Below are 55,809 nucleotides of genomic sequence, written 5' to 3' on the forward strand. Positions count from 1 at the left end.
AAAATATTTTTAACGCCATCAGCAAAACACTAAACCTTAAACTCTAATCTTAAACCCTAAACCTTTGGGTAAATCATAAACCCTTGGATAAATCATAACTCTTAAACCCTTGGGTTTAGTGTTTTTCAGATTTAGTGTTTACTGTTTTTGATTTAGGGTTTATGATTTATCCAAGGATTTACGGTTTATTCTAGGGTTTAGGGTTTATCTAAGGATTTATGATTTAGATTTTAGGGTTTAGAGTTTAGGACGGCGTTAAAAATAATATTTTTTTGCATCTAGTACTATTTTTTATTTATTTTTATTTTAAAATTATGATATAAATTGATAATATTTTGATTCATTTTTCAAAATATATTAAATATACAATAACGACTTCCTATTGGTTGGTAAACCCAAGAATAACTCTAATTATAGATAAATTGTCAATAAAAAATGATTTTTTATTGGTTTTTAGAATTGAAATAAAATATTAAAAAAAATTAATGTTATGATACTATAATATAACCAAATAAATAAAGAGAAAAAATCCATTGATATTTTATTTTCATGTCATTTAAGTTTTCTTTGGATTTCATGAAAATAAACTAAGAATTAGCTAAAAATAAATTTTATATTTTAAATTTAGTTTAAATAATTATTTTTTTATATTTTGAATAGGCCCCTTCAAGCTCAGGACCCGGCTCTACGTACAAAAAATACATTGCCGACATATGTAAACGGTTAGAAAAGTAGAGATCTGGAAGAAATCTAGACATAGAGAAAATGTTGAGAAATCAAACAATTAAACTGTGTCACATGATTAATCTCCATTAATAATTTCTTGAATAAAATTGCATTTTAATTAATACTCCTATCAGCCGGATGATTGGATGAGATAGGCTATAGAAATTAGTTACTAAATTTTGTTTGGCTGTGGACAACAAAACAAAAAAAGTTAGGCATTTGGAGTTCAAAGTCACAAATGCACTTGATAAACTTGTTACGTTACCATTTTGTGTGACATCACTGTAAATAAACTCACCATTAATGTTTTATTCTAATTAACAAACACAAGCCGGGCAAAATCACTGAAGATAAATCAGATTAATATATAAAAATTCGCCCAATGAGATGCTCTTTGAGAGATATTTGAATGCAGATTGTGCATGTAATATGTGCTTTCATTAAATGTACAGTCTGATAGAAAAAAAAAACAAAGAAGATGGAGTTGGTTCAGATGCAGAAGAGAAACATGTTAAGATTGAAAAAGGTTTATTTAAAAATCGTCACGATGATAAACATAACTTGATGGCAATAAGGTGAAGTTTTTTCTAGGTTTTTTAAGTCTAATAATTGTAAGATAATTATGTATTCGACATTTGCTGGTAAATGTGCTATTTCTAAAATAAAAAAAAATTAATATTTTAAAATAAAGAATTGCGTTAGCTTTGAGAAATCAACCAACGATATCCTTTATATACTAAAGCACAAGTCACTCCACCAATTAAAATGTGCCACATGGAATTTATTTACAAAAAATACAAATAATGCCCTTTAAAAAAATCCTGGTCCCGAATACTTTGTTAAATCCCTATTTTTTCTCGCATAATCACCAACACGTTCAAGATAAAATCACGATCAGAAACTGTTTTAATCTTATTTATTTTACTCTTCTGTTTTCTTAACATAGATTTTACTTTCTTCTCATAGCTTCAGTTTCCTTCTGTCGAGTTCTTACTCTGCGCAGAAACAAATTCCATACAAATTTACAGTTACTCTTATTTTAATTTTTAAATGATTATTTTCAATATAGATTCAGTTTCCTCTGACTCTCAATTAATAATTTCTTAAATGTTCATTTCAGGGAAAATGACACTTGGTTATGCTTCTGTTTCGAAACTTACTTTCAATAAAAGGATGAGAAATCAAGGTTTGCACAAAGCCACAAACTAAGGTAACGATAAGCACTTCAATTCTATTATCTACAAAATAGATATTTAGAAATCTGTTCTTTGTCAAATCTTTATGAAACTACTTGCCTTACTTCTGCATTAATAAAAAAAGCAGAAACGGAGAAAAAAAGAAAGAAAAAAGAAAAATGAACAAAACAAAACCATCTAGCCTTTTCTGCAACAAACATAGAACACGAGCATAACCATGCATAAATGAAAACAAGTGGTATTTTGTCTCTGATTCTCTCTCCTATGTTACTAGAATCTCTATTTTGTTTTTTGTAGCTTTGAAGAAATCATATCCCATGAGCCATTGCTAACAAATAATTGACGTGATAGCTACTTTACCGAGGGGAAAGAGTATCAACAGCTATGATGATTCAAATTGGATATTTACAAATTTGTTTGTCATGGTTTGACTATTTACATATCTATGTTTTTTATAGAAGAGTATATTAGACTATCTTACAAATTTTTGTAGGTCTATTAACTATTTTACATACATGTTTAGTTTCATAGTTTTTATTATATTAATTTTAAGTAAAAAGGAACACTTAATTAAAAAAACAAATACAAATAAACCTGAATGGATCAAATATGATATTACTAGGTGGTATCCAACTCCAGGAAAAATGTGTCTAAATAAGTTCCATTTTGATAAAAACATAAAATAAATCTGTTGCAACTTTTTTTTTAAAGATAGTTTAAATACAAGAAAAGTTTACTAGTTTATTTATAGCTCTCTAACGTTTATCTTTTCAAAAAAAATTATTTGCACAATAAGGCCATGTTGTAATGACTCAAAATCTAACTCTCAAGTCTTTAGAAAAGTTTAAGCAATTCGAAGCAGTATATAATTACAAGAGTTGAAGCCAAAGAGAACAACATATTAGTATATTACATATACGACTTTCTAATAAAGTGTATCTAAAACAGAGGAGCTTTCATAAAGGAATAGTTTGATCACATTTCTTCCTTCACCCTCTGCGGCGTTGGAACTTTCCTTTGCCGTCTCTGATCCATATCGTTGATCTTGTTCTCCTAACATGATCAGTGAAGAGACGGTACCTGACAATGTACAATATTAGGAAGGAGACATGCATCAGAGTCTGAGACAAGACAAAAAAAGCTTTGTGAATCTCTTGTCGGATAACAGTACTAACCTCTCGTACTCTAGTTTTTGAGTAACTATCCCATTCAGCACTAACTCAGAGCTATACACCTCAGCCCCTGTAGAGAATAAAGAAGAAACAAAAACTTGAATTTCTCGTGTAATTTACAACATATACTAACCAGAAGTTATATAAATCAAAGTGTAATTCACCTCTTTCTAGAAATGGTATGCTGATATCTCGATCCTCTTCACATGATAAAACTAGAAGATTCTCTGGGACCTTATCGTCGTTTAGGACAGATCTTCCCACTCTTTCTACAGGCTGCAATTTTTTTTCAATACATATCAGTATCATTTTGGGTTTTGTCCACATCAAACTGTGAAAGAGACTTAAAGAATCAGTACCTGTCCATGAACTGCCTTAACCAAAGTTGTGATCGTGTTCAAACCAGGCTTTGTATTTGGAGTGATAAAGACTCTTCTCCCCTGCAAGTAGTGTGACACTAATGAGTTAAAAAGAAAAGAAACTGAAACCAAAAGATGGTGAGATACCTTTAGTAGCGGATTCTGTCGTGCACGAGCCAAAGAAACCCCCATGTTGAAACCGAACTCCTTCTCCTTCTTTGAGTCTCTGAGTATGTAAAGATCCTCGTCAACATAAATATTCACTTGATCAATGCTTTCAAGCCACTGTGTTGTCACCACTGGCTTCCCTGAAGCGATTGCCTCAAGCATGTTCCTTGTGCGCGTAAAGTTATCCGCTATAAAATGTGTTGCCTCTGTCATGGAAGATGCTTCCGAGATATCAAACCTAGCCAAAATCTTATCAAGCAAACGCCATATCGTTAGAAGATTACTTTTGTGTAAAATTTGAAACTTAACTATCTAAATCATATACCTTCTTCTGGTGCTTGGTCACATCTTCATCAAGATGCTGGCTGAACAAGACACGTACACTACGCAAGTCTCTTCGCTTTCTTGTACTCTTTGTCTCGGGAACAGGCTCCACCGATGGTGAGGTCAAGTTACGGAACTCCCTTGTAGTGTTTGATGTACGTGAATCCTTGCAAGAAAGTTTATGATACTCATCTCCCATGCATATAGGTGATACATTCTTTGAAGGCTCCTTAGACTTAACTGGAGTGTCAAAATCAGGTTCTGAACTCCTCTCTGCCTCGTTAACCTGATCTTGCAAGAAACGAGCTGACCTTCTCCGCTTGGGATAGCTCAACACCTCTGCTTCACCTCCACTTGGTTGCTTAAGTAGCTTAGACACAACAACTTCATCTGGCAAATCAACTTTCTCATTCTTTGAATAAGCCTTGACAAGAACTGATTTAGCCTTCTTGGTTTTTGGTTTCAACGATTCATCATCATCATCTACAGCTTGAATCCCCTTAAGTCTCTTGGACTTCCTAGTAACAACTCCACGTGAAGATTTCTTAGCCTCATCCCTGGCGTCCCCAGAGTGCAGAGCACTGATAACTTCAGCAGCCATCTGCGTATCAGGGCCTGCTTCTACCTCTTCTCGCCTATCAAACATTCTTGTTTTACTTTCCTTGGAAACTTCATCCATCTCATCAACAAGATTATCTCTACTCTCTCGTGGAGCAGTATGGACAATCCTTCTCTTCGAGCAGTATGGACCTTCCTTGTCAAGCTGGTCACGCTGTAAAGACCTTTCAATACTCTTTCTGCAAGCTTTAGCAGGACTCGGACTAGCCTTATTCATCCTTCTTCTCAACAATTCCTCTTTACCCATAGCTTGAATCCTCTTAGTTCCCTTGGATTGTCTAGTAATCACTCTCTCTTCTCCCGGTGACAGTTTATTTCCTGGACTAGCTTCAGCATTAACTTTGCTGCGATCTCCAGAGCGCACAGCATCAATAGCTTGAGCAGCAATTTTTCTATCATACCCTAACTCTACCAAGTCACGTATATCAGATGTATTATTATAACCTTCCTCGGCAACGGCATCTAACTCTTTGCCAAGATTCTTTTTAGCGGCTTGAATCATCTTTGGACCCCTAGTCACAGTACACTGCAACAGTCTTGAATCAGAATGAGACTTTCTTTGACTTTTATCCACTGAAACTCCAAGTTCCCTTCTCTGTTCTCTAGGCAAGGAAGAAGGTCTTTGTGCTTTACTAGCAACTCCAAAAAGGTCTTCTTTTCTTCTAAGACAAATATCGCCACCTCCTTCATCCTCACGATTATCATCCCACTCGAACATACTGTTTCCAAGAGCTCTCGCTTTGAAACTTGCTTTCTTTGCTAATTCTAGTGGACCTTTAACACTTGAGATTTTGTCTAATTTTTCTTCTGTTCTCCTTCCGTAATCAGCTTCGACTTCAACACCAAGGTTTAGACCTGACTCACTAATGAGTTTATCAACAAATTTAAGAGCACTGGCCTGTGATGCCTCACCAGGCTCTTGAGAGTCTATATAACTCAAACCAGGAGAAGGGCAGTTTTCTTCAGGCGAATCGTCCTCAAATAAAAGCTTCCTCGCTGTTCTTTTTCCTTCATTTTTCTTTTCAGCAAACGTATTGGGAGGACAGTTCTGATTCCCTACTTCTCCAAAATGTTGTTGTAGAATGGAACTAGTTGTGGCTCCTTGACCAGTAGAATGGCAGCTGGCTAAAGTAGGAGTGTCTCTGTTGAGAAGCTTCTGGGCTGAAACAGCAGAAGCACGAAAAGCTGCTGAACGAACTGAAGCAAACCTGGCCACCTTTCCTGTAAAAGAAGAGAACTCCTATGAACAAATATGAAAATTTCAATCAACAATAGAAGCTCGAAAAGCTTCAAAATCTTTACAAGTGTTGATGAGAACACATCAACAAAAGATTCTACTTGGGAGACATGCAAGATAAAACATTACTACCACCATATTTAGAGCTAAATCTAAAAACAATTGGGTTTCAAGCTAAAGTATCAAAACATGCTTGTTCCGACAATTGACAAAGAATATTTCACATGTTTGGTTTGGAGACTGGTAATTTAATTTCTAACCAACTATTGTATAGTAGATGCATTTTGAACCCAAAAAAAACATAACCTAGCCAACTTTTAGTTTAAACAAGAAGCAAAAACGAGAACTTGATGCAAGAAAATAACAACAATAATATCGTCATGTTTTCCATAAACATAGTCTACCACTTTGGGTTAGAAACTCACCCGTTGGCTTAACGTTTTCATGTCCACTCGACGGAGCATGCTCTCTACTCTTATCTTCACTTGATAACAGCTTTCTTCTACTACTCGAGTCACCACAATCAGAGACCTCGCTGTTGTCCACCAAGAAAACAGTAACATCAACATCATCACTATCCTCATCAGAAGGATCCAGCACCTGCGTAGCCAAGCCATCAAAACCTTGGAGTAACTGCTCATCCTCTACAAATGGTTCTTCTTGAGTTCCAAACCCCAAATCCACAGCTTGAGTTTCGCGACAGAGAAGAAACTCGTCGTTGTCTATGACCTGAGTCGCCATAAACTCATCATTGATCCAAGCATCGTCCTCAAAAGGTACAGTGTCGTTCATAAACTCATCGCCAAGATTCCCAAAGAAACCATCTTTCTCTTCACCTAACATACGAAACAGATCGAAACCACTATCAGACAACAAGTTAAAAAAAAAAAGAACTCAACTTTAATTAATCTAATGTCGAGAAACCCAGATCGAAGAAAAGGGGAAAAAGATCAAAGCTTTATAAAGAATAAACCCTAGAGAGAGAGAGAGAGAGATCGTACCAGAGTCGGAAGGCGAAGAGGGAGGAGAATCAATCGGCTGGGTGTCTTGATTCTCCGAAAAGTTGTGATCTTTAGTCATATCGATTCATCCACTGTCGAAATTCCGACCAAAAGTAATCTCCTTTCTGAACCAATTTGGTCGGGATTGATTTGTCGACACACGAACTTGTACGCGAAAGTGAGAAGAAGAGGGAAAGACAGAATTTAGGCGCGGAAAGACAGTAAAGCGTCTCGTTAGGGCTCGCGTGGAGGGAATTAGAGTAGATGTTTAATATATTTGCAATAACTAAAATTATTGATCAAAAACGGGCATTTGGTCTAGTGGTATGATTCTCGCTTAGGGTGCGAGAGGTCCCGAGTTCAATTCTCGGAATGCCCCTTTTTTTTCCTTTTTTTATAATTAAAATTGGATAAAGTTTGCAGTTTCGTTAACGCTTTACATATGCGTAAAAAACATTAGATTCATCAACGCAGACAAGACAACAATGAAAAGTACCGTCTTTTTATTACAAGAGATATATAATTCAGACAGAGCATGTCGGATCTCTGCAGCTGTAATTTGCATCAACAGTTTACACAGAAAAATACACAATAGACTTAAATTCGCGTTAATCTTAATACAATGCGATCTGAAGCCTTCTTCAACACGTTCCATAGACTCAGGCTTGTCTTCTTGCCAATGTTCTTCAAAACGTATCACATACAATCAATGTTCTTGCCAATGCAACCTGAACCTGTCACTTGCTTCTCTCACTTAGCTGAAACCATCTTTCTGGAACTCATCAGCTTGATCTCAAACGCATTTAACGAGAACTTGATGCTCAGAGACTGCCAGCGATGCAATCAAAACTATTGGAAGAACTATCAACCACTTCTGCTTCAATGTTCACCATCTTCCCTCACTATTCGCACCTGAGTTCTTGTTAGCCTTGTCACCCTCTTAGCCTTTTTACAAGCGACGGGGATAATGTTCTTGTTTCATACTCATCAGGTGTCTTTAGTTCTTTGCCGTCTGAAACATCTAAGTCGTGTAGACTCAGGTCAAAACTAGTGAGCTTAATCCTGTGGATTTCTGAAGACCCCTTTTCTCCATTTCCACTCTCAACGTTTCAGCTGTTTGCCATCTCTCGGCATGTGCGTACAAGTTCGATATCAACACAAGATGATTTTCACTGTCACCCTTCGTGACGCTTCCTGCAGTATCGATTATCTTCATCACCTGTTCAGCCATTTCTGTATCCATATGAACCTTACAGGCACCAAGTAAAGCTCCCAAGACTGTATCGTTCGGTTTCACTGGCATTTCTCTTACCAATCCGTAAGCCTCTTTCAGTTTCCCTGAGAGTCCCAAGAGATGAACCAAACATCCAAAATGCTTCACATTCGGTTTCACATCTCTGTTCTTCATCTCCAAGAATATCTTTAGACCATCCACTAGAAACCCTCCATGAACACAAGCGGTGAGAGCCGCCAGAAAAGTGATCTCATCGGGTTTTGTATCCATCATTCTGAACATCTCTAAAGCTTCTCTGCCTTTCCCATGAAAGGCAAGACACGAGATCATAGAGTTCCAACACGCTACGCTTCTCAGACTTAACGACTCAAACACGGATGAAGCACTCTCTAGATCCCCACACTTAGCATACATATCGATCAATGCGTTTGAAACAAACTCATTAAGCTCAATTCCCATACGATTAATCAGAGAGTGAACTTCTCTCCCAACATCAAGCCGACCTGATTGAGCACAAGCAGACAAAACACTCGAAACCGTCACTGCATCCGGTTCAAACCCTTCTCCTTGCATCTTACCAAAAGCATCAATAGCACTATCAGAGTACCCACTCTTTGCATAACCGGTGATCAAACTATTCCAAATCACCAAATCACGAACCTTTACACGGTTAAAAACACCACTAGCCTCATCCACATCACCTACCCTAAAATACCCAGAGATCATCAACGACCACACAAACGAGTTCTTCTCCGGTATCTCCTCAAAGAACATCCGAGCAGCCTCCATCTCTCGACTACTAACATACCCTCCAAGCATCACCGCCCAAGCCTTCACACTCTTCATCTCCAGAGGCATTCTCTCAAACAAGTCTCTAGCTTTCTCAGTCTCCTTTCTCTTCCCGTACCCTTTCATCATCTCGATCCAAGTCACTTCATTTCCACTCCCCATTATCTCTCCGAACAACCTAGTGGCCAAGAGCGCGTCACCGTTCCACATATACCCACCGATCATAGCGTTCCAAGTAGCAACGTTTCTCTCAGGCATTTCGTCGAACACGTTACGTGCAGAAACTATGCATCCGCTTTGGCTATACATTTTGATCAGAGAGGTTCTCACCATGACGTCAGAGTGGATACCGAACTTGATCGATTCGGAATGCAGTTGCTTCCCGAGAACAAAGTTTGGAACGGAAGCACATGCTTTTAGAAGCAGAGGAATCCATCCCGGAAAGAACACTCCTTTGCGGCGGATTGCTTCGTACAGAAGCAGAGCTTGTTTTGGTGATCCTTTGGAAATGTGTTTCCTTATAAGATTGGATATATCAACATTGTCCTGCAAATTCATGATCGGTGTGTGACCAAACACAACTCTTCCCTAGTTTTGGCAACTGATAGAGATACAAATTGTTACGGGTAACACGTTATTTAACTCGACTTTTATTTCATTACCGTTGCCTTTTTAAAAATGTTATAAGGGGGATGTAACAAAATAGACGGAAACCGAATCAAATAAAAATTGGGAATTCGGCCAAAAAAAACCTCAACTTTACACGAATTGCCAAAACAAATATGAACTTTGGGACTGGCAAAAAAAACACCAAACTTTCATTGACTTTAAAATTAATTAACAATGTTTTCGCTGACTTGCCAATTTAGCACGCCATCAACAAATTTAACAGAAATATTTGACGTCGTTTTCAAATGAGATGAAACGACGTCGTTTTACACGATTTGAAATTAAAAATATGTAAACCCCTGGATTCGGACCCAGGTTCGTCGGTCAAATGGCAAGGTATTTTACCACTAGGATACTAGCACTTTCAATGTACTTACTAACATGTTTACTTTTATTTGGTACATATTAAATATAATTTTTTTTTTAAAACTTAATAAGATCTTTAAAATTCCAAAAAATTAAAAAATAAAGAAGATTTTTATAAAATTAATTTATTAATTAAAATTAAAAATAAAATTTTATTTTTCTTTTTTAAAATAAAAAACTCTTCCAAAATTTTCTAAAACTTAAAAAGATCTTTAAAATCCAAAAAATAAAAAAATAAAGAATTTTTTTATAAAATTATTTTTGAAATTAAAATAGAAAATAAAATTTACTTTTTCTTTTCAAAAAAATAAAAAATCTCCAAAATTTTCAATTTTTTTAATACATTTGCTAAAAGTTGAAATTAATTATACACACATAAAAAGTTGATAATTCTAACTTTAATTTTTTGCATTTTATTATAATTTTGGGAAATTGCCACAAATACAAAATTCATAGTACCACTTTTCATGTTTACACTAACCACTTTTACCTTTACTTTTAATGAAGGATAAAATACAATTATACCCTTTGGAATGTGAAATTTATGATTCTAATAAATATATAAATACTTAAAAATATATAAAAAATTTTAAAAAATAGTTTCAAACATAATTTTCGTTTTTCAAAAACAAATTTGAAAAAAAAAATAAAAAAAAATTCGAAAAAAAGTTTTTTATAAAAAAGTTTGAATTTGAAAAAGTATAATTCGAAAACATAATTTTTTTTTTATTTTTTTATTTTTATTTTTTCTACTTTTAATTTATCTTTTATTTTTTTTATTTATTTTTTTATTTATTTTATTTTATTTTAATAATTATTTATTATATATAAATAACAAGGTCATAAGAGTCTTTTGCCACTTAATGAAGAATATATTTTTGAAAATGTCTCATTATTGGTGGTAAAAATGAAAAGTGGTACCTTGAAAGTGGTAAACATGTAATTTCCTCTATAATTTTTAAAAATTTGGATTTTTTTTAAAAAAAAATGAAAATTTTGGAATTTTTTTGATTTTTTAAAGAAAAAAATATATTTAATTTTAATTCAAATTAATTTTATGAATTTTTGGAAGATTTTTTGATTTTTTTTAAAGAAAAATAAAATTTTATTTTCTTAAAGAAAAATAAATTTTATTTTCTTTTAATTTCAAAATTTATTTTATAAAAAAATTCTTTATTTTTTCAATTTTTTGAATTTAAAGATCGTTTTAATTTTTTAGAAAATTTGGAAGAATTTTTACTTTTTAAAAAGAAAAAATAAAATTTCTTTTCAATTTTAATTTCAAAATTAATTTTATAAAAATCTTCTTTATTTTTTTAATTTTTTTGGAATTTTAAAGATCTTATTAAGTTTTTAGAGAATTTTTTATATTTAATATGTAACAAATACAAGTAAACATGTTAGCAAGAATATTAAAAGTGCGAGTAGCCCAGTGGTAAAATACTTTGCCATTTGATCAACCAACCTGGGTTCGAATCTAGGGGGCTACATATTTTTAATTTCAAATTATGTAAAACGACGTCGTTTTATCTCATTTGAAAACGACGTCGTTTCACTTAACGCCAACAATAAACGACGTCAAATATTTCTGTTAAATTTGTTGACGGCGTGCTAAATTGGCAAGTTAGCGAAAACATTATTAATTACTTATAAATTCAATGAAAGTTTGGTGTTTTTTTGGTCAGCCCAATAGTTCATGTTTATTTTGGCAATTCGTGCAAAGTTGAGGTTTTTTTTGGCCGAATTCTCAATAAAAATTTAATATTTAATATGGTTACATCCATCAACAATTTTTTTATTAGTGATGGGTGGCTGAATGATTTTTTTTTATCAACCATCAAATCAAGCTATTTTTCCAGCAAGTTCTCTATTCACAAATCAAGCTATCATCCATCAACTCATTTAGTTTAACAGGTTTTAAATAGGTTATTTAATTAAAATATTTATTAAATGTGATTTTATTTAAAGTTAGTGAAGACCATATTAACCCATTTATACACACACACATATATACATATATATATATATATAGTTAATAGAATATACTAAAAATTTAAAATTTCAAACCTTTTTCAAAAATTTGTTCGGTTTTCGGTGTGAATTGAGTTTGATATTGGTTTTCAGATATAACAATTTAAGAATCGTTCGAATAAAAAGTCATATTTAATAGAGTATGAAATTTTGATTTTCAGGTAGATTCCGAATCGGAGTTTTTGGGTACAAATATTCTAGATTAATTAGGTTAGGTAACTAATAAAAAAAATATAAAATATTACAATTTTTAGGAATAAAACCTAAAAATAATTTATGAAATGTATATGGTTTAAGTGTATAGTTATGCAACTTGACATATTTAATATAGTTACCAAAAATTATATTTAATTAATATTAAACAAATATGATTACAAAAACATAAATATAAAAATTAAATTTCACAAAACAATAAAAATAATAAAATAGACCCGCCCTTTAAGAGTCCTCAGAGTGCTTAACATTCCAAAGACCTAACAATTTCCAACAACAAACGAGATGCTCTTAAAGGTGCTTAACAGTCCAAAGTCCTATAAATGGTTCATAATTGTTTCTGAAGGGTTTATACTACTATTTATATTTTCAAATAATAATATAATTAATTTTATGTCCAACAATATAAAACATTATATCTCATTTTTTGAATAATCTTTTAACAATTTTTTTCTTTCAACTTATTTAGATAAATTAAATAATCGAAAATTAAATAATTTATAAAAAAAATATAAATACAAATTATTTTTGCAGGATGGGATACTACAAAAACATTTCAATTAGTAACAAATCAATTTAATTAAACGTATTATTTTTATATTTTCTAAAAAATGATTATTTCATTTATTTAAGTAACATAATAATTCAATAATAGCCACTACATAGTATATATATATATATATATATATATTATATATAATAATATATATATATATATATATATATTAATATACATTGTAAATAGGGCTTTTTGCAAAATTGACCTACAACTTAAAGTCAAACACAAAACTAACCTCCCTTTTTTTTTGAAAATTGGTTTTGCCCTATTCACCTCACAAGTTCATATAATTTACGAAAATGCCATCAATTTTTTTTTCCGAAAATGACATCTTTACTCTCTCACCCTCATCATCTTCAAGTAATTAACAAGATTGCCACTGTCATCAATACCACAACCACCATGAACAACCAATTGAAGCTCTTAATGCTCCCAAAATCGATTTACCCTTCTTCTTTTTCCATCTGTGAACTAAAACACATAATCTCTCACTTTCTCTCCACAATGAGCTAAAAAAACCCAAGATTTGATTCTAAAATTTTTATGGTTCATAGAGTCATAGAAGCTAACGATTCTGGGTGGGTGACTTTCGTTTGTGATTCGTGTGCTTGGAGAAGCCTTATGTATGCTAAGGAACTTATCTCACCAATTTAAGGTATGACATCGAGTTTTTTTCCAGATCTGTTCGTCAGACGACTTACTTGGGAAGTCGTCTGGCTGTAGACGACTTACCTGGAAGTCGTCTGGCTGTAGACGACTTACCTGGAAGTCGTCTGGTCAACGCAGATGTTATTTTTGCAATTGACTTTGAAATCTGTAACCTAAGACGACTGAAAGTTAAGTCGTCTACTATTGTTTGGTTTCAAAAAAATTTCCAAAGAACCTAGACGACTTACATTTCAGTCGTCATAGGTTAGTTTTGCATTTGACTGGATAATTTCAGAAGTTTGACTTCCCCAGACGACTTACATTTCAGTCGTCTGGCGAAAATTAAAATAATAATATTTTTTAAAAGTAAACGACTTACAATTAATAGTCATAGGTTAGTTTGCAATTGAAAAAAAAAAATTCAAGATTTAATTATACACAGACGACTTATAATTCAGTCGTCCACCAGACGACTTAATTGTAAGTCGTCCAGGATTTTTTTCCGAGATTCTGGTCAAACCTGGTAAATCCTGGACGACTTACATTTCAGTCGTCTCGTGGACGAATGAATTATAAGTCGTCTATATAATTAAATCTTGAAGTTTTTTTTTCAATTGCAAAACTAACCTATGACGACTTAACTGTAAGTCGTCTACTTTAAAAAAATATATTATTATTTTAATTTCACTAGACGACTGAAATGTAAGTCGTCCCAAAAAGTCAAACTTCTAAAATAATCCAGTCAAATGCAAAACTAACCTTGACGACTGAAGTAAGTCGTCTAGCTTTTTTGGAGTTTTTTTTAACCAAACAATAGTAGACGACTTAACTTTCAGTCGTCCGAAATAACAGATTTCAAAGTCAATTGCAAAAATAACCTCTGCGTTGACCAGACGACGTATAGTTTAGTCGTCTAGACAACTTAGCTTGAAGTCGTCTGCGTCTTCTCCGCTAGTTTTTAAGTCTTCTACGTTAGTTTTTGAATAATTTGTATTTTTAAGAGTGATAAGTAACTTCAAGATATGTAAAACTCATATTTACAAAGTATGTTCTCTCCCTTAAATTTACTAAATTTGACAAAGTTTTTCAACACAAACTTATAAAAAAATATGATATGCTTTGACTAGTTACTATTGTTTGTTTCCATCTCTTAAGTATTATTGTTATAGACAATAATGATGACTATTGTTATGAGTTGGAAGAAGGGTTAAATGCTTCTTAAAATGTTGTATCAATATGAAGCTACCAACATTCTTGTTTATTAAGATGAGAAAAAGGCCATTGGAGTTTATTATTGCATATGAGAGATCCAAAGATAAGAAAAAGGCTACTGAAGTCTATTATTTCATTGATTTGTAAATGTGTAAACACATTGTTCGCACATTTAATACATCTTGGAAAACATTATTACTGATTTTACAAAAAATTCACAACTAAAAGAGTAGACATGCAATTCACAAAACAGACCACAAACAAAACTATTATAGATCATTCCTTTACAAAGACAAGCTTGGATTCCACTTGAGTAGACAAGACCAGAGGACTTTTAAGAAGTCCAGACGACTTCTAAGAAGTCCAGACGACTTCCAGGAAGTTCAGATGACTTTGTCAGAAGACTTTTAGGAAGTTCAGACGACTTCCAGACGACTTTACAGGAAGTCCAGACGACTTTTAGGAAGTCCAGACGACTTCCAGACGACTTCCAGATGACTTCCAGATGACTAACAGGTAAGTCGTCCCAGAAGTCTTCCAGATCTGAAAAACCTGCATATTAAATCCAGATCTGAAAAACCTGCATATTCAAAAACGTTCAAATGGCTTAAAAACAGAAAAAATGAGTGGAAGATTAGATAAATCTACCTTAGTTTGGGAAGATTAGTAAGAAAGACATGAGACAAAACTGAAAAATTCATATAAAGTTTGGTGTTTTCAAGTCAAAGAGATTAGAGTGGGTTTGGAGAGTTTTAGTTTGGGAAAAAAGTAAGAACTTTATACAACAAGAAGTTACCAAATGAAGAAAAATCAGACATAAGAACTTACCAAAACGCTCAAAAAAATCCAGACGACTTCCAGATGACTAACAGGTAAGTCGTCCCAGAAGTCTTCCAGATCTGAAAAACCTGCATATCCAAAAACGTTCAAATGACTTAAAAATAAAGAAAATGAGTGGAAGATTAGATAAATCTACATTTATAGAACACACAAAAAAAATATATCTAAAATTAATAGATCTACCTTTAAATTAGTGGAAGATGAGTACCATTTGATTAAAAACCTGCAAAAGAGATAGATTAGTAAGAAATACATGAGACAAATTTGAAAAATTCATGTAAAGTTTGGTGTTTCAAGTCAAAGAGATTAGAGAGAGGTTGGAGAGTTTTGGAATGATGAACATTACATTTTTGTTGCAGCCATTTGAGAGGAGGAGAGAGAATGTGTAAATTTTTCTTTATATAGGGAGAGACAAATCCAATTAGGTTAAATATTTTTGACTCAGACGACTTCCTAGACGACTTACATTTCAGTCTTCTGGTGAAGAAATTAAAACAGACGACTTACATGTAAGTCGTCCAGAAGAGTTTAATATTTTTAGCGGGAAACTAGATATTTTTAGCGGAAAACTAAAATAGAAGACTTTCCAGGCGACTTACAAGTAAGTCGTCTGGTTTAAATTATTTAAGCGGGAAAATAACTTTTTTTAAAAAATATAGGCGGGAATATTTGGACGACTTATATGTAAGTCGTCTGTTTTAATTTCTTCACCAGACGACTGAAATGTAAGTTGTCCGAGTAAAATGATCCGGTTAGGTTAAAACGTACATTGGTAAAATTAAAGGTTCGGTACGATGTGGACGACTGAAATATACGTCGTCCGAGTAAATTATTTCAACAGACGACTGAAATATAAGTCGTGCACACCCTAAACATAACCCCTAAACTTAATTATCTAATTAAACACTTCATAAAACCAAATCAAACTTGAAAAGTGTTTACTATACAAAGAAATAAATACATATAGGTGAAAACTAATTTTTGAAAAAAATATTTTAGTTTTCCAAAATCTAACCCTAACAATACATACAATATTACAACATATGTTTGTCAAACTCCTAAACCAAAGTATTTCATGATTCACTACTTCCACTCATCTATCTTCAAAACAAATCAATTTTCATATCTTTTTATATCACTTAAAACTGTTTATAATTACTTGATTTTTATTTTTCACGCATCAAAATATTTTTTACAAGATTTATAAATTATTTTAAAATAAACTGGTACCAGACGACTTACACTTCAGTCGTCCAGACGACTTCCAACATCTCAAACGACTCAGACGATTTACTGGGGCTATATTCGTAAAAATGGCTTCTGTTTTTTTGTTTGGTCACAAGGGGCTGAGTTGTAATTTCACTAGGCTTTTAGGTTAGTTTTGCATTTGATTCAAGTTTGGGTATAGGTTTGGGATTAAAATCAAGTTGTGGGTTAGTTTTGGCAAAAATCCCTTGTAAATAACTACATTCTACGATAAATACAGTAAGAAACATAATTACGAAATATATATTATCAGAAGAAAAATGTTTAACAGTAATTGTAAACAATAAATTTAAACCGATTATAATTTGGACCAAATTATTAACAAGATAAATTACACAAAAAAATTATAATAAATTTCATTAAGCAATATAAAAAGAATAATATGATCAAGACACAATTATAGTTTTTTATTATTTTATATCTATCATTTTCTGTATCAAAATTTTGTAGAGACACTATAATTTTATACAATTGCAAAACACTGAAGTTTAAACTTTAGATTAAAATTAGGTGACAGATTATGAAACTATAAAAATTAAAATAAAACTGGATTACATATCGATTATCCATCGGTTCAGTCGGTTAGTTTCGGGTTTTAGTAATATATACATGTTTTAAATATGAATATATTTTTTAAAACCTAAACCGAATTATCAGATCACCGGATTAACCAGTTTGACTGCATCTCCGAGTCTAACTTAAAAGCTCAGATTTAAATGCAAAAAATCTTATAAATACACATTTTTTTTACAAATGAACGAAATATTTGTGAAGCTATTAGTGAAAATTTTCATCATAAAATATTTTGCGCTTGCTAAACGTTGATCAAGATCTAGTTTATATTAAATAGGAAAATTATCTAAAATATTACTTAATTTTGTTTTAAATTATTTCAACCCGTTTCATTACGAAGTTTTAATAAAGTATTTATCATTTGTTTGATTAATTTTGTGATATATATTTATTTGATACATTTTAAATTATAAAACTTTTTTGATATAAATTTATTGATTTTAACATTTTATTTGTATAAAACTATTTGATGTCTACTTAAACCAAGCATAATCTCGCATATATAATTATATGTTCATAAAAATCAAAATAATTTAAGAAAATAAATTAATATTTATTAAGTTTAAAGGAATGCAGTTTTTATTTATGAAAATACATATAAAATAATCTCCAAATATTTAATTAATTTCATATTTAATTAATTTTATAGTATGTAAATCTGCAAAAATAATAATACTTATTTCAACTTTTTATAAGAAATATGAATATTTTTAAATCAATAATTTAAAAGAACATAAATAAAGTGTTACTAAAAAGGTTGAACCTAATGTTTTATATTGTTTAGACACAAGATTTTGTTATTGTGTTGTTAAGAATACATTTAGTAGTATAATATTATTTTCTATAATTAGAAGAGTGAATTTAACTATCTAGTAAAAGGATGTAGTTAATTTAAAACCTGTAAAAAAAAGTTGGATTATGTTTTAATAAGAAAGACTAGATTTCGACCCGCACAATCGTGCGGGTGTTTATTTTCATTTATATACATAAATATTTTTTTACATCATTTATGGTATATATATTTATTTAACAAATTAATATATGCATTAAAAACATATTAAATATTATTTTTGTATTAATTTATATTCAGTTTTGACCCACCGACCTTCAAAACTAAGTTTTCTATTAGCAATATTTTTACATTTATTTATTTCAGATATATATTATTATATATACAAAAGTCTAAGATATGTCGATTTTTATACATGTATTATATAGGTTGTCAAAAAACATATACATGTATTATATAGTTTTTGAATGTTAAGTCGTTATATCATCGTATTATATTTATGGCATAAATATTTTATATTTATTAAAACTGTTTTTACAAATTTATCAATTTAATATAATGTTATCATATTTAGTTCAATATAATAATCTCATTTAATATGAACTATTATTATTATAAAATGATAAAAAGGTAATTTTGTATTTTATAAATGATAACTAAATATGTATATATTAATGCATAATAATAGTTCATTGCTAATTACGAAATTAGCTGAAATATTTACATAAAAATTTTGAAAATTAAGATAACGCTATAATATTTTCAAAAGATTTGTTAAAAAAATTATACATATATGTATATATTTATTTATATTTATATTTAAAATAAAAAGATATCATGCATAAATTATTTGTATTATTAACTTTGATGAAATACTTGTTAATTTATATACGTGTATTATATAGTTTTCTAATATTAACACGTGTTACCTACATATTACATTTCGAATATAAATACTTACAAAAAATATAATATATAAATTTAACAATTTAATATAATTTAATCATATTTAGCACAATATAATAATCAATAATTTCTCTTAAAATGATTGATTATGATGATATAATTGATAAAATGATCAATAATTTACATATAATTTTTGAAAATTAAGATCTTGTTAAAATATTTAAACAGATTTGTTAGAACTTTTAAAATATATATTTATATTTAAAATGAAAAGATATCAAAAGATTTTGTGATTAACGTAGTTCAAAGATTCTATATATTATTAGTCTTAATAAAATATATTTAATAAAAAAATTAAAGAATGGTCCAAATTATAAAAAATACATGAAAGAATTTATTACTTCTATTTTAATAGATCATATAGACTATCGTTAGAAATTTTAAGAAAATTGTATACAATTTTTTATTATAATAAAATCTTAACTAACATTAATTTATAATAATATTAGAGTACTAATCACGAAATTAATCAATGAATCATTTTATAATAATATTTAAAATATCTAATAGAATTTTGTAGATTTTTTTCTCAACATATTTTTATAATTAAAAAATAAGACAATTTTGTAATTAGAATTTTTCGTATATCAAGATATCTTAATGATGTCTTAATGTTAATTAGAATTAAATGAAATATAATTTTCTAGCGAATGTCCATTTTAAAAAAATCACACATGACGAAAAATTGTGACTTCTGTTTTAATATAATAGATATATTTATATATTAATAATTAAATAGATATCACTCAAAATGCTCTGACTAAATATTATTAAACATTAGCTAAAACATTGGCTTATGCAAATATAATAGAAATTTCTTACTTCAAACTAAAATATTAAAAAATCAAATTAAAAATTAGACTTATATAATTTAATATATAAAATTCACATGTATAAAAATGATAAATTTAATAAATTTAAATATATTATCCGCGCGTAGCGCGTAAAAAGGATCTAGTTATTTTAATGGTTGTTGTACACTTAACACTTGGATGTAATTTCTCTTTTAAATAAAGTTTACTTGAGAAAAAAAAAAGTTTACTTTTTTTATTTTTAATCTTTGCGGGTGAGTGGAAGATGGGAAAACTAATCAAACTATAAATAGATGTCACACCCACGAGTACAAAACAAGGTTTTCTATCGGATTCGTCTCTCTTCCACCCACTTTCGGTTCGTCTCTTCTGCCTCAAGCATACGTCTCTTGAACACCGTTAATTGTTTTGGTCAAATAAACATCGTTAATTGTAGTTTGTTTCCATCTGTCTCGGCGTTTGACCTATAACTTTTGGGATATATAGACGTCTGATGTTGCTAGTCTAGGGCTTTTTTTTAACTCTGTTTTCGTTAATGCTGATTATGTCGTTTGGTTGCAACTCGTAAGCTATGTCTCCATATTACCTAGGCGGCTAGGCCTCCAAATAAACTTGCGTTTTCACTTCTTTTTTTTTCTTTTTTTGCAGAACAGAATTTACAGTAGAAAAAAATGATTGGAGGAAATCCAAAAAATGTTAGTTCTAAAGAGTTGAGTCAGAGATCTAAGGAAGATGAGGACAGGATAAGCAATTTACCTGACCATTTGATATGTCAGATAATTTATCTTCTCTCCACAGAGGAAGCTGTTAGGACAAGCGTTTTATCCACTAGATGGAGACATGTTTGGCTTTGGCTTCCTGGTTTTGAATTGAGTTCCAGAAATTTCTCAGATACCAATGCCTTTGTGAGCTTTGGTGACAGAGTTTTGGATTCTAGTAGGGTTACATGCATACGGAAACTCAAGTTAACTTTAGGGGATAATGCAAACACTGTAAAGGACGGCTCTTATTTCACATCATGGATTGATGCTGCAATAAAGCTTAAGATCCAGCATCTAGACATTGATTGGGCTGCATACGATTTTTTCACTCACCGTCGCCTAAGGTTGCATAGCTGTGAGACACTGGTATACTTAAGACTCTCCAACTTGTTCTTGGATGATGAGGTGTTTGTTGTCTTACCTTGTTTGAAGACAATGTATTTAGAACAAAATTGGTACTCGAGTGAGACTACTTTGAAGAAACTTATCTCATCATGTCCCGTCCTTGAAAATTTAAATATTGTCGCATCTAATAGTGATGCACAAGTCTATCAGGTGCACTCTCGGTCACTGAAGAGACTCAGCATTGAAAGAAGAATTCTCAAAGTGTTGGATGGTGTGCCTGGAATTGTTATTGATGCTCCTCTACTAAGCTGTTTGAGCATCCATGATCATGAATCTAAAACCTTCATAGTAAAAAGCAATTTGGAGTCCAATGCAAAGTTATATATTTCTCTCAACTATGGTTTAGTTGGATCTGATGTCTTTAAAAGTGTTTCATCCAGAAGTAGCTTTCGTGACTTTCTTACTGGGATTTCGATGGTCGGGGATATGACAATATCTCAAAGTACATCTCAGGTAGTATGTAAAGTAAATTTTTCGTTACAAAATAAATGTCTTTTTAGAATTTCAATGCAAAATTTATTAATTTTATTCTAGATATACATACATGTAGTTCAACGCAGGCTTTTTGGACATGCATAATTTTCTATCGTGAAAGTCAGTCTCTGACAAACATTGTTGTCTTTGTTTGTTCCAGCTCATATGCCTATACTCGAAGCTAGAACCGCTGCCTCAATTTGAATACATGTCGCGCCTGTGCGTTTCTCTCCACGCGACCAATTCGATATGGCTGAAAACATTTATTAGGAGTTTCCCTAATCTAAGATCCCTCATCTTGGTACTGATGAATCTGCTAATTAAACTCAATGATATTTTTCTCATCACTATGAGTTTTCTGCAATATCATTTCATCATCTTTTTTTTTCCCTCAGGAACAAATTGGTTATGTGAATTACCCTGAGCCACAATCCGAGGAGGAGAATCCCAAGTGTTTTCTATCGTCTCTCGAGTTTGTTGATATCTATTTTTCATGTCAAGGACGTTATACAGACATGAAGTTGGTAAGTTACATCCTTGAGAATTCAGCAATCCTCAAGAAACTCACTCTAAGTTGGGATCATCATTCAACAAAAGGTGAAATCATTAAGGAACTGCTCAAAATCCCAAGACGCTCTACCAAATGTGAAGTTGTCATCCTTGGTTTTAAAAGACAAGCGCCTTTGTCGCCATGGCGCAAGGCTCACCAAGGCGAAGGCCCTGACGCCACATACCTCTAAGGTGGTTGACTCAAAGCGGACTAGAAGGCTCGGTTTTGAGATCTCAGGGTGTTTTGCCTTCTCACTTCATCCCTCTACTCTCTTATTCTAACTTCATCTGTGTCTTCTATGTCTCCACCTTAGAATTTCCTTTGTAATCTTTTATTGCTTTGATCACATATTCATAGTTGAATTTCCAATGTTTTTATCTGATTGCTTTGATCACATATTCACAGTTAGGTATAAAGTTTACTTAACTGATCAAATCACAAAGACTTCTCTCAGAGACTCAAAATTCTTGTTTTCTTGTTTTTTTTCGGAATTCCTTATTTGAGCGAGGCTACAAAAGTGCAACTCATGTGAGTTTGATCCAAACGACAAACCCTAAAGAACGAGAAAGAGTTGCAGTAGATGCATGACACTAAAATAGAAATGTGTTTCCCTCTGCTGCTACACTTTCCCTTAAAAAGATTTGAAAATATTATTCAACGGAGCAACCTTGGAACAGATCTTAATGGTCCTCAGCTGAGAAGAGCTTCATTCTTGTTTAACTCGTCCAAATCCACACTCACTCTTAAACCCGACTTCACCAAAGCATTGACCATTGCAGGGATGTCAGATCTCAATGAAGCTGCTACAGCCTGTTTCGTTTTTTTTTTAGAAAAATGGTTTGCTTACAAGCTTTGGTTTCCAAGTATACATACATACAGTGACTTAACTCAGAGACAATCTTTACCTTCTTATCTTCTTCGTTTTGGTGCTTGAGAACATCCACCGGCCACTCGTTTACCAGCTTCTTGAATTCAGCCTCAAGTGCTGACTTCTTCTCATCAGGATATGCCTGTGAGGAATATACACAACATGTTTTTAGATAATGTCATGATTAGGACGATGAAAAAGGATGTTATTAACCAGATTCTAGCTCACACACCTGGCAGATAATTTGGATGACAGCAGCAGCTTCTTCAGGTTTATGTTCTAGCAGAAACCCCTGGGAGAGATTAAAGTTTCAAGGGTAATCAGACTTTTTAATTCTAGGGAACATGAATAGGTGGTGGTAATGCCCATAACATGAGGATGCTAGAGAGAAATGTTTTTACCTTTGCACATGAAAAGGCTGCGGAAAGAGTGTGTTGGGTGTAAGTCTCAGATCTCAGCTTATCAACCTTCCATAACGACTCCGTGTCTCCTGATAAACGATTAACACAGCAAGCAGTTGGCATCTAAGCAGTATATGAAAATCTTTATATGCTGCTATGATTTAATTATATCAGATTCAGGAGTGTGTACACATTTCTCAAGATGAGTTCAAGTTCAAACTATGGAACGCTTGTGGCAAACTCATCTACATAACAACAACAAACATAGGAAACCAAATACACTCAAAACCTACCTCTTTTGGCAGCAAATTCCATCCATACATCAAAAGTGGTCTTCCTTAACTTGACTCCAGCTTTGCAGAATTTCTTAGAGTACTTAGCTAATAGATCCCAGCTATCTGTCTCATGACAGATCCTGCAACAACATTCAGTTGAAGTTCATTTCATGATATAACAAAAGATCATCGAATCAGCAAGCCATCGAAAGCCGTAGAAAAGATGAGCAACAAAGTAAGCCTAGGCACCTGAAAACTAAATCCGCTGTACCGGGTTGTAAAGGCAGGTCATTCGCCTTCAGAAGTTTCATTACCTCGTCCATGAGGTTAGCGTTCTTGTGCTCTAACGCATATGACTACATTATCCAGAAAACATCCTTAAAACCTTGAGGCATTAAATAAAGAACCAACCAAGTTATAGACTTGCAATATACCAGTAAATGGTGAGCAGATGCAACGCTAGGAGTCAAACCGTGAACATTATGTTTCCAAAGAGCCCGTTTACCTGAGGATTAAGTCACAATAACTATATTAGCATTGGCAGATTCTAACAACAGCCAAGTGAAGCAACAAGGTTTGAGATTACCATGGTTAATTGCTCCCACACGTACACAGGGTCTTAGCAACTTGCCGGCATAGATTGCAATTAAAGTTGTCATGTATACGGAGATTGGACAACCTCTACATTCCAGAAACAAACATAATCTCAGAACTATCTTAACAAGACAAGGAACAGAGTAGGTAGAAGAAGTAAACAACTCACAAATCTCCGGAGATTCTGAAGAGCGTCAAAGAGGAAACTGATGTCATCCTCCTTCCGACAATTCTCAATCAACGACCACAACAAAGCATTTGGAGGCATGGATCTCTTGACATTCACAGAATCAAGTATCTTACCATGTAGCTCCTTGACAGCCTCTGCATACAGAAACACTCTAGTGAGCTCAATAGCCATTCCAAAAACAAAGCTTTTATTAAAAAAATCAGCGAAAAACCTGTAGGATCTTCGACATGTTTTGCTTCAGAGGAAAAGCTTGATCTCAGCATCATCAGCCCTACAAAACACATTGTCATCTCAATAACTCACCAAATTGCAAAGGTCAAGACTTTAGAATCTTTTGCACATAAAGGATTAACCTTTTGTCTTCTTTAAGAATGGGCAATCACCACATATTGTTAAAACTGCGTGAAATGAAGAGATGGTACCTGGAGAGACAGAGACTGAAGGAGATCGATGGTTCTGCCATTGGGTAGAGTCAACAACATGAGAAGCGAATCTCACATCAGTCTCGAGGAGTGCAAGGGGTTTCAGAGCCCGAGCGATTCTACGAGAGTTCGATAGATACTGCATGACTCTGGATCCTTAGCCTCTCTGAGTCAAGCCGTGTTATCGAATTGAATCAATGAAGAGGAAATGAAGAACAAACAGTGACGCAGGCTTTAGGGTTTATGTTTTTCTTTACCCACTAAAATAGTATTTACTTAAAACACCCCCATACTATTGGTTATTTGGAAATAACTAATCATTTCCAGATTTCTTTTAGATTTTTGTTATCTTTCCAGGTATTAAGATTTATGCATATTTTTTTAACTTTTAAGTTTTAAATATTGGTCTATTTAGAAAACACATCTATATAGAATTTGACATATTATATAAAAAAAATAACATGAACTAGAAAAATAAATGTTTTTCTCTCTTTGTTTTTTGCTTTTTTCTTTAGATTTCGTCAACTGTTTGCTTTTATTTGCTTATTCCAACTAGTTTCATAGAACATGAGTCGGATTTAGTTTCTTTTCGATGTTTTCTTTATACTTTTTAGGTTGACTTTCATCTATGTTTTTTTTCTATTCACCAGTTAGATTTGTTTTAGATTTAGATCTAATTGTGTCATGTATAAGGTGATTGAGAGCTATTGTTGATCTTTTTTAAGTTTAATCGCTTTTGTTGCATGTTCTTGTCGTTTTAGTATATTTTTCTAATTTTCCAAATTCGTTTTTAGTTGAAATTTAGTTCTCAGTGATTGTTGTTGCATGCTGATATCAAATTCTTTTTGAATTTTCTTCGATTCGATCTCATGTTTTGCTTGCCTTCTTGTGAGTGTTCGAATCTGGAGTTGTGCTTTCTCATTCCTTTTCATTTACTAATATATGTGATTGAGATCTAATTTTCGTCAAACTTCTTGTCGGCGGTTTTAAAACTCACTTTATATTTCAAAACAAAAGTTGAAACATGTTTTTTTTATATAAAAACTTGGATTAAATATTTTCAAATGGTAAAATAACATATACAATGTTACAGTAAATTATCCAAAAAACCTGAAAATCCTTGTAGGTTTTTTAGAGTTGGACCAGATTTTAAAATATAGATACATAAAATTGCTGGTCCGAACCGGTCGGACCAAACTCAAATATTTACAAGTTTTGTAAATTTTGTGGTTGAGTCCGAACAGACCAGCCTAATTTGACATTTCCTGCTTTAGCCCTGCTTGCTTAACCATGAGATTTGAAGGTCAGAGTAAATTCGGTTTAAAATATCAGGAGTTGAACCGGTTCAACCCCAGGTTTTATGATTGCATCTAAGTTCTTGTATGTGTGATTGATTTAGCTCGTGTAACGAATTTGCATTTATAAAAGATTTCTATTTTTATTTATTTTTAAAGTTTTTCGCGGTTATATAATCCCCAAAAAAAATTCTATTTTCTCATCTCTTCCTTGTTTCATATCTTTGCTGCTTCGTCTTCTCTCTTAAATCGATCGCTTAATACGTAAGCTCTCTGATTGATTCGTTCCGATCTCTCACCTGCTCCCTCAATTTCCCTTGTGTATCCACCTATAAATCGAAGTCCCGTCGATGTCTTCAAAGTGATTTTGGATTCTTCTTGGTAAGCTTCATTTTTATCCTCTTTCTCTCGCGATGAAGATAGTTTCGATTTCTGATTTTCGTTGATTTCTCGTGAATTATTGGAAATAATTGAGCTCAATTCATCGTATCTTTGAATGTTTGAGCATTCGATTTGAAATTCGAAGCTCAAATCGAATAGGTGTCAGGTCGTGTGATTCGAATTCGCCCAGTATAAACTAACCTAGAGCTGCTTAAGGAGATTTATTTCAAATTCTCTGATTAATCGTCTTTTTTCCTGGGGTTTGAGCGGAAGTAGTGTTGAAACTGATGATGAAGCAATCGTAGAATCAATTAGGTTTCTGCATGCAGTATTTAGTATGATCAATTACTGGATTGAGCTTTTGGTGATTTATAGTGCTATTGGGTTTGAATCTTTGGTAAGACTAAACATGGTTTCAGTTTTGAAAGAGGCTTTGGGAAATGGCGCCTTCAAGATCAACGAAATCTAAATACAAGAGAACTCCGCGTCCTAAAGATGTTTCTCCTCACAAAGAAGAAGAAAGTATGAGCAAAACCAAACCACGGGTAAGCTCGCTCTTTTCTTTTCTTTTTATTCAACTGGGTAAGCTGGCTTTAGGTTATATGATTTGTGATACTTGTATTAATTACTCAGCCAAGTATTTGATTTTTAACAAAATTGTATCCCTAGGTTTCAGAACGATACCAATCTTTAGATGTTTGCTAGACTTTTAAGTTGTTGTTTCGGTTCCATTTGTTGTTATTTTGCCGGAAAAAATTGTATAAGGATCAAGCTTATCTTATTTTACATGCAGAAGAGGAAGTTGTCGGATATGTTAGGTCCTCAGTGGAGCAAGGAAGAGTTGGAGCGCTTTTATGAAGGGTACCGCAAATTCGGAAAAGAATGGAAAAAGGTCAGTTCAATTTGGCAAAGATCTAAGTCTTGGAGTGCGATTTGTAGTGCAACCTTCCATTTGGGAAGAATACTAATAAACTGCTGCCATAGTTTCCGATAAATGTTAGGGGGATAGTTAATTCATTTTTATAATCATTTTGGTTTTGTGAACTAGAATTATAATAGGTTCTCCTCTCTATGGTTTGTAGGTCGCTGGTTTTGTACATAGTCGTTCTGCAGAGATGGTAGAGGCTCTATACACTATGAATAAGGTTATCATGCTCTCCCCCTTCTCCGGTTTATCTTTTGATATTGGTCTAGATATTTTTCAACTTATGTTGTATCATCTGTACTTTAGGCTTACTTGTCTCTTCCGGAAGGCACTGCTTCTGTCGTTGGCCTAACTGCAATGATGACTGATCACTACGCTGTTCTGGTAAGAGCTATAAACCGTTCGAATAGTTATTTAATTTCGGTATTTTGGGTTATTCCTAACTTACACAGATGTGGTCCAGTTCAGGATACTAATTTTTATGAACTCAAAACAATTAATAAGTCTGACACCGTTCCTATGGAACACCTGCCAACTACTAATCATGCAAAACTTTCTTGTTGTTTCTTGTTAAATTTTGTGCAACCTAGGGGTGTAGCACTCTTGTCTGTTCAGATATTGTCACTTGAAAATATAGTTTAGCTCAGGGAAGACAAATTCTTACATTTTTTGTTTGGTGTTTCTTTGCTAAGTCGTTATGTGTTGATAAAGTAATACATTTGTGTTTCAAAGGAATATAGTTTGGTAGTGTGGAGTTGGTTTGCTTTATGTTATTATGTAACAACTCTTTCTCCTCTCTAGCATGGAGGAAGTGACAGTGAGCAGGAGAAAAACGAAAGTCTGAGGTCAGCTTCTAAGCGCTCTAAATTGAAATCCTCAGATCATCCCTCTGCAGGATTAGAGGGTCTGTCTGACCGCCTGCAGTTCAGGTCCTCTTCAGGCTACTTGCCATCACTGAAGAAGAGACGTACTGGTAGTGTTCTCTGCTTCTCTTTTCCTCAAAATCTGTTCACCGATTCACAAACATGAGTTTTGCGTGCACAAACGATATTCTATATATGCACGAGTCTTTGCGTGGTACAACTTTTTTTTCTCTTTCAGTTATTGCAGTCCTGATGATACGATTTTGCTCTAAAGAATTAGCTTATATAGAACTGCTCTGTTTATTTTTAAAAATAAATAAACTAGCGTCGATAATGTACACTACTACACAAAGTTACTTTGCGGACATGCAACATAAGTTAGTACCCACTATTGGCAAAGGGAACAAAGATTTATCTTGCCCAAATTTTATTGCTCATTAGCTATCCCTCTGATGGACAAGATCTATTATTTGCTAACTTTTCTTATAATCGTAATCTGCATGTGCCAAGAGACAATGCCTCGTGCTGTTGGAAAAAGGACACCTAGAATTCCTGTCTCATATACCCCTGAGAAGGATACTAGGGAAAGATATATGTCACCTGTTAAGAAGTCTCTAAATCAGAAGGGGGGTGATACTGATGATGATATGGAACATGAGATTGCATTAGCATTGACTGAGGCTTCACAACGAGGTGGTTCTACCAAAAACCCACACACACCAAATAGAAAATCAAAGATGCTCTCCCCTGATAAGAAAAGTGAAATAATGGTAATTTTCTTTACTGTTGCTCATAATTCATATATTTACTTCATGAAACTATAGCTATGTTTCACTACATGATAGTCCTTTCGCAAATTCAGTTAACAGAAATCTAGCTTAAGTAGCAACAGTCATATAGTAATATGGACTGATGGATCTTGATATTCAGCGTGCTGATATTGACATGGCGATTGCCAAGCTTCGTGCCACTGATACGGAAGATGCCCGCTGTGAACCAAGCTTAGAAAGTACTGAAGCTGAAAATGTGGATAACCCAGGAAGTAGAAATGAGTTGACGAATGGAGAAGATAGAAGTGCCATGAAAGAAAAACAGTACTATAGAAGGAGGTTCGGCATCAGAGAAGATGATTCAAAAGAGGCCTGCAGTGGTACAGACGAAGCACAAAGCTTAGGCACTCTCGATGAGAAATTTAAACAAGAAGGGGATGGGAAGTTTTTGAAATTCACATATAGAAGTTCAAGGAGAAAAAGTAAAAAAAGTCTTTTTACTGCAGGTGTGTTCTAGTCTCTCACTTCTTTGTTAAATTCACCTATCTGCTATGCACATCGAATTAGGATATAAAGAAACATCACTTAACCTTTATTCAAAGCACCCTTATAAAGGCAGGTGACCACATGCCTGCTACACTCTAGAGAAACACCAATTATAGTCTAGCAACCCATTGACAAAAATAAGACACGGAAGTATATCTGAAAATCATAAATTGAGTTAATGTTTTGGTGGTCACTCTATCTTGCGTTTCTTAACTTTAAAATCCTTATTTCTGGTACTGTCATTGACATTTTTCTTGTCTGAATAAAATTTGGGATCAACAACTGCTTGTTCTGCTTATCTAATATGAGTTGGCTACTGAGCTTGGAATTCAAATTTGACCAAATTAATAATGAGGTTTATGGAGGCATTCTTCATGAAGATTCTTCTCATCTATGACAAACTTAAGAAGCTAATTTTTCTCTTCAGATGAAGACACAGCATGTGATGCTCTCCAGACGCTGGCAGATCTATCGCTGATGATGCCTGAAACTGCCACGGACACTGGTGGGGATACCTATGTTTGACCTATAAGCGTTTTACATTAAGCCTAGTGTCTTAAGCTGGTTAATGTTTATTAACTTTCTCTATCGAATTTTTGTTTGAAGAGTCATCTGTTCAAGCTGAGGAAAAGAGAGCTGGAAAGGCTTCAGATTATAAAGAGACTGATTTAGCATCCATGTCTAAAAGGGGCTCTCTTAGAAAATCGAAACAGAAAAGACCCGTCTGCAATGATCTTTGTAATACTGAACCCGAGAGAAAGAGTCCAAGTAGCTCTGTAATCAGAAAGGGACGGCAGAAAGCATCACCAGCTAAAGTAAGAGAAGCTATATACTTAACAAAGATACTTGCTTTTACGGTTCTATTGTCTCAATTCATGACCATGTTGAAGTTGTTTCTTCCTGCAGGTTCCTAAAGATGAGCTTGCTGCAATTTCACAAGTCACTGAGCCTTCTAAAAACAAGGTACGTGTCTGGTATAGAACACATCTCTCTATTAGACAACATTGCATATATTATATCTTCGACAGACCATTTTTTAAATATTTCAGGTTTGTTTTTCTTTGTGGAATTTCGTTTGTAGCTTTAATCTGGTACTGATTGTATTGTTGTAGGGAATAGGTGAGGAAATTAAGCCTGTTGGGAGAGGTAAACGGTCTGCAAGTATTCGAAACTCGTATGATAAGAAGTCTGTCAAACCCCAGGATCGTACTTCTTCAAGTAACAACATGGTAGATGACGATGAGTCAGCTCCATCAACTGCAGCCACCCAAAAAGAAGTTAACTTGCCAACTAAAGTTAGAAGCAGAAGAAAGATAGTAACTGAGAAACCTCTAACTATTGATGACGTGAAGAAGTCAGAGATTTTGGTGAGTGAAAAATTTCTGATCATACAACTCTGTTGCCAAATGATAAAGAATCACCAACGATATCAATTAATCTTAGTTTGTGGAGTTCCCTTATTATATGTTGTACCATATACAGGAGAAGTTTTCGCATTGCATATCTAGTTTCAAAGCACGAAGATGGTGTCTTTTTGAGTGGTTCTATAGCGCAATTGACTACCCATGGTTTGCCAGACAAGAGTTTGTTGAGTACTTGGATCATGTAGGGTTGGGCCATGTTCCTAGGTTAACTCGCGTTGAATGGGGTGTCATAAGGAGGTTATCACTACTAAAATGCAGTTTATTTATTAATTTCTAATTTTTCTGTGTGCATATGTATGTTTCTTTAATCATTCTTTATTGGTGCAGTTCTCTTGGGAAACCAAGGCGTTTTTCTCAACAGTTTCTGAAGGAGGAAAAGGAAAAGCTATACCTATACAGGGATTCTGTAAGAAAACATTACGATGAACTAAACACGGGTATGAGGGAAGGACTTCCGATGGATCTGGCTCGGCCTCTAAATGTTTCACAGAGAGTCATTTGCCTTCATCCAAAGTCAAGAGAGATTCATGACGGCAGTGTCCTAACCGTTGATCACTGCAGGTACCGGATTCAGTTTGACAACCCTGAACTAGGGGTGGAATTTGTCAAGGTATTCTTTCTGCCACTGCAAATTTTTCTGGCATTTCTAGAATCAGAATCTTTGACATGAAGAATAAACGTGAATATGGAATAATACTGAAACTGAAAAAAGAGAGAAATGAATCCTCGGCTCCTCGCAGTTGACTGCACATTTGTGATTTTAATTAATGTCTCAAAAACGTTTGGTAAATGGAATCACTACTGAATTTCTTACAACAGAATTTTAGCACTTAATAGTTGACCAATTTATCTGGTGCATACTTCACGAGGTTCTCTACAAAAGCACTAAGAACTAATCTGATATCTGTATGACTTTTGAGCGAGAACGAATTTGAATGTTAATAACATTTAAATCTCTCTCTTTTGCTGAAGGATACTGAATGCATGCCACTAAATCCTCTAGAAAACATGCCAGCATCACTTGCAAAACACTATGTTTTGTCGAATCATCACCGTCAGAATTCCAGTGAGGAGAAAATGCATGAGCGGGTAAAGGAAAGCATGCCTGAAGGGTACCCCAAACTTTCGTGCGAGGCAGGCTATCCCCTATCCTCACCAAATTATATCATTAACAATTCACTAAAGCAGGAAAAGGTTAATATTTTCTGACCATCACACATATATTCTGCTTTTGTATATGCTATAGATTATTTTGTGGAGGTTCATTTTCCTGCATACCTGGAAGAATTGATTTAGTATCACACACATCTAGGAGTTTACGGGGTAATTTGTTGTTTACTAGTTTCAATATTAATGGGTTTCCATCTAACGAATACAATCTCCTGGAGTTTCTCTGTGTGAAGTCTTTGACCAATAACTGTATCTAGGAAGGTATGTAGATAATTCACATCTCTTACCGATCTTGTACAAAATCAACGTGCATGTTCTATCACTGTTCTCGCTGAGGCTGTAGCTAATGTTGTTCCTCCTCCTTACTTGCATCTACTCTCTCTTGCAATGCCTTGTTTGGCATTTGACCACAATAAATCTTATCTACAGTTTAACAAAATCACGATAGATATATTAATTATATTCAAGTTTGCCTTAATTATATAGGTAGAAATCTCAAGTTCGGATCCACAAGCTCAAAATGGAGTCGATGAGGCTCTTGCTGTACAATTGTTTAATTCTCAGCCTTCAAATATTGGCCATATTCATGCGAGAGAAGCTGATGTCCAAGCTCTTTCTGAACTTACACGTGCGCTTGACAAGAAGGTTCGGCCTGTTATTAATTCTCAGCCTTATTATACATGTGTGATACGTGCTTGTTCTTAATCTTCTTCAACATAACACTTTCTCTATGGCCTGGTTACTTTTCTGTCTGTTTTACATATTTCATGATATTGCTTCAGTTTTGCTAGCATTAAGCTTCTCCTTTCTTTACTACTATAAGTAGAGATTGGAAGATGATATGTTTGATGGAGTAATAGTTTCTAATTGACTAATAAGGAATGTGAAATCATGTAACTACTATTAATGTATTGAATTTGAGTTGTTACTCTTTGATTCACTCTATTTTTGATTTTTTTTCTTCCTTGTCTTCCATGTTTGTTTAGCTTTTCGACATTGTGGTTTACATTTCAACTAATTAAAGCTTAATCTACACACTGCAGGAGCTAGTTTTGAGGGAGCTAAATTACATGAACAACGAGGTTGTGGAAAGTGAGAAAGACGGACACAACGCTCTGAAGGATTCTGAATCTTTTAAGAAACAATATGCTGCAGTTCTCTTTCAGCTAAGCGAAATAAATGAACAGGCAAGAGTTTATGAAGGAAATGTAAGAGTAATCTTGTCGTCTTTACTACGTACGGCTCCTGAAGTTTCGCATTCTATGTCTCAATATGCACAGGTTTCATTGGCACTTCTTGGCCTGAGGCAACGGAATACTTACCAGGAGAATGTACCATCTTCTTCAATAACACACATGAGCAACTCAGGGGAACCTGATGGACAGTTGACGTACGTAGACAATGATGCATCTGATACTAATGGATTCCATGTCTCTGAGATTGTTGACAGTTCTAGAGTAAAAGCTAAGAAAATGGTATTCAGAGCTATACAGGTGTGTGTATAACGAGTTGATATGTTTCTGTGTTTTGGATCTACATGTGACAATGTACTAATCATTTGTTGCGTCTCCAGAGATCTAACCAACTTGACCATTTTGTCTCTGTGTCTATTGCAGGCATTGGCGTTACTAAGGAAAGACGAAAATAATGTTGTAAATATAGAAGAAGCCATTGATTTTGTTAATAACCAGCTCTCGACAGATGAATCAGAAGGATCATCAGTCCAGCAAACACAAGCTTCCCAAGATCAGCGTCTTCCCTCTACACCAAATCTATCTACCTCTACTCAACATGCAGATGATTCCCACGTAAACCCACTAGACCAAAATGACCTGCAGGTTCCGTCTGAACTTGTTTCACGCTGTATGGCTACATTGCTCATGATTCAGGTGACAATCTCAAATAATCCTTTCTGTTTATTAACACAAAGACATTATTAGTACCGAGTGTTATCTCTCTTCATACAGTTTTAGATATTAGAGAAAGTTAAGCCTTGAAGTTGTTTTCCTTTGCTCTCACTCTCTGTAATGGCTGATTAGTTAGTTATCTTGTGTTGCTTTCTTATTTCGTTCTCAATTTGTGATCCTAACAACTGAAACCGTACGATGCAGAGATGTACAGAGAGGCAATTCCCACCAAGTGAAGTGGCTCAGGTTCTAGATTCGGCTGTAGCCAGCTTACAGCCTTGCTGCTCACAGAACCTTCCTATTTATACAGAGATACAAAAGTGCATGGGAATCATTAGAAACCAGATTCTAGCCCTCGTACCCTCCTAGAGCCAAGACTTAATAAACCCTCTTTGTCTCTCCATGCTGCTGCTTGTTTCTCTTGTAAAATTGATGTTCCCTTGTAGAAAATCTCTTTATATATACCTCAGTTATTTGGTGTGTCTTGACTGCGAAAGAGGAAAACCCATAAAGAATTCAAGACCGCATCGACCAAAACAGTTTGTTTTGTTCCGAATAAGATTTCCCTTAATGATTTGGAGTGTGTTGATTCATTAAACTTACTCGATTTCATTTTACGTAATAAAATCCATCAATCATTGGACACGACTGCGTAGCCATCCACTGAATTGGTTTCATTTCTTATCTTACTTAAATTAATTACATTCTTGTTTTCATTGTGTCTCGCATGTGTACTATATCTATCATCTTCATCTGTTTGAGAGCACTGTCTTCTACTCTTTAAAACCTTTCCATTATTGCTTGTTTATCAGCTATTAAAACAGGACTGCACTGCGGTCCATTATCAGTGTTTTATAGTGGTACTAAACTAATTTCATTCCAGTATCTTGTTAAAATCAATTTCTGTTTCTGTTTTCATTATGATTACCATCCTCATTCATCTATTTGAATATGGTCTAATCTTTAAACGTTTCCACAATTTGTTGTTATTTGTTTTTTTAATTAAAAAATAGGGAAATATTTATTTAATATAAGCTGTATGCGACCTGAGCATTCAACAATAAATATGTATACATGTCTTGTCTGGATTAAACTATATACAATAGTTTCAAAATTCAACATTCACTATTTTTTTAAAATATAATTTAACACTTCACATCATTTTTTTTTCTTTTCACTTCGTAATTCAAAACACATTTGATTTTAGCACAATACAATGGTTTTGTTTAGTAGAATCAACAATCTATTTTATTTGTTAATAATAGTAATTATCAATGTCTAAATTAAATAAATCTAATCTCTAATTAAAAATAGTAAGTTTTTGTATAAAATATTAAAATAAATTATTTAATTTATAATAAAATATTTATTTTAAATAATTAGGATAATATGAAATAATGTTTTTAAAAAAATCAACATATACCGTTGGTGGTATCTACTTTTTTATTTTGTTTAACATATTGAATTTTTTCAAGTCCAAATAATCACATCATTGTATTTCATTTTTCAACGAACTTATTCTAATGATTCAGTTGTTGAATCTTGTATTCAACATCTCAGTTATAAATGGTCTAATAAGTCGATCGGTCCAGCCAGGCTCCACTGTGTCCCAATTCGGATAGAACATGCTTGGTTTGGCTGAGTCCGATTTTGGATCTGGTGTAGTAATGAATTGGCCCAGTCGTATTTTGGGGTCGACTTCAGATTTTTGTCTTTATTGAAACAATCATCAAAGAGTTAAAAACAAAGTGCCTAACAGTTAGTTTATATACTTCATACACATAGTAATGATATAAAATGAAAAAGTGCAATATATTTTTCTGGAGGAGTATAATTGAGATGTGACTATTCTAATTTATAACAAAGTGAACATTTTGATTTTATACGAGAATTATTAAGTTGTAATCTTATGTTAAATCATTTTGATATGATATTTTATGGTTCCCACCATATTACCATAACATTGACGTGTAACTACATCATCCTCCGTCCATTTTTTCTCTCTTCTAGTGCTCTCTCCTTTTGGTCTGCAGATTTTTTTCTTACCATTTGGTAGAAGCGACAATAACGACAAATAAATAAGAACCGACAATGCATTTGTTATGTAATTATTATTGAGTTATTATTAACTAATAATATAATAAATAAAATAGTTTTTTTGGTCTCATAATGGGGACCTTTTGTAGTTTAGTAAAACAAGTGAAACAATAATGAAGCCTTTTGCCTTGTCTCTTCTCGATTTTATCTTCCAAATCGTTCAAATTGATCTTTGAACATGATACTTCACATCCGTGAAGAGAGAAAAGTTGAGACCATGTCTTGATCACACATACAGATGTTTCTCTTTGATTAAACACTTCCAAAGATTTATTTTTCATTTACCAACACTACTGAACAAAATTATTTTTGAAATACCTCTTTCCGTTCAGAGAAAAGTTATATTAAAATTTACATAAATATATATATATATATATATATTAGTAAAATATTTTATAATTTAATTGTAAATACTTCATTTGGTTATTAATTATTTCTCGTAATTTTAAACAATTAAAATTTAATAAATATAATTAATTTTTCAAAGTTTACAATTTACTAATAATTTTTTTTAAGACCAGGATCATTTTTAAATGAAAGGAGTATATGCATAATGATACAAACTAACGAAATACATTATATATATGCACACATGTATCGACATAAACATGGATCTGATATTGTTCTTTCTTATTCTTTATGTTCCTTCTCGGCATACATATGGATACATAAACACACCCAACTCCACCCACACACACACATAATATATTACAAGTTGTAGTTACACTGGGGAATTTAATCATGACACTAAAACCCCTAAGTGGGAAACATTCCTGTACATCATACACACAAGAGTCCCACAACTAAATTCTTAAAAATAAAACAAATTAAGTGGTAGTTAATGGAAGGTGAAAGGGGTGTGAAAGTAATATAGTTAATTGAGAATCTTGGCAAAATCAAGTGACTTCTTGCCTTGGAGCTTGTTGGAGACATAGTGATAACTATAGTCACCATGATTGTAGCTTCTATACTTGCATGGGTTGGTTTCATCATCAACCAATTCACCCATTGGTTCTATTTTAACCTCGTAGTTGGGTGCATAGAATGTCACTATTGTAAGCCTCTCCCTTTCTCTATTTGTCACTGCTCTATGCTCTACACTCTTGTACTTCCCATTAGTTAGCACCTACACGCACATGTACAGAAATTCATAATTTGTAGATATAAGTTCTCTGATTGAAGTCTATTTAAAATAATACCTCAACTGTATCACCAATGTTAATGACAAGGGCATTTGGAAGAGGTAGTACAGGGACCCAAGTGTTGTCCTTGAGGATCTGAAGCCCAACACAGCTGTTCTTGCTCTGTTGAAGAACAGTGAGAGCACTTCCATCAGAATGTGGGCTGAGTCCCATGACAAGATCAGGACGTGAACATGGTGGGTAATAGTTCATCCTTACTGCTTGCACTGCTTCCCCAAACATTTCTTCAAATCTCTCTTCCTTTAGATCCAAGCTTATTGCTATGTACTTCAACAACCTCTTGCATAATTTCCTTATCTCTTTTGAGTAACCTTCAAGATTTTCACTATAGAAAAAAAAAGTAATTTCTTAGCCACATATACTTTTAGAAAAAGGAAATTTAATAATTGAAAAATATGTATCACTAAGCTACGCTATGTGATATTTTAATTATCTGATGATCCACTATAAGTTTTTAAAATATGAATCATGATTAATCTCGAACATGGATACAGTATACATGACACTTTCTAGCAAAGACTATTTTATTGCGCGCCACATGCTCATTAGTTAATCTCTACAGAATATGATGACCATGAAAACTGAACAAAGGTATTTCGGAAGATTAAATAAATTTTGTTATAAGAAAATAGGGAGTTTTGTGGAGAACCTGAACCGGGCCGGTTTAGAAGGCCATAGTTTGGGGTTACGAATAGAAGGAGGATGAACACCAAGAGCAAACATGTTGCACCAATCAAGCTTCTGATCTTCAGAGAAGATGAAAGCTTGACCGTAACCTTGTACGGTCCCTGGCTCCATTGGATACTTCTTCTTCTCCTCCAGTGGCATCTCGAAGAACTCCTTCGCCACCTTCTCTATATCTTCCACCACACCCACTTCAATCCCATGATTTATAACCTGTATAGAAGAAAAAAATTCTGATATTCATATGTAGTTCATACATGTTAAGATTGATCTAATAAACATGTTAAGGTTGATCTAATAAACCCAATTATCTAAATAATATGTTTATAGTGGACAATAGATTACTATACATGATTTTGACTAATAGACAATGTTTTGGAAAAAAAAAAAATAAATTTACCTGGAAAAATCCCCAGTCTTCACAAGCTTGTGAGAGCTTAAGAATCTCAAAGAGAAAATCATCATCAGTGTGAGGTTTCGACAGTTTAGAGAGATCAACAACAGGAATATGATGATGAAGGTGAGTCTTATGAGACACTAAGACACCTCTCTCATTGGCTTCTCTTATGAACCTCTCTGGAACTTTGTTTGGTTTTGATTTTATTAATTCTTGAACATCATCTATTTTCCCAACTCTAATCGAAGAAATGGGTAGAGGAGCCATATTGAAGAAAGCAAACTCGGAAGGAGAATTAAGATCTTATTTGTTTTCTGTTTCTTTTTTGGAATTTAGCTAAAACAAGTTTCTCGTTGCGGTGTGAGTCGTGAGAGAGTCTACATTTATAGAAGAAATGCGTGGAGCTCAGTGGTGTCTATTATGTTTGCATGTTGTGGGTTAACTGAGTGTTGCAGGTTTTGTGGAGTGGGGGTCCATTTTGTGCACTTTCGAATTTCTTTCTATTTTTTTTTGGTTAAAACGAATTTCTTTCTATTTTTTTTTAAAGAATTTAGTGTTATGGCATAAGTCACACTGAATAAAAATATTTGTTTTCCAAAGCTCCTTGTATATTCATTTTGTCGACCAATTAATCATTAAAATCTTTAAATAATCCTCAAATTACCCACCAACCTCAATCAATAAGAAAAGTAATTGTTATTTAACTAACTGAAAACTCTCAAGTTGTCCATTTTATGTTTAATACACTATATTTATATAGTAGTAGTAGTGAAACAATACGGAGTATTATTTTGGATACTATATTAAAAAAAGTTTCCAACAATGTTTTCAGAATTTTGGTAGAAAAATAGCTAGGGTTACGTACTTTTCCATTTTAGTTCATGATACTGAGGGTTCCGATATATACTTTTTCAAATTTATTGTATATGTTCAGAGTCGGCAAAAATTAGTGATAGAATCTCAAGAATAGATTTTATATGCGCAACCGAGTTTAAATTTTCTATAACTCATTTTTTTTTTCCAAAAACTGGTCAATTTTTTTTTACTTATAATTTTGAAAATCTCAAGAAAGATTTGGTATTTAATAAAATAAAATAACAAGTTATGGAGTAATTAATCTTCATGTATATTGTATACATCTAGTATTAAAATTTCAATACCAAATTTTTCCAAAACGTTTGTGTATTAAAAGGACCGATCATGATATATTGAAAGATATAAAAAAATTAGTTGAAATTTAATTGTTTAATTTTGTGTGTCCAGGACCTCTGAATGTATATCTTCGAAATGAAGGAGAAGTCAAATTCATTCTCTTGTATTCTCCTTTGTAACGTTTATCGGGACAAGAGACGATAAGGAACGATTGTGATGGATATTGGACTGAAAATGTTATACTTTGGGAATTTTCTTTTCAAGTGACTACTCACAATTTTTGCAGAAAGAAGAAGATTTTATGGAAACAAAAAATTCAGCCAAAGCATCCTGCCACAATTGAAACGAATACACCAAATTCACAAAAAGTTTGAAATAATGGAAGCATCGGATACTCATCAAAGGTGATAAAACAGTGGTTGGTAAGTGGTAACCGTCGTATGTTATTTTTTTTATTAGTGTGTACATGGTGGTGGCAAATCTTGTGCAAGTTGGTAAACCATGAAAATATTGACATAAAAAGTTACAATGACTATTTGCATATTAAGTAAAAAAATTTGATAAAAAATTAAGAACTCGATATTTATGTGTTAAGCCCTTTCTAAAAAAAAAATCGATATTTATGTGTTCAGGGAGAAATACTTGTTTCTTTTTGAAAAACAAAACGCTAACTATATAGCCCATTACACAAATATAAGCAAGAATTATCATTGATTATTATTAATGATAATTATTTAAAAAGATATTAATGATAATTATTTATAAAGATAATTAACTTTGCACAAAGATTAACATTACAAAGTATAATTTATTTACTTTCCAGCTTCCAGTTCCAGCCATCACACCAAAATAAGGAAACAATTGTTTCGAGGAATGTATTAAACTATAGTATTTTGTTAATTGGTAAAAGCAATGAAAAAGTGAATAAGACTTGCGATCCCTACTTAGCCTTTCTATGTTTTGTGTGTGTGAATACGATAATGAAAAGATGCAGTAATACGAATTTTGTTTGGAAAATCTAAAACTTCAATATAAAAGACGAAGGGCTTTTTGCAAAATTGACCTACAACTTAAAGTCAAACACAAAATTAACCTCTTTTTTTTTGAAAATTGGTTTTGCCCTATTCACCCCACAAGTTTATATAATTTACGAAAATGCCATCAATTTTTTTTTTCTTTCGAAAATGACATCTTTACTCCCTCACCCTCATCATCTTCAAGTAATTACAAGATTGTCATTGTCATCAATACCACAACCACCATGAACAACCAATTTGAAGCTCTTAATGCTCCCAAAATCGATTTACCCTTCTTCTTTTTTCATTCTTGTGAACTAAACACAACATATCTCTCACATTCTCTCTACAATGAGCTAAAAAAACCCAAGATTTTGATTCTAAAAATTTTATGGTTCATAGAGTCATAGAAGCTAACGATTCTGGGTGGGTGACTTTCGTTTGTGATTCTGTGTGCTTGGAGAAGCCTTATGTATGCTAAGGAACTTATCTCACCAATTTAAGTATGACATCGAGTTTTTTTTTCAGATCTGTTCGTCAGACGACTTACTTGGACGTCATCTAACTGTAGACAACTTACCTAGAAGTCGTCTGACTGTAGACGACTTACCTGGAAGTCGTCTGGTCAACACAGAGGTTATTTTTGCAATTGACTTTGAAATCTGTAACCTGAAACGACTGAAAGTTAAGTCGTCTACTGTTGTTTGGTTTTAAAAAAATTTCCAAAGAACCTAGACGACTTACATTTCAGTCGTCATAGGTTAGTTTTGCATTTGACTGGATAATTTCAGAAGTTTGACTTCCCCAGACGACTTACATTTCAGTCGTCTGTCGAAAATTAAAATAATAATATTTTTTTAAAAGTAAACGACTTACAATTAAGTAGTCATAGGTTAGTTTTGCAATTGAAAAAAAAAACTTCAAGATTTAGTTATACACAGACGACTTATAATTCAGTCGTCCACCAGACGACTTACTTGTAAGTCGTCGAGGATTTTTTCCAAGATTCTGGTCAAACCTCGTAAATCCTGGACGACTTACATTTCAGTCGTCTCGTGGACGACTGAATTATAAGTCGCCTGTATATAATTAAATCTTGAAGTTTTTTTTTTCAATTGCAAAACTAACCTATGACGACTTAACTGTAAGTCGTCTACTTTTAAAAAAAATATTATTATTTTAATTTTCACTAGACGACTGAAATGTAAGTCGTCCAGAAAAGTCAAACTTCTGAAATAATCCAGTCAAATGCAAAACTAACCTATGACGACTGAAATGTAAGTCGTCTAGCTTTTTTGGAGTTTTTTTTTTAACCAAACAATAGTAGACGATTTATTTTTCAGTCGTCCGAAATAACAGATTTCAAAGTCAATTGCAAAAATAACCTCTGCGTTGACCAGACGACGTATAGTTTAGTCGTCTTGACAACTTAGATTGAAGTCGTCTGCGTCTTCTCCGCTAGTTTTTAAGTCTTCTACGTTAGTTTTTGAATAACTTGTATTTTTAAGAGTGATAAGTAACTTCAAGATATGTAAAACTCATATTTACAAAATATGTTCTCTCCCTTAGTTTTACTAAATTTGACTAAGTTTTTCAACGCAAACTTATAAAAAATATGATATGCTTTGACTAGTTACTATTGTTTGTTTCCATCTCTTAAGTATTATTGTTATAGACAATAATGATGACTATTGTTATGAGTTGGAAGAAGGGTTAAATGCTTCTTAAAATGTTGTATCAATATGAAGCTACCAACATTCTTGTTTATTAAGATGAGAAAAAAGGCCATTGGAGTTTATTATTGCATATGAGAGATCCAAAGATAAGAAAAAGGCTACTGAAGTCTATTATTTCATTGATTTGTAAATGTATAAACACATTGTTAGCACATTTAATACATCATGGAAAATATTATTACTGATTTTACAAAAAATTCACAACTAAAAGAGTATACATGCAATTCACAAAACAGACCACAAACAAAACTATTACAGATCATTCATCTACAAAGACAAGCTTGGATTCCACTTGAGTAGACAAGACCAGACAACTTTTAAGAAGTCCAGACGACTTCTAAGAAGTCCAGACGACTTCTAAGATGTCCAGACGACTTTGTCAGAAGACTTTTTGGAAGTTCAGACGACTTCCACACGACTTTACAGGAAGTCCAGACGACTTTTAGGAAGTCCAGACGACTTCCAGACGACTAACAGGTAAGTCGTCCCAGAAGTCTTCCAGATCTGAAAAACCTGCATATTAAATCGAGATCTGAAAAACCTGCATATTCAAAAACGTTCAAATGGCTTAAAAACAGAAAAAAATGAGTGGAAGATTAGATAAATCTACCTTTACAGAACACACAAAAATACATATCTAAAAATAATAGATCTACCTTTAAATTTGTGGAAGATGAGTACCATCTAATTAAAAACCTGCAAAAGAAAAATAGATTAGTAAGAAAGACATGAGACAAAATTGAAAAATTCATATAAAGTTTGGTGTTTTCAAGTCAAAGAGATTAGAGTGGGTTTGGAAAGTTTTAGTTTGGGAAAAAAGTAAGAACTTTATACAACAAGAAGTTACCAAATGAAGAAAAATCAGACATAAGAACTTACCAAAACGCTCAGAAAAATTCTGACGACTTCCTAGAAGTCCAGACGACTTCCTGGAAGTCCAGACGACTTTGTCAGAAGACTTCCAAGAAGTCCAGACGACTTTCAGACGACTAATAGGTAAGTCGTCCCAGAAGTCTTCCAGATCTGAAAAACCTGCATATCAAATCCAGATTTGAAAAACCTGCATATCCAAAAACGTTCAAATAACTTAAAAATAGAGAAAATGAGTGAAAGATTAGATAAATCTACATTTATAGAACACACAAAAATACATATCTAAAATTGATAGATCTACCTTTAAATTAGTGGAAGATGAGTACCATTTGATTAAAAACCTGCAAAAGAGATAGATTAGTAAGAAATACATGAGACAAAACTGAAAAATTCATATAAAGTTTGGTGTTTTCAAGTCAAAGAGATTAGAGAGAGGTTGGAGAGTTTTAGAATGATGAACATTACATTTTGTTGCAGCCATTTGAGAGGAGGAGGAGAGAGAATGTGTAAATTTTTCTTTATATAGGGAGACAAAAAATCCAATTAGGTTAAATATTTTTGACTCAGACGACTTCCTGGACAACTTACATTTCAGTCGTCTGGTGAAGAAATTAAAACAGACGACTTACATGGACGACTTTAATATTTTTAGCGGAAAATTAAATATTTTTAGCGGGAAACTAAAATAGAAGACTTTCCAGACGACTTACATGTAAGTCGTCTGTTTTAATTTCTTCACCAGACGACTGAAATGTAAGTCGTCCGAGTAAAATGATCCGGTTAGGTTAAAACGTACATTGGTAAAATATAAGGTTCGGTACGATGTGGACGACTGAAATATACGTCGTCCGGGTAAATTATTCAACAGACGACTGAAATATAAGTCGTCCACACCCTAAACATAACCCCTAAATTTAATTATCTATTTAAACACTTCATAAAACCAAATCAAACTTGAAAAGTGTTTACTATACACAGAAATAAACACATATAGGTGAAAACTAATTTTTGAAAAAATATTTTAGTTTTCCAAAATCTAACCCTAACAATACATACAATACTACAACATATGTTTGCCAAACTCCTAAACCAAAGTATTTCATGATTCACTACTTCCACTCATCTATCTTCAAAACAAATCAATTTTATCATATCTTAATTTATATCAGTTAAAACTGTTTATAATTACTTGATTTTTATTTTTTACGCATCAAAATATTTTTTTACAAGATTTATAAATTATTTTTAAAATAAACTGGTACCAGACGACTTACACTTCAGTCGTCCAGATGACTACACTTCTGTCGTCTAGACGACTTTCAACATCTCAGACGACTCAGACGATTTACTGGGGCTATATTCGTAAAAATGGCTTATGTTTTTTGTTTGGTCACAAGGGGCTGAGCTGTAATTTCACTAGGCTTTTAGGTTAGTTTTGCATTTGATTCAAGTTTGGGTATAGGTTTGGGATTAAAATCAAGTTGTGGGTTAGTTTTGGCAAAAACCCCAAAGACGAAATATAGTATGTATGTTTCTGTTTCAAAAAAAAAGTGTGTACGTTTTTCTCACTTCTCCAGCTTTACTTACGTTAAAAATAATATACATGTAAAAGAAGTCTTAATGTCTTAGGATCAGTGTTTAAGAAAAATCTTGCAAAAAGAAAGATTCGTTAAGTTTACTTTGTTGACGCTCACAGACCCACAGAAAGAGACAACTTATAAACCTAAAGTCAAGTTTCTTGAAAATTCAGTTTTCCTAAGTTTCCTGCAAAAATAACCAAAAGCAAACCAATTAGAGTTGAAATTTACCTAACCACATGCCAATTAGCTAGCCAATAGACCCAAGTTACTCTATATATGTGATATTCCCTGCAGGGGCAGATGTAGGATGCTAATTAGTAGGGGGCACAACAATTTTTCCATTATGATTTAATTTTAGGGTAGAAGCATTCGATAAACCCTATAGTATTTAGCAAAGAAAATTTCAAAACAGTTGGGGGCACGTGCCCCCGTAGCCGTTGTCTTGTGTCCGCTCCTTATTCTTTGTGTATGATCAAATGATGGTTCTTATAGCTAGCAATACATCTTTACAAAATCTCATTATAGAATTGGTTTAGAAAATACTTATAAAAAATATTTTAAGTTTAATTGATTTTGGTTTGGATGGATTACCGTATGATTGTTTATTAACTTAAATGGACTTCCAAGTTAAAATCAGTTTATGTAGAATATATATATATTTCTTTTTGCTAAAGACGGTTGAACATATATTGGTTGGTTGATACTTACCTATGTTATTGAAATTTATACTATATAACATATGTATCTTTGGAGTATGCCATCATTAGCTTAGCAATGTAAATCCCAATGCATGCATCCCAACCGATGCTTGTCTATTATTGAGTCACTAAGACTATCTCCAATGGTTTACTCTATTTTTACTCTAAAATAGAATAACTCTATAATAAAGTTTGAATTTGCTCCAATGATATTTTATTTTAGAGTAAACAATAGAATGATGAACAAAAAAAACATTAATTTATATTTGGAGTAAACCAATTTTTCACTCTATTATAGAATACTAGAAATATTTTTTACTCTAAACTATATTTTAAAATAAAAAATAGAATGAGGTTAGAAATGCTCTAAATGTTTCATATATGGTCAACTAATTTTCAGCGTTCATACCAATGTCTTTACTTGGAAGTCTCCGTCTTATATTCGTTCGATGTTGTTAATTACTTGGAGCATTCTGTCTTATATTCGTTCGATGTTATTAACTGAATAATTACTCACATTTTGAAACTTGTACGTCTCTTTCTCTCTCGACCAAAGTAGACTTGCCACCCAATGAAAAGAAAAATTCTAAAAGTATATAAGAATTTTTTTCCAAGAGTTAGAAAAAGTAAAAGGGAAACTGAGTTTGAATATAAAAAAATTGAGGAGTTGAAAAAGAAGAAAGAAGAAAGTGGGTAATTAAGGTAGGGGCCAAAGTTTTTGTGTTTATGAGTTTCAGAGAGAAAGTGATGTGCCGACCAAATCTAGTGATCTTCTCGTAGCACTTCCTTCCCACATTGTGCCTTCTCTCTTTTCCCTTTTCACTTTCTTTTTGTTACTATTTTAATACTATTTTCATATTTACTTAGCATGAAATCACATGGTGTAACATTGACTCGCCAACCAAAAAATCAAATATAACATTTCTTATATAATTATTTTAACCGTGAAGTGTATTTTTACAATCAACACACGAGAGCGCCTAGTCTAGAGACAATCTAGAAGTAGTGACAAAAATTCAGAGGAATCTTTTCTGCTTTTTGACGAAATGTTTAGAGGAATCTCATTCATTACAACTTGGCCATAAAGGTTTAACAATGTGTGGGAGGAAAAAAAAGCTTTTCCGAAGAAAGAGGAATATGTCTGTTTTGATATCATTATATGTCTATTGACAAAAACACAATAGTTTAACTCAGACAAACATCTAAATTACAAGAAACACATAATGAAATAATTATTTGTTTTTTTTGTAAGTTTTAGCCATTATTAAACCAGTAAACCCCAAACAAGAAAAGAAAAAAAACCTTTCATTATTCTCAAAACATGTTTTGCTCCACAATAATTTGTTATTGTTATTTTTTTTTTGGTAAAATGTTAAAATTTATACCAGATTTTTAGTTTTTTACTGAAGTTACAAAGATATACAAAAAAACGGATTTGCAGAAGATAAGCTAAACACAAGAACCTAAACCGAGAAAAAAGAACAATAGAACTTTAAACAAACAAGACTACAACTAGATCGTTGAAAGATTCAAAGGATACATAGGCCAAGGCTGAAACAAGAAGCAAGAATACCATCCCCAAGAAGATAGTTAAACCACAAGAACTCACCCAAAGACAACAGCATTCGGCTCGAGTCCACATAACTAGCAGGAACAGACCATACGCTAGACAACGCAGAACCTAGCGACTTAGACTGCATGAACAAAGTCCTAAGGAAACCAACCCCTGAACACAAGCAAGGAGTGCGACCCGAGACGCAAAACTAAGGACCACCAAAAGCGTCAAACCGCACAAACCACAACAACCACCAATCCCAAATCTACATACGAAGCTTGAGTAGCCGAAAGCAAGTAGCAGGACAAACACGGAGAGAGAGCAGAAGAAGAAGAAGAAAGAAGAAACAAACAACTTCAATGCGGCAGAGGCAGGTAGAAACCGGATGAGAAGACCCACCACCACCAGCTCATCCATCAAAACTACCTGAAGAACAGAAAGCGGACCCGACGATAGAAACACGCGACCAGAACAGAATCGAAGAATCAAGGTGTGGAACCCATCCACCGGAGAAGCCGAAGAACAACCACCAGTGCTAGGAAAGAGGTACCACCGTGCCCCCACAGCAAAGCCTCCACCACGGTAGACAACTCCGACGAGAGAAAACGTTGCGACACGACACTTCCGAGAACCGAGAGAGACACGAACCCTAAGCGATGCTTGCCAAAATACCCCTATGAACGCTTCTTCGCTTTGCAGGGGTGGATCTACGCTGGAGAAGGAATTCCACTGAGGCACACGCTGTCGCCATGAGCGGATCGCCGGAGATCTAAAAAATTGAAAAACTAGATCTGGCACAAAACTCGATCCTAAACGCCACCCTCTCCCCTACAACAGCCATCCCTCAGTCTCGCTGCTTTTCCATGCTTGTCGTAAATCTCTACAGTCCCGAAGACAATTCGGAGGCGCTCAACAAAACACAGAAGCACAAGTATGTCGACGAGGATAAACTGATGGAAGGAGAGGAAAGGGAAAAAACATGAAAGGAGAGGAGGAAGAGTTCCGGCACCGAACCCGGACCGAAGAAGAAACATGAGAGCGAGAGAAGAAATACTTTTAGAGAGAACTTTAGAGAGAGAAGTCTTATAGAGAGTGGTTTTGATAAGTTAATGGTCTGTTGTTTTTCTTAAAAACTATTGTGGGTAAACTTTTATAGTGACTAACCCCACTCCGAAAGGCCCTATATCCAGGAAATCCCAAAGGATTTATTCGGAGAGGTACAGTACACAAACAGAGTATCCACTACAAGAAAACATATTTTTTACGAGGGCAATATACGTTGTAACTTCGTCGTAAACGGGGTGTTACGACGAATGAACCTCGAAACACGTTTCATCGTAAAACGCCCGTCGTAACCGACGTTTCGTCGTAAATGACTTGTTAAGTTTACGACGAAATATATTCCTCGTAAAGCGCAGGGCAGAGATTCGTCGTAAACGACACGTAAAATTTCGTGGTAAACTCCACGTAATGGATTCGATGTAAAGCACACGTAAACATTTTCGTTGTAACACCCTCATAAATGTTTCGATGTAAACTCCACGTAACATTTCGATGTAAAGACCACGTAAAATCTTCGATGTAAAAGACTCGTAATTTTTCGACGGTAATCAGTTGTAAATGTTTACGTCGAGCCTACATCGACGTTTCGTTTTATAATATATATTTTGAATATTGTTTTTAACCTCAAATATATATATATAAATTTGAATTTATTTAAAATTCAGAATTTTAAATAATTTTAATTTTAAAACGAAATATGAAAATAAAAAACATTTATAAAAAAGCATTTAAAAGTCATAATATTTAAATTCATAATACAAACCGAAAATATTAAAAAAACTACATATCATCGAAGTAGTCGGTGGGGTTGCTCGGCTGTTGACGGGTTGGATCGGACTCTTGGGGATCTCGTACTGGCAACCCAAGAGCGGCTCGTCTCTGACTCAACATTCTCTGCATAACCGGGTTTCCCACGGCCATCACGTCTAGCAAATCCTCAAGAGAGTCTAAACGAACCTGCTGGCTATCCATTCGAGCTTTCATCTGAGAAGTCTCTTCATCCCGTCTCGAAGTGTATGACGAAGTTGCCCTTGCAACTTGGTTAACTGAGCCTATACCGACTATTCGTCCCTTATTTCTAGGAGCCAGCTATAAAATTAAAACATATATTAATATAGTTATTAAAAATAATGTAAACAAAAATTTTAGTTGTACTACCTCTTCGAAGATTCTGTCGGCTTCTTCGGTGGACAATGTGACGGGTAATCCATCGGGAGACTCCTGAGTTAGTTGCGTCTCCCGTTCTTCAATCCGAGTAGCCACTGCTTGAGCGAGTTTCTCAGATGCAGGATCCACAAAAACTCCGTCGGATGTGGCGTGAGTCATCTTGAATAGGTCAGACAGAGATGGTAAGACTCCCGTCTTCTCCAACTACAAAAAAAAAATTAAAAATTATATTAATTGAATATTTTAAAATAAATATTTAAAAACAAAACTTACAACTTCTAGACGGATGCCTGCATGTGGTTTTTGGCCGGTTCTGTGAAGCATGGGCAAATTACCATCTTTATCCTTCGTTCTTCGAGAAGCCGAGCACGAATTGGCCTTTTTGATCGAAGAGGGGTGCTTCCAGTAGGCGATGAGGCCATCCCACACATCCTTCGTGAGCTCAGTGGGCTTTCCCTCATACCCGTCGAGCTCCCACTTGTCCTTCCAATCGGAGACTGTGTTGCAGAGGCGGATCTTTGCTTTTGCAACGAATTCCGCCTTCACCATCTCGGTGATTCCCAAAGACCAATGCCACTTTTGCTGAAACACAAAAAATTTGAAAAAATTACAATTAATAATAATATTTAAAAAATATATACATATTTAAAGTGAAAATTTAATTAAATTTAAAAATCTTACCGCAAACATTTTAAACCAAGTGATCTTAACGTGATTTGGAGTCTTGCTCCAGTTCGGATATGCCCCGTCGTAGTAACCCTTAATCGTTTTCGAAACGCTCCGGCCAACACGGTTGTTAGCCCCAAACCTGAAAGGAAAACAATTTAACCGTTAAAAATAAAAATAATTTAAATTTTATGTAATAAAAATTAATAACTTACCAATAAGTTCCTCGGGGTCTATCGGGGTCTAGAACATCCAAACCCTCCCGTCCAGGCTGGGCAAGCAAATCCTCTACCGTATATCTCGCGAATGGGGCATATGAAGGCACACGCAAATCCGGATGAACTGCACCTTCTGGGACAGGCTCAGGTGCAGCCGCTGGAGGAGGAGGTGGAGGCATATGCGGTGGAGGCATTTGCGGTGGAGGCATCTGCGGTGGAGGAGGACTCCAAGCAACTCTCTGAGAAGGCTGAGAGTCTGGAACTGCGGTGGAGGATGATGGACCCGAAGACGATGGACCGGAAGAAGATGTACCGGAACCATCGTCGCCAAACAAATCTCTATAGCTAGGTGCTCTGGATTTTCTTCTAGGAGCCATCTAAAAAAACTAAAATAAATTTAATCAATTACGACATAATAAAAATATTATTCCGTTACCTAACTAATCACCTAAACTAATTACCTAACTAATCACCTAAACTAATTCCGTTACCTAACTAATCACCTAAACTAATTTAAAAAAAAAAAAAAAAGAGAGAAGAGAGAGTTTACCTTAGAGAGAGCAAAGGAATTTGGGAGGAATGAGCGAGGCAGCCTCGCTCTCGGCGTCTCCTTATATAGATTAGGATTCGTCGTAAAAGCGAGGCCCGCGTTTTTCCATTTACGACGAATTTACCAGGCCCGCGTTTTTCTATTTACGACGAATTTACCAGGCCCGCGTTTTTTCATTTACGACGAAATTACCAGGCCCGTGTTTTTCGTTTTACGACGAAATTACCAGGCCCGTGTTTTTCGTTTTACGACGAAATTACCAGGCCCGCGTTTTTCCATTTACGACGAAATTACGACGCTTAACCCTAAACACCGAGAATGAAATCCCTAAACCCCAAAGTCACATATCATCTAACATCATATCTTATTTCATACTACTTCTTACTCTTTCTTTTAGAAAATGTTACAATAGAGAAATCCAACATTTGATACATATATTACATCACTCTAAATCGTTTTCGTTCTCATCACTATTACATCACTCTAAATCGTTTTCGTTCTCATCACTATCATTACAATCATCATCGTCGCTTCTCTCGAACTCGTCTTCACGTGCTTCATCTGTCGCATCTTCGGGAATATCTTCATATTGAAAGTTTTGCGGGTCGATCAAAAGGATTTCATCAGTTGGTTTTCTGGTACCTCAACTTCAGTGATAGCGTCTTCTTCTTGCAAGGGCGGTTCTTCTCCAACGACAATGCGTCCACGAGGTGTAACTTTGATAGCAGTTACCCAGTTTATCCCGGAAGTTCGAAGCCGAGGATAAGGAAGGAAGCTAACTTGCTCGGCTTGTGAAGCTAAAATGAAAGGCTCAAATTTGTTGTATCTTCTCCCAAAATTGACATCCACAACACCAAATTTGTTATACCGAATCCCTCGGTTCACAACAGGATCGAACCATTCACATTTGAAGAGGACGCATTTTAGCTTCAATAACCCCGGAAATTCTACTTCAATAATCTCCTGCAATATCCCTTTCACACATATTCCGTAGTTACTCGTTGCCCGATGTCTCCCATACTCGTATGTGTGAAAGGTAAATCCTCGTGTGAAATACATAGGTGATGTGGTGACCTTTGCAACTGGACCTTGAACCAATTCGTGAAACCATACGGGATAATAAGGATCGTCATAATCAACCTGCAAAAAACATATATATATTCTTAACACTTACTTAATTAATATAATAGTATGAGATATATTACCTGTGATTTTAACCACTTGACAAAGTGCTTATCTTTACGTGTATCCACATCAGTTGCAGATATTCCTGGTATTGCTTCTTCAACTTGAGATACAAACATCCTGCAAATTGAACAAATAATCAAATCATACATAATTAATTTTAATTCATATAATTAACATTCACAAAAATATTTACCTTTCAAAGTAACGGGTCATTGCATCCTCGCAGTTGAGCAGAATATAAGTGTGGGCACTATGTTTATCTTCTTCACATGACCACCATACTTCTTTCGTTTTACCACCAAACCGTCCAATTTCGCAAGAAAATGTCAGGAACACCATCAATTGGATATGATGTCGGTACTCCACCATCATCATATCTCCTAGGAACTCTTTTTCTCGTACGAACAGTTGGAGCAAAGTAGTATGATGTGAAGTTAGATGTTTCGGCTGTCAAACTCCCTGCAACTATTGAACCTTCTACCTTTGCAAGATTTCTTGCTTTCCCCTTCAAATGTTTCATCTGTCGCTCATACGGATACATCCATCCGTTGTGAACAGGTCCACGAAGCAATGCTTCATACGGTAGGTGGACAACTAGATGCTCCATGACGTCAAAAAATGAAGGAGGAAATATCTTCTCCAGGTTGCACAATATGATCGGAATGTTCTGATGAAGTTGTTCGATGACTTCTTCTTTGAACGTACGTGTGCTAAGATCTCTGAAAAATGCTCCGATGGTGTATATTTTAAAAGGAATCAAATTAATAACATTTCGTAACATATGTATATATATAAATTTATAATTACCTGCAAGTGCTTCGTGGACATTTGCTGGAAGGAGCTCGGCAAAAGCAAATGGAAGCAGTCGTTGCATAAACACATGACAATCATGACTTTTCATTCCGGAGAACTTTTGACCTCGTTCAATACATCTTGACATATTTGAAACATAACCATCAGGAAACTTAACTTCCGATGCAACCCAGTCAAACAAGGTTGTTTTGGCTGCTGATGACAACCGGAAGATGGGAACAGGAACGTTTCCATTGCTCTTGATATGTAACTCACTTCTTGAGCAAATATCAGGTAAGTCCATCCTTGACTTTTTGTTATCTTTTGTCTTCCCAGGGACGTTAAGTAATGTATTCATGATGTTCTCAAAAAAGTTTTTCTCGATATGCATGACATCCAGATTGTGGCGTAAGAGAAGATCCTTCCAATAGGGTAGCTCCCAAAATATACTTTCTTATGCCAATTGTGAGATACACCATACCCATCAGGCATATTTCCAGGAACATGCCAATTTCCTCCAACCTTAACTGTTTCCTGAGCTCCGTAATAATCAATGTCCGCTTCGATCTACTGGCCGGTGAGATATGGAGGAGGACTGTCTCTCACAATTTTTTTGTGTCGAAACAATGTCTTATTTCTTCTGTACGGATGGGCAAGTGGAAGAAACCGACGATGACAATCAAACCAACAACTCTTCCTACCATTCTTCAGTTGAAAAGCATCCGTGGATCCAAGACAATACGGACAAGATAATCTCCATGTGTTGTCCAGCCAGACAACATCCCATAAGCAGGGAAATCACTTATCGTCCACATCAGAACTGCTCGCATCGTAAAATTGTTTTTCAAGGAACAATCGTACGTCCTCACCCCTTCTGACCACAATTGCTTTAGCTCTTCTATCAACGGTTGAAGAAAAACATCAAGAGACCGTTTTGGATGCTTCGGCCCTGGGATTAATATGGTCAAAAATAGAAATTCTTGTTCCATGCACATATCCGGCGGTAAATTATACGGCGTAAGAATGACTGGCCACAAAGAAATTGTCTACCAGACATTCCAAATGGACTAAATCCATCGGTGCATAACCCAAGATAGACATTCCGAATATTTGTAGCAAAATCTCCGTGTACCTTGTTGAAATGTTTCCACGCTCTTGCGTCTGATGGATGTGCAACCTCACCATCTCTCTGGACATGTTCGGCATGCCACCTCATCGACGCAGCAGTCCTCTCAGATTGATATAATCTTTTCAATCTGTCTGTAATTGGTAGGTACCACATCCTTTGGTACGGTACCCTATTCCTCCCACGGCCTTGCGGTTTGAATCGTGGTTTTTTGCAGAATCGACACTCTTCTAACTTGTCATCTTCCTTCCAGTAGATCATGCAGTTGTCGATGCAAACATCAATCATCTCCGAGGGTAACCCAAGACTATAACCCATTTCTGAATCTCATAATAAGATTCAGCAGACACGTTGTCTTCTGGCAAATACTCTTTAAACAACTCCGCCCATGCATCCATGCAATTCTCAGGTAAATTATGATCCGTTTTAATATTCATCATCCTAGCTGCTAGAGACAATTTAGAGAGACCTTCTCTACAACCAGTGTAGATTGGTTGATTTGCAGCATCTAGCATTTCATAAAACCTTTTTGCATCCAAATTAGGTTCTTCTACATTTCCAGTTCCATCTGCTATTGTTGTAGTTGTTTCTAAAAATGCATCACTAATCATATCTTGAACCCTATCATGATCTACCATCTGCTCCTCTTGATGATAATTATGTTCATTATGCACATGATTCAGTTCTTCATTATGATGAGCATCCTCAAAATTAGCATTACTACTACTAGCTTCATTTCCCCCATAACCCTCTCCATGTTGATACCAAATGTAGTACTGTGGTGTAAATCCTCTGTTTACTAAATGATTCCATACAGTTTCACTACGTGCAAATTTTGAATTCTTGCATTTTGAACAGGGGCGGAACATCTTACCGCTTTCCTGCGTGATCGGTGTACAGCCCGCCTGGTGCATGAATGTCTCTAGCCCGTTCAGAAATGCATTCGTCACTCTCCCGTCCGAATCTTTGTGCAAATACATCCAACTTCGTAACTCGTAAATACTACCGCCACCGACCATTTTTTCTTCTATTTTTTTTTTTAATTTTTTTTTTCCGTTTGGATCTTGTGAGGAAGAGAGTTTGTGTGTGTGAGGAAGAGAGTTGTGGGAAATGACATATATATAGAGAAATTTTCGAGTTGGGTAGTTGAAATATAACAACGATTTTACAAGGAAACTTTTACATGGATTTTACATAGTTTTTTTACAACGACTTTACAACGAACTTCGATAAGTTTTTCACCTAAATATAACGGTAACATGATTCGTTGTAATATCGATGTAAAGTTTTCTTTCGACGTACTTACGTCGTAATATTACATGGCGTTTACGACGAAATTTGGTTTCTTTGGGTTCGTCGTAATTGCGTTGTTAACCCACCATTTACTATTTCTAAGACAACGATAAGGAACCTGTGTCGTTCGTCTGTCTGCCAATTCAGTGGAACGACAAGGAGAAAGTGGACGGAAGTGCAGCTGGTTTGTACTTGAGAGGAACCTTTGACGATGGTCGGAGGTTCCACTCAAGTATAAACCAACTGCACTTCCCTCCATTTTCTCCTTGTCGCTCCACTGAATTGGCAGACAGACGAATGACTCATGTTCGTTATCGTTATCTTCGAAATAGTAATTGGTGGCTGAATGAGGAGTTGTGTGTTGTGAGGAAGAGAGTTGTGTGTTGTGAGGAAGAGAGTTGTGGGAAATGACATATATATAGAGAAATATGGTAAGTTTTACATGGATTTTACATAGAAAATTTACAACGCGTTTACAACGAATTAGGTAAGTTAAAGCACATTGAATACACGTTTCACCTTTATATAACGGTAACACGATTCGTTGTAATGTCGATGTAACGTTTACAACTATTTCGCATTCCACGTACTTTCGTCGTAAACTTACATTGACTTTACGACGAAAACGTTTCGTCGTAAATTACCATCGAGTTTACGACGAAGTTATGTCTCGTCGTAATTGCGTTGTAAAGCGTATGTAAATTTACGAGGAAATTATTTCCTCGTAAAACGCCGTGTTGTTACTGCTACGTTTTCTTGTGTAGTGA

The 55,809-nt window shown here is 34.2% G+C and overlaps 5 protein-coding genes, 1 non-coding gene and 1 pseudogene across 7 annotated transcripts; 3 read left to right on the forward strand and 4 right to left on the reverse strand.

Annotated features, from left to right (window-relative positions):
- Positions 1-2,722: 2,722 nt before the first annotated feature.
- LOC106445999 lies at positions 2,723-7,055 on the reverse strand. Its single transcript, XM_013887664.3, has 8 exons — positions 6,802-7,055; positions 6,226-6,636; positions 3,947-5,784; positions 3,601-3,870; positions 3,454-3,534; positions 3,259-3,370; positions 3,098-3,164; positions 2,723-3,002 (listed from the first exon to the last, which is right to left on the reverse strand). The coding sequence occupies exons 1-8, from the start codon at positions 6,878-6,880 to the stop codon at positions 2,912-2,914; spliced, it is 2,949 nt and encodes a 982-aa protein (XP_013743118.2). The 5' UTR covers positions 6,881-7,055; the 3' UTR covers positions 2,723-2,911.
- Positions 7,056-7,108: 53 nt separating this feature from the next.
- TRNAP-AGG lies at positions 7,109-7,180 on the forward strand. The gene has a single exon. It is a non-coding gene; the product is annotated as a tRNA-Pro (tRNA).
- Positions 7,181-7,287: 107 nt separating this feature from the next.
- LOC106446000 (pentatricopeptide repeat-containing protein At3g21470-like) lies at positions 7,288-9,499 on the reverse strand. The gene has a single exon (XM_013887665.3). It carries the CDS (start codon positions 9,380-9,382, stop codon positions 7,838-7,840), a length of 1,545 nt encoding a protein of 514 aa, XP_013743119.1. The 5' UTR covers positions 9,383-9,499; the 3' UTR covers positions 7,288-7,837.
- Positions 9,500-20,076: 10,577 nt separating this feature from the next.
- LOC106393205 (putative FBD-associated F-box protein At5g53635) lies at positions 20,077-22,196 on the forward strand. Its single transcript, XM_013833935.3, has 3 exons — positions 20,077-21,388; positions 21,570-21,710; positions 21,805-22,196. Exons 1-3 carry the CDS (start codon positions 20,441-20,443, stop codon positions 22,147-22,149), a joined length of 1,434 nt encoding a protein of 477 aa, XP_013689389.2. The 5' UTR covers positions 20,077-20,440; the 3' UTR covers positions 22,150-22,196.
- Positions 22,197-22,412: 216 nt separating this feature from the next.
- Positions 22,413-24,978, reverse strand: LOC125608794 (annotated as a pseudogene).
- A 1,183-nt stretch (positions 24,979-26,161) lies between these two features.
- On the forward strand, positions 26,162-34,564 carry LOC125574847 (protein ALWAYS EARLY 3-like). Of its 2 annotated transcripts, none has more exons than XM_048779292.1 (20): positions 26,162-26,385; positions 26,805-26,930; positions 27,179-27,277; positions 27,468-27,530; positions 27,617-27,694; positions 28,112-28,283; positions 28,684-28,943; positions 29,104-29,449; positions 29,917-29,994; positions 30,096-30,304; positions 30,396-30,452; positions 30,602-30,856; positions 30,972-31,150; positions 31,241-31,523; positions 31,886-32,107; positions 32,570-32,728; positions 33,127-33,270; positions 33,364-33,576; positions 33,700-33,972; positions 34,195-34,564. In XM_048779292.1, exons 2-20 carry the CDS (start codon positions 26,826-26,828, stop codon positions 34,357-34,359), a joined length of 3,360 nt encoding a protein of 1,119 aa, XP_048635249.1. In that variant the 5' UTR covers positions 26,162-26,385; positions 26,805-26,825; the 3' UTR covers positions 34,360-34,564. The 2 variants fall into 2 exon arrangements, with proteins under 2 accessions (XP_048635249.1, XP_048635250.1); XM_048779293.1 differs by having other exon boundaries at positions 26,206-26,385; positions 26,814-26,930.
- A 2,120-nt stretch (positions 34,565-36,684) lies between these two features.
- On the reverse strand, positions 36,685-38,798 carry LOC125608795 (protein SRG1-like). Its single transcript, XM_048779294.1, has 4 exons — positions 38,374-38,798; positions 37,939-38,186; positions 37,287-37,614; positions 36,685-37,213 (listed from the first exon to the last, which is right to left on the reverse strand). Exons 1-4 carry the CDS (start codon positions 38,635-38,637, stop codon positions 36,962-36,964), a joined length of 1,092 nt encoding a protein of 363 aa, XP_048635251.1. The 5' UTR covers positions 38,638-38,798; the 3' UTR covers positions 36,685-36,961.
- Between the last annotated feature and the right edge of the window lie 17,011 nt (positions 38,799-55,809).

This window comes from Brassica napus, chromosome A5, assembly GCF_020379485.1.
Source record: "Brassica napus cultivar Da-Ae chromosome A5, Da-Ae, whole genome shotgun sequence".
NCBI classification, from domain to species: Eukaryota; Viridiplantae; Streptophyta; class Magnoliopsida; order Brassicales; family Brassicaceae; genus Brassica; species Brassica napus.

Bases quoted from the DNA above. Each gene is read 5' to 3' on its own strand.
- LOC106445999 (XM_013887664.3), bottom strand. From the start codon at position 6,880: ATGACTAAAGATCACAACTTTTCGGAGAATCAAGACACCCAGCCGATT. The intron at 3,871-3,946 runs GTATATGATTTA...TTGCTTGATAAG, and splicing joins TGACCAAGCACCAGAAGAAG to ATTTTGGCTAGGTTTGATAT. The intron at 3,165-3,258 runs GTGAATTACACT...TATTCTCTACAG, and splicing joins CATACCATTTCTAGAAAGAG to GGGCTGAGGTGTATAGCTCT.
- LOC106446000 (XM_013887665.3), bottom strand. From the start codon at position 9,382: ATGAATTTGCAGGACAATGTTGATATATCCAATCTTATAAGGAAACAC.
- LOC106393205 (XM_013833935.3), top strand. From the start codon at position 20,441: ATGATTGGAGGAAATCCAAAAAATGTTAGTTCTAAAGAGTTGAGTCAG. The intron at 21,389-21,569 runs GTAGTATGTAAA...TGTTTGTTCCAG, and splicing joins TATCTCAAAGTACATCTCAG to CTCATATGCCTATACTCGAA. The intron at 21,711-21,804 runs GTACTGATGAAT...TTTTTCCCTCAG, and splicing joins ATCTAAGATCCCTCATCTTG to GAACAAATTGGTTATGTGAA.
- LOC125574847 (XM_048779292.1), top strand. From the start codon at position 26,826: ATGGCGCCTTCAAGATCAACGAAATCTAAATACAAGAGAACTCCGCGT. The intron at 27,695-28,111 runs GTAAGAGCTATA...TCTCCTCTCTAG, and splicing joins CTGATCACTACGCTGTTCTG to CATGGAGGAAGTGACAGTGA. The intron at 28,944-29,103 runs GTAATTTTCTTT...CTTGATATTCAG, and splicing joins ATAAGAAAAGTGAAATAATG to CGTGCTGATATTGACATGGC.
- LOC125608795 (XM_048779294.1), bottom strand. From the start codon at position 38,637: ATGGCTCCTCTACCCATTTCTTCGATTAGAGTTGGGAAAATAGATGAT. The intron at 38,187-38,373 runs GTAAATTTATTT...TCTTCTATACAG, and splicing joins AAGACTGGGGATTTTTCCAG to GTTATAAATCATGGGATTGA. The intron at 37,214-37,286 runs GTATTATTTTAA...ATGTGCGTGTAG, and splicing joins ACATTGGTGATACAGTTGAG to GTGCTAACTAATGGGAAGTA.